At 41.1% G+C, this 70,641-nt stretch overlaps 2 protein-coding genes and 1 pseudogene across 3 annotated transcripts; 1 reads left to right on the top strand and 2 right to left on the bottom strand.

Annotated features, from left to right (window-relative positions):
- Positions 1–18,643: 18,643 nt before the first annotated feature.
- On the top strand, positions 18,644–28,103 carry LOC124789328. The gene is made up of 2 exons (XM_047256647.1): positions 18,644–18,885; positions 27,595–28,103. The coding sequence occupies exons 1-2, from the start codon at positions 18,688–18,690 to the stop codon at positions 28,021–28,023; spliced, it is 627 nt and encodes a 208-aa protein (XP_047112603.1). The 5' UTR covers positions 18,644–18,687; the 3' UTR covers positions 28,024–28,103.
- A 20,587-nt stretch (positions 28,104–48,690) lies between these two features.
- On the bottom strand, positions 48,691–70,420 carry LOC124788101. 2 transcript variants are annotated; one of them, XM_047255217.1, is made up of 2 exons: positions 70,115–70,420; positions 48,691–48,877 (listed from the first exon to the last, which is right to left on the bottom strand). In XM_047255217.1, exons 1-2 carry the CDS (start codon positions 70,369–70,371, stop codon positions 48,805–48,807), a joined length of 330 nt encoding a protein of 109 aa, XP_047111173.1. In that variant the 5' UTR covers positions 70,372–70,420; the 3' UTR covers positions 48,691–48,804. The 2 variants fall into 2 exon arrangements, with proteins under 2 accessions (XP_047111173.1, XP_047111174.1); XM_047255218.1 differs by lacking the exon at positions 48,691–48,877 and adding an exon at positions 49,174–49,398.
- LOC124790781 lies at positions 58,398–58,515 on the bottom strand (annotated as a pseudogene).
- Positions 70,421–70,641: the final 221 nt, after the last annotated feature.

The raw sequence follows: 70,641 nt of genomic DNA, 5'->3' as shown, positions 1-70,641 counted from the left end.
AAGAGGATTACATCTTCTTCTTCTTTCTCAAAGGCGCAGAGCGGATTATCTTCGATGTCTGTTCCATGTAACCTGACAGAACTCGAACCATGGCTGGTACATATTCCTACAGCTTCCTACTCGTCTGAAATTTTCGAAACCAGGTGAAGCTTCTAATGACCGGTTGGATGGCAACTTTACTAATACTCAGTACTCCACGGTTGATTGAGCAAAATTTCTGGTTTCGAATCCGTATCCCGCTTCGTTGTGGCGACTGGGACGTAATTCACTTAACACACTGATAACAACTGACGATTTTTCTGGAAAAGGTGTAGAGCGATCGATTGTATGAGGCTAATTTTTACGTTGGAGACATCTGCGTGTTGACTAGACACTAGTCCCTTCTTATTGTCGAATGTCGACCGAAGCAGAAGGCGAAGGAGCAGTTAATGGTAGGCTATGTTCAACGTTAGTGACAAAGATTGCGACGTGAACTCTGCACATATATCATAAGACGATTGAAACATAAAACCACACAGCGATTTCACATCAGAGTGTCTCTACAGTAGATGAAAAAGGATCGATGGCCTGAAGAACTTCTTTTCTTCCGATGTAGGATGTTACTATTTAAACAATATTTCACGTAGTGGACGGACCATGTAATCTGCAGATCGTTCATTTAACAGACTGACAAAAGCATTAAAAGAAAATTTTGGCAAGTAAATATTGAGAATGTGACTCCTTTGAATACATAGTTGGAGATCCCTTGCGAAAACTGGTGATACAATACTTATTAAAATTTATAGTGGTCTTTAAAAAGAAGAGGGCAAATATAGTAAATAGGGAATGCCAAGATCGTTAAAAGAAATGTATCAAGCCAGTACCCAATATTTACATAGCAAAGTAGGCGAAACTACATCGTACTGAAAGTACGACGTTTATGTAACACGTGAATAACGCTCAAAAACAGCCCAGACATTTCTAAGTCTAGTGCTGCGCGTCACCAAACACTCGCAAACATTGGAGTCGGAACTGGCTGCCAGATTCTAAGTTGATATGAGAACCGATTTCACGAAGACTGCACAATTGCTAAAATATCGCGCAGCCACTTCAATAGTAGTTATCAACCAGAAGAAACACTGACATACTCATTATCTCCTCTCTGGCTCAGATCAGAGCACAAAAATACATGAAATGAACAAATTGGTTCACCATTTAAAATGTATGTAACTTACAGATGACATACACATATAGAGTGGAGCACTTCTGTCAGTTGGTCCTTCTCAGACCACTCAAAATTAAATACAGGTCATGCGCACACGCTTTCAACATTTGCAAGAAATTTACACAGGTAATAATAAAAATGACTTGCCCAAAGGGAGCATGACTTTAATCTCTACTCAGCCGTGGACTTCAAAGTTACGTAAGTAGCACCATTTTCACGCCAAATTCGTCTTCCTTAATGGCCAAATGATAATTAATTAACCAACAAATAAATCTAAAAACTGCACATGAAACATATTGAAATATAGGGAATGGTTCAGAGTACTAAAACGGTCCTGACCACTGCCTTCTTAAAACTATCACGGCTGCCTCTCGATTACTTAATAATGTTTCACGAGTTTGAACGGACTTCGAAAATCGCTGACGTAATCAAGCAAACGTTCTGGTGTAAGTAACTAGGATAGGCAAATTCAGTACTCTCCCCACACTGTCTTTAATGCACTCTACTGCCACCAGTACTTCGCACTTTAGTGTACAACGTATCCGCAACGAAACCTTCCTGATCAAAATTAATCCAAAGTACTACGTCCCTTTTTATTTAATCAGGTTAACGGAGAATATACCTATGAAATCATCTTGTGGCTAGCTTGCCTCTTCCGACTGACTGCGATGTACGAGGCGACAAACTCAAACAAATGATTCAAATGGCTCTGAGCACTATGGATCGGAGGTCATCAGTCCCCTAGACTAAGAACTACTTAAACCTTACTAACCTAAGGACATCACACACATCCATGCCCGAGGCAGGATTCGAACCTGCGACCGTAGCGGTCGCGTGGTTGCAGACTGAAGCGCTAGAACCGCTCGGCAACACCGGCCGGCCACACTCACACATTCACATACACTCTTACATACACACACACACACAAAGTAGTGTTATGCAATAAGCAAGTGGATATATATGTGCTCTACTGACATAAAATCTAGTTGGTGTTGTGTAAGATATTGAGATCGAATGTAATAACAAAATGTTGACCGTTGTAAATGTATATCTGTGAAGCTTAACAAGAGTTAAGTTGTAGCGATATAGAGTGACACATAATACACACTGAATGACAAACACTTCCGAACAAAATCTAAGACTAGGATATTCGTCAATTAAATGCTATATTTGTGTATATAGATCACATTAAGTCCTGCCTTTAACATCGTATGTAGAACAAAATTACAGCCGAGCTTTTAATATTGGAGCTCTCACAACTGTATTTAGCAAAGCTGTTTCAGTAATGACCAGGCTGTTGGATGGCCGTCCATAGTGGTTAAATAAAATACGAGAAAATCAAACTCAAGCTACAGTGCCTTTTCTTAAATCCTTTCCTTTTCTACTGTAAAGAACGGAGCAGGCTTTTGGAGATCCAGCCCATTGATTATTCAGCCAAGTAATTTGGGGTGTGGGGAGGCAACAGAGAGATGCCAGTTGGAAATGGATGAGAGGGGATTACAAGTTCCGGCATTCGCCATACAATCTATGGAAGCCTTCCTAAAATCTTGCTCCAAACAATGTCAATTTATTTCTGAGACATTGTTTACCGTTGATAACATTGTTGTTGTTGTTGTGGTCTTCAGTCCTGAGACTGGTTTGATGCAGCTCTCCATGCTACTCTATCCTGTGCAAGCTTCTTCATCTCCCAGTACCTACTGCAACCTACATCCTTCTGAATCTGCTTAGTGTATTCATCTCTTGGTCTCCCTCTACGATTTTTACCCTCCACGCTGCCCTCCAATGCTAAATTTGTGATCCCTTGATGCCTCAAAACATGTCCTACCAACCGATCCCTTCTTCTAGTCAAGTTGTGCCACAAACTTCTCTTCTCCTCAATCCTATTCAATACCTCCTCATTAGTTACGTGATCTACCCACCTTATCTTCAGTATTCTTCTGTAGCACCACATTTCGAAAGCTTCTATTCTCTTCATGTCCAGACTGGTTATCGTCCACGTTTCACTTCCATACATGGCTACACTCCATACAAATACTTTCAGAAACGACTTCCTGACACTTAAATCTATACTGGATGTTAACAAATTTCTCTTCTTCAGAAACGATTTCCTTGCCATTGCCAGTTAACATTTTATATTCTCTCTACTTCGACCATCATCAGTTATTTTACTCCCTAAATAGCAAAACTCCTTTACTACTTTAAGTGTCTCATTTCCTAATCTAATCCCCTCAGCATCACCCGATTTAATTTGACTACATTCCATTATCCTCGTTTTGCTTTTGTTGATGTTCATCGTATATCCTCCTTTCAAGACACTGTCCATTCCGTTCAACTGCTCTTCCAAGTCCTTTGCTGTCTCTGACAGAATTACAATGTCATCGGCGAACCTCAAAGTTTTTATTTCTTCTCCATGGATTTTAATACCTACTCCGAATTTTTCTTTTGTTTCCTTTACTGCTTGCTCAATATACAGATTGAATAACATCGGGGGAGGCTACAACCCTGTCTCACTCCTTTCCCAACCACTGCTTCCCTTTCATGCCCTTCGACTCTAATAACTGCCATCTGGTTTCTGTACAAATTGTAAATAGCCTTTCGCTCCCTGTATTTTACCTCTGCCATCTTTAGAATTTGAAATAGAGTATTCCAGTCAACATTGTCAAAAGCTTTCTCTAAGTCTACAAATGCTAGAAACGTAGGTTTGCCTTTTCTTAATCTTTCTTCTAAGATAACATTATCCTGATCATAAATTACGATTTTGTGTATGTGTAAGCTGTAAGTATGGTATTCACACGTGTGTTTGTTACTGTACGGAATGTTACACGATTTCAGTTTATTGTACGACTGCAAAATTCGAGCTATGAGAAAGAGTTCTATGCTGCTAATGTATTAGTTAGGCTATGAAATAGTGTTAAATACTTCTCTTAAGGAATGAAACACTGTTCTTCTGATTTAGCCCATGCCTGTTCAATGGCTGATAAAATATTCTGTTTTCACACTACGTAAAACAAAGATGGAGGCTGGGTGACAAGGTCTGAAGTGCAGATAAGGCTCACCCTGAGTCGTACCGAAATTTGCGCATCTTCGGAAATGGGTCTACAACAGCAAAATGGCGGTTTCTGTCTTGTCAATTAATTACCAAAATTCAAACAAAATCTCTGTGGCTGTTCCGGCTCGTAACTCTATCGTAAAGTACACACTGTAAAACTTTAAAACTATTTCTGAGCAAAATGCAGGATCGGATTATGTTGTATAGGTAAATATTTTGGACACAGCTTTGCAATCGTAACTGTGACGTCTGAGGAACTACTTAATGGCAGATCGTCCGTTTTATTACCAAAAAGTTTTTTTGTCTTTGTCCCTAACACTGTAAAGCACACTTTTGAAATAGTTTTCAGTTCAAGAGATGAAAAATAATAATTAGTTTCCACTTGCATCGTTGTTGATACAACTATAGTAATCACACCCAACAAACAAGAAAATGATAAAGTGGTTTTCTGCAAATGGACTCTCATTAAATTTTAATAACACACAGTATTTATAGTTCTTTACAGTAAATGGCGTAACAAACATACCAGATCATGACGAATTGTCGTATTCGTGATCTTTGTAACAAGTACTAATCTAACTAATCTAATCCAAAGAAAAATGTAACGGCACACTCAAGTCTAAGTGAGCTGTCCACTGTCTTTTTTTTTAATAACTCGTGTCGCTACGACTTTCAGTTGCTCTGCCTTCCCAACAGCAAAAGACGTCTCACAGTCAGCACCTCTTTGTTTATTCATTCTTCCCAGTGCTGTTTCGGGCTTTCCAACGTGTAGATAAACAAACTTTTGCTCTTGAATAATCAGTCCGTCTCTTCCCAATAATCTCTAATATTCGTCGTCAGGCTGATTGTTTTAACTTTAGTGTAGGATCCAGACGTACAGGACTTCATTCCTTCTCTCACATAAAATTATTACACTGACTCACTACATTACATATAGAGGAAACTAACAAACAAATTTCTAAAATAACGTTAACGTTATAAACTCTTTTTTCCAAACAAAATCTCCAGATTAATCTTCATCTTGTTTGATCCCTTCTTTTGTAATATTCTCTTAGCTCAGTGACGTTTCTAGTTTCATGTTGTCTGGCTGAATCAGTTTTGGTTAGTTTGTGTGTATTTTCCACATGTTTTTCTGCTAATACGAAATGTTCTTCAGACAAGTCGACACACTTCTCAGTCTCTCCAGGTTCCTTAGTGGACTACCTGTGGTTTGGAACCAGAACCCAATCTCCAATTTGGGATTCTGCATGTCTCGTTTTCTCATTACATCTTTTCCAGCGAGCGGCTGCCTTCTCACATCTGCACCTGATGGTTCCTCTCAACTCATTTATTTGTATTCTTCTTTTCTCTAATTAAGTCGTGTGGTAGATCTCTCACCATCAACAAATATGACCAGTATTTTCAAGTTTACTGCATCAAACTTTCGGACAATTTTCCCCAAGCAGTGTGTCCGGCCGAATGGTAGGTTTTGGCTATGCATGATATCTCTCTATAGAGTGTTCAGATGGATTGCTTTCCGAATGGCAGAGCGTAATATGTAATATTTTGATACCAAGGGCTGTTAGATTATCCTTCCACTCTTACGACACAAATCACAAACCGCCATCAGACAGGATCGGCTTAGATGCGTCCATTTCTAATTGTAAGTATTGGTCAACTTTTGCCACTACAGTTCTACCCTTACTTCAGCTGATTCGATACAGTTTTAAGAATTTGGTGAGTATTCAGATACAACAAAGATAAATCGACCAGACTATTTCCTGTAGTTCTAAGGAGGCGGCAGAACAGATCTACGGAAATTAATTGTAAAACTTCCCTTACTACAATATTCTATATGTTTCCTCGAATAGTTTTATTCAGGTCCTTCACTTTCTGACATTGGTCGCAGGTGTTGATAGACTGTTTTGTCCTCTTCTTCATGTCCTTGAAAATGACAGTTTCTTGCAGTGTTCTCAAACATACCCTAGCCCCAAAATTACCATGACTGAAGTGCATGTAATCAATTAATTTATCCACAGACTTTTTGAGCCAACAAATTCTTCAGTCGGAGTTTTCCTTTCTTCTTCTCGTAAATAAGATTTGTCAATGAATGAGGTAGTGTCTCAGTAGTTCATGGTCTTCTTGCAGAATTCTATGTTGTATCGTTCTCAAGTAGGGGTTCTCCTCCTGTAATAAGTGTAGTTCCTTACAAATTCTTCTTATCTCTATTTCATGTTAATTTTCTATGATATTCATGATTTTGAATTCTCTTTTGACACTGAACGCATTGTCCCCCCGTCCTGTACCTATAGGCATTCTGGTAAGTGTACCAGGTATCACATTGCGTTCTACCTGCGCACATTTAATTTTGATATCAAAATACTGCAGAAACAATGACCTACTTAATTGATTTATCATGTGAATATGGGCGTTCCTTCATATACTGGGTGTGCATAAAGTTCGAGAACACTTTCAGTTATTTATTGCACAAGAACCAAACATTGTACAGATATCATACATGTGTCATTCTGAAGAGAAACCCTGAAAGTTTTTTTTCATGTATACCGTCACGGCTTAGTCTCGCAATTTGCCGCTAGTCACCGCTAGTCGCAAACATGGCGAGTTCAGGTGTGGAGCGAGTTCTGTGTGTTGGACTTCGACAAAAACAAGAGTGCTAGAGCTGTTCAACGGATGTTTAGAACCAAGTACGGTAAGAAGCTACCAAAAAGGAAGGCCATTTGCAACTGGCACAACAAATTCGTTACGACGTGTTGCTTCTGCCCGCAAAGAGAAGCGGACGTCCGAGTGTGATTGAAGTGAATGTGGAGCAATTACGAGAGACATTCATGAATCCACAGAAATCGGTGCGTCGTCCATGCCGAATGTTAGTAAAAAAAAACTTTCAGAGTTTCTCCTGAAGATGCAATATGTATGACATCTGTACAATGTTTAGTGCTTGTGCAATAAATGATTGAAAGTGTTCCCAGACTTTATGTACAAGCTGCATATCAGTGCTTTATGATCAGTGATGACTATTGTTCGATCTCCCCAATCGTAGTAGATGAACTTCTGCAAACCTCAGTAGTTGCTAGAGCTCCCTTTTCAGTACTGCTGTTAACTCCTTTCACAGTTCGTCAGACAATGACTGGTAAAGGCCATTGTTTTCTGTTATTTCTTCGCATTCTCTTCTGTTTCTTGAAATATATTTCGACCTATCCCATGGCGACTAACGGTTGGTGCGTGATAAAATGGTACATTCGTATTAGAGCAGCGAAATGGTATGGCATTAGTTAACGTTTTCTTGATCTTTTCAAATTCTTGCTGGGGTTCAGTAATGCATATCCAGATGTTGTTTCCTAACCCAGTTTTGCTAGTTTTGGGTCTTTGAATGCTTGATTCTATATGAACTTGTGATAAAATTTCGACATTCCGAATGGTACTTTTAACTGATTTTTGTCTATTGGAGAGGGTGCTTCCCTGGTTGCTCTTATCTTTTCCAGATTCAGCTGAGTTTTCACCCTGTAAAATGTAAAGCCCCAAGAATTTTATTTTTTCTTTCAAAAATTCTGATTTCGAATTTCCAGCAGCATTCCTACCCTAATAAGTATTCTAAATAGCTCTTAAAGTATCTGACAGTGCTCCTCCCATTGTCCTGCCACTATCAACAGATTGTCTACATAGATTTGAATTTTGAATAATTTTGAACTTAACTTGGCGTCCAAAACAGCATCCAAAACTCTGATAGATACTGACATAGATAAACTGATTCCAAGGAGCACAACATTAAATACTTCTGAATCTCTTTCAGCAGAGGTTCTTGCCAGTACCTGCATGTCAAATTGCAGTTGACCATAAACAAAACCCTTTCAAACTACTGTACAATTTCAGACATATTTCTCAACCTTCGGTAAGCTACTGTTTCAATTATTTTATTCAGATGTCTGACACCTAAAACCACTCTCACTGACCCATTCAATGCATTCACTATAATTAACAGGTCACTGTATGTTGAATTAACTCTCTCAATCACCCCACACTACTCCATTTTACTAACTTCTTCCTCTACTGCATTTTGGCCTAAGGGATAGGATAAAGCCTTATGACCAACAAATGATGAGGTTATACTTTAAGCTTGTACTCATAACTGCATGTTATTCTAGGCTGATAGGAAAAACTTGTTTATATTTCATTAATAACTTCCGTAATGCTTTGCATTAACTTCAGTGTGGTCTATGTACTTTACTATCGGATCCTCCAATTCCTTGTTGCTGGTGGCTTCCTCATTGTTGCATTATTCTTGTGACTCCCAAAGATCATTCTGTTCACATTCTTTAAGTTTCAGTCGACATATCCATGCCTCCTCTCTCGATGGAATCCTGTGCAAAGATATCCTTTTAGCCTGACTCTTTCTTGTTAATTCTACATATCACAGGCCAGAATTTAGTTTCACTCTGCACCTGCTCAGCATGACCATTCCCATAAAAGAAATCAACATAAAGTTTCAGTACTACTAAACAATCTTGCTTTGTTTCAAAGTTTCCCAGACTGATAGTCACATATATTGATTTAGTTTGGTTAAAGTTCCAGTAGCAGTTGAACGGAATGGACAGTGTCTTCAAAGTAGGATATAAGATGAACATCAACAAAAGCAAAACGAGGATAATGGAATGTAGTCGAATTTAGTCGTGTGATGCTGAGGGAATTAGATTAGGAAATGAGACACTTAAAGTAGTAAAGGAGTTTTGCTATTTGGGGTGCAAAATAATTGATGATGGTCGAAGTAGAGAGGATGTAAAATGTAGACTGGCAATGGCAAGGAAAGCATTTCTGAAGAAGAGAAATTTGTTAACATCGAGTATAGATTTAAGTGTAAGGAAGTCTTTTCTGAAAGTATTTGTATGGAGTGTAGCCATGTATGGAAGTGAAACATGGACGATAAATAGTTTAGACAAGAAGAGAATAGAAGCTTTCGAAATGTGGTGCTACAGAAGAATGCTGAAGATTAGATGGGTAGATCACATAACTAATGAGGAGGTATTGAATAGAATTGGGGAGAAGAGGAGTTTGTGGCACAACTTGACTAAAGGAAGGGATCGGTTGGTAGGACATGTTCTGAGGTATCAAGGGATCACCAATTTACTATTGGAGGGCAGTGTGGAGGGTAAAAATCGTAGAGGGAGACCAAGAGATGAATACACTAAACAGATTCAGAAGGATGTAGGTTGCTACTACTTGCTTCGCTTTCTCCTATTCTAGATCGAAAACATCTTCCATTTCGTCTTTTTTATCTTCCATCTCCCAATCATCTCACTCTGCCTCCATTTTTGTTTCTCCTTCCTCTCTTCAGTGCTCACTGCGTCCATCTCACCCTCCTGATTCTCTTCTTCCTCTTTCCATAACATAATCGTCTTCCACTCACAGTTCCTCGGCCTCATCCCCATTGTCCTCACAACACTGCTGATTGATGTATTCCTTCATTCATTCGTCCTGATATTTCAACATTAACTTCAGCTCTTATATTTTTCACTTTTAATTAACAATCTAATTAACTATTTCGTAATTCCATCTGCATTTACAGTTTTGGATATTCAACTTCCATCCTTAATACCTTCATTCGTCTGCATTCACGCTTCCTTTAAAGTGTCGATATGCGCACAACTCTGCCTCCCATGAATCGTAGCTTTTATTGCCGTATCTATTTCCAACCACACAGTATTTTGCTTCGTGTTTATTGAACGACATCGTCTTGCCTGGCTTTAGCTTCGCTCCTCCACTGCTAGTTGCCTCTTTGGAAGAGGCGTCTTCTCTAACTTCCTGCCCCTTCATGTTTTTGTTGACCTCTCATTCTGTATACACTGTTTATACTTTCCTCACTACACTCATCACTCTGTGTTGGTGTCAGTGTTTGTAAATAACTATTTCTTCTAACTGTCTGGTCTTTATACCTATGTGTGTCCGTGTTGACCATAACAAATAGTTTGTCCCAGTTGCCCTTTCAAATAAGTGTGGACCATCACATATATGTTTCTTAGTTTTCCTGTCAGTTCAGGTTTTTTCTCCATTCCCAACTCTTGTCTTTCTTCTTCTCCTTCTGTGATTAGGCATTCCTCGATCATTTCGATCGCTTGTTAATGCGTGATTCCTTCCATTGACTTTTGCACAAAACTGTTTTAGCTTACCATTCCCAAACTGGTCTGTATAATGTAATTTTCTAAGTAAGTTATCACACTGTGCGTACATACTTCCAGCACTGTAATAAATTTCAGCCAGTAATAGAGAATACTCTATTCAAGAATCACAAGAGGAGAAGTTATAGTTGAAAAGGCCAGGTGATACGTTAAGATTTCAGTTAGATTTCATCATGGCCAGATGCAGATTCCGAAATCAGACATTGGATTGTAAGCAGTACTCAGGAGCAGATATAGACTCAGATCACAATGTAGTAATGATAAAGAGTAGGCTGAAGTTTAAGACATTAATCAGGAAGAATCAATACGCAAAGAAGTGAGATACGGAAATACTGAGGAATGACGAAATACCCTTGAAGTTCTTTAAGGCGATAGATACAGCTATTGGGATAGCTCAGTAGGTAGTACAGTTGAAGAGGAATGTACATCTCTAAAAAGGGCAATCACGAAGTTGGAATGAAAAACATAGGTACAAAGATGGTAATTGCAAAGAAACCATGAGTAACAGAAGAAATACCTCCGTTAATCGATGAAAGACGGAAGTACAAATATGTTGAGGTGATATTCAGGAAGACAGAAATACAAATGGCTGAGAAATGAACTAAATAGGAAGCGCAGGGAAGCTAAGACGAAATAGCTGCATGAAAAATGTGCAAAACCTAGAACTTAGAACTACTTAAACCTAACTCCCTGTTCTGCGCTCATAGGTAGCACACCGCGTCTAGTACACGTCCACCGTGGCGCTCGGGGGCCACAGCACTAAGTTACGACACCTGAAGATGGGCTTATAAGAGCCCGAAACGGGTCGTGTGATTATAAAAGAACTTTGCAACTCAGGCGGTATTTTCACCCTCTGGTATAATGCTCAGTTGCGGATGTTCCTCTAACAGGATTGTCATTGTACATTGATGATTTCCGCCTGAATCAGAAAATCGACCAAAATGACGTCTTTTTGGTCCCGTCATACAACGTCACAGAGACTGCGGTCTAATACGCGCTGTACCATGCAGCCACAATTACAGAATGTGTTGAAAATTGTTTCCCTGTGCCTCAATGTATGCGTGTACGTGCCGTAGCATGTCCTGTCTCACAATTTCACATCATCCAGGCTACATCCGAACAGTGCCAAAGGCAGTATGAGTACACTGCTCCAGTGCCACCACATCAGGAATGGCTTCTGGATACTCGATACTTTGAGAGGGCTCAATAACCAGATCTCTCAGAGGTTGAGATCCGGTGAACGAGCAGGCCATGCCTGGTCCGATCCACCTACCAGGGAAGACACTCTATATCAGCGAACTCAATAGTCATTAAACTTCGTGAGAGAGCAGAATGGGGCGTTCCGCGGAACTCATGGACTTCGAACGTGGTCAGGTGATTGGATGTCACTTGTGTCATATGTCTGTACGCGAGATTTCCACACTCCTAAACATCCCTAGGTCCTCTGTTCCCTATGTGATAGTGAAGTGGAAACGTGAAGGGACACGTACTGCACAAAAGCGTACAGTACGACCTCGTCTGTTGACTGACAGAGACCGCCGACAGTTGAAGAGGCTCGTAATGTGTAATAGGCAGACATCTATCCAGACCATCACACAGACATTCCAAACGGAGTCAGGATCTACTGCATGGCTAAGCCATGTCTCCGCAGTATCCTTTCTTCCAGGAGAGCTTCTGTGAAGTTTGTAAGATATGAGACGAGGTACTGGCGGAATTGAAGCTGTGAGGAGGGGTCGTGAGCCGTGTTTGGATAGCTCAGCTGGTAGAGCACTTGCCCGCAAAAGGCAAAGGTCCCGAAATCGAGTGTCTGTCCGGCACACAGTTTTAACCTGCCAGGAAAGTTTCATATCAGTGCACATTCCGCTGCAGAGTGAAAATTTCATTCTGGAAACTAATATTCCTCGATTCTGCTGTTAAGAATTTGTGTTAGTATTTTGCAACCATGACTTATTACACTGATAATTCGGCAATTTTCACAACTCTCAGCAACTACTTTCTTTGAAGTTGGAATTGTTACGTTCTTCTTGAAGTCCGAGGGTATTTCGCCTGCCTCATACATCTTGCACACCAGATGAAACGTTTTGTAATGGCTGGCTCTCCCAAGGCTATCAGTAGTTCTGACGGAATATTGTCTACCCCTGGAGCTTTCAGATCTCTGTCAAATTCTTCTTGTAGTATCATATCTCCCATATCATCTTCATCCACGTCCTCCTCAATTTCTGTAATATTGCCTTCAAGAACGTCTCCCTCGTATAGACCCTCTATATACTCCTTCCACCAGCTTTCCCTTCTTTGCTTAGGATTGGTTTCCCATCTGAGCTCTTAATATTCGTACAGCTGCTTCTCTTTTCTCCAAAGGCCCCTTTAATTTTGCCGTATGTGGTATCTACCTTTCCCCTAGTGACATATGCTTCTAAATCTTTACATTTGCTCTCTAGTTATTCCTGCTTAGCCATTTTTCAGTCCTGTCAGTTTGAGTTTTTAAACGTTTGTATTCTCTCTCGCCTACTTCACTTGCTACATTTTTATATTTTCTGCTTTCGTAAATTAAATTCAGTATCTCTTGTGTTATGCAAGGATTTATACTAGGCCTTGTCTATTTACATATTTGATCCTCTACTGCCTTTACTATTTGATCTATTAAAGCTACCCATTCGTCTTCTACCGTATTCTTTTCCCCTTTTCTAGTCAACAGTTGCCTAATGCTCTCTCTGAAACTCTCAGCAACTTCTGGTTCTTTCAACTTATCCAGGCTCCATCTCCTCAATTTCCTGCCCTTTGCCGTTTTCTCCAGTTTTGATCTAGAGTTCATAACCAATAAGTTGTGTTCAGAGTCCACATCTGCCCCCGTACATGTCTTACAATTTAAAATCTGGTTCCAAAATCTCTGTCTTACCACTATGTAGTCAGTAGGAAACCTTCCGGTGTGTACAGGTTTCTTCAAAGTATACAACCTCCTTTTGTGGTTCTTAAACCACGCTTCGCGATGATTAAATTATGCTCCGTGCAAAACTCTACCAGGCGGCTCCCTCTTTCATTTCTTTCTCCCAGTCCATATTTACCTATTATTTTTCCTTCTCTTCCTTTTCCTGTTATCGAATTTCAGTCACCCATCACTATTAAATTTTCGTCTCCCTTATCTGTCTGAATAGTTTCTTTTATCTCGTCATACATTTCTTCAATCTCTTCATCATCTGCAGAGCTCGTTGGCATGTAAACTTGTACTACAGTACTTTGTTGGGTGTGAGCTTCGTGCCTGACTTGGCTACGATAATGCGTTCACTATGGTTTTCGTAGTAACTTATCCGCATTCCTATTTTCATATTATTTATTAATCCTATTCCTGTGCTTCCCCGATTTGTTTTTGCATTTATAGCCCGGTATTCATCTGACCAGAAGTCCTTTCCTCCTGCCACCGAATTTCGCTAATTCCAACTATATCTAACTTCAACCGATCCATTTCCCTTTTTAAATTTTCTAACGTATCTTCCCGATTAAGGGGTCTAACATTCCACGCTCCGATCCGTAGAATGCTAGTTTCGTTTCTCCTGATGATAACATCCTCCTGAGTAGTTCCCACCTGGAGATCCTAGTGGGGGACTATTTTACCCCAGCAATATTTTTTTTTTTTTTTTTACCCAAGAGGACGCCATAATCAGTTAACGATACAGTAGAGCTGCATGCCCTCGGGAAAAATTAGTGCTGTGGCCGAGTGGTTCTAGGTGCTTCAGTCTAGAACCGCGCTGCTGCTACGGTTGCAGGTTCGAATCCTGTCTCGGGCATGGATGTGTGATGTCCTTAGGCTGGTTAAGTTTAAGTAGTTTTAAGTCTAGAGGACGGATGTGCTTAGAGCCATTTGAACCATTTGAAAAATTACGTCTGTAGTTTACCTTTGCTTTCAGCCATCACAGCAAGGTCTTGGAACTAATGAAAAGGCTGATGCCCCTCTTCAGGAACTACACGTTTGTCTTGACTCTCAACAGTCAGTCCTCCGGTGTAGTTGCACCTACGGTACGGCTATTTGCACCGCTGAGGCATGTAAGCCATCCCACCGGCGGCAAGGTCCAGTTCATTAGAATATAATTAATCACAACATAATGTTGTTGTTGCCATTGTTAACTTGTCCCTTCAGCTAGTCAATTTGTGCAATAAAGTTCTTTTCTCTTCAGTTCAGTGCTGTTTCTTGATGTACCTTCAAATAATGAACATTCTTCTGAAACAACGTTTTACAAAAGGCTTCTATTCTGTTATCGGTTATTCCGTTTATCTTTCACGTTTCAGTGTCGTAGAAGGCTACAATATAGACAAATCTTTCAGTAAAATATTCCTAACAATTAAATCAGTATTTGATGAAGACTTTTTTCAGAAACGTTTTTCTTGCTATTGAAAATCCGCCCTTTAAGTCCTCCTTACTCCACTCATTTCACCTTCCAAATATCAGGCGTCCACTACTTTCAGTGCCTCATTTCCTAATCTAATTCCTTCAGCAGCCCCAGATTTCAATTGACTCAATTCCAGCAGCCTTGTTGGACTTTTGCTGATGTTCACCTTATAACCTCATCTCACGAGGTTATACGTCCCCTCCAACTGATATTCCAAGACATTTGCCTCCTATGACAGTTCCACAACGCACCTGCAAACCTCAGAGTCTTTGCTTCTTCTCCATGGACTATATTTTCATATCCCAAATTCTTCTTGGTTTCCGTCACGGCTAGCTCTGTATGCTATCTGAATAACACGGGTAATAGGCTACAACCCTGCCTTACTCCCTTCTCAACTATTGTCTACTTTTCATGTCCTTCGTATCTTAAAACTGCTGTACAGTTAATGTACAAGTTGTAGATAGCCTTTCTCTCCTTGTGTTTTATCTCTGTTTTCAAAATTTCAAAGAGTATATTCCGGTCAACATTACGGAAAGTCTCTCATAAATCTGCATATACTAGAAATGTAGTTTTTCCTTTCTTCAGTTTATTATACAAGACTAGACATAGGGATTGTTTGGCTTGGCGTGTTCCTCCATTCGTTTCGAATTCCAGTTTTTCTTTTCCGCAGATCGCACTTCACCAGTCGTTCCATTCTTCTGTACGTAAGTCGTTTTGGTATAGGGGGTAGTGAAATGGAAACGTGACAGATGGAAAAAAAGTAAATAAACATTTATTATTTTAAAAGTAATCACCATAGTTGTTAAGACGTTTATGTCGCTGTGAGACAAGACGGTCTATACCTTCATGAAAAAGTGTATGAGCTGTCAATGGAACCAGGCGTGCGTCTCTTCGTCCGAAGCAAATCGACGGCCACGAATATTTATATTCAGGGCTCCAAAAATATGGAAACGGCATGGAGAGAAATCGGTTATGTACGGAGGATGTGCGAAGAGTGCAAGAGTCCGCTCCTCGTTGACTTTGTGGAACAAGGTGCCACAATCAACGCTCTGTGGCAAGAGGATAATTTGGAAAAATTGGAACGCGCCATCAAGTCTAAACGCCCAGGAATGTTGACGGACTGTATCATTCTGTTGCAGTATAATGCCCGGTCACATGTTTCCAAGGCTCTTCCGATTATTCAACAGAAATTGAGCCTGGAAGTCCTTGCACATCCTCCATATAGTCAGATATCTCTCCATGGCATTTTAATACATTTGGAGTTTTATTGATTACTTTTGAAATTATAGACAGTTTACAAATTTTCCATCTGTTTCGTTTTCATTTTACTGTTACTTGTATTTCGCTACAGTGACTGATTAAACTTCTGCTTCTGTGGTTCTCATACCTGACAACGCCTACCTTCTTTGGTCCTGCGATTATTAGATTCTTATTTACTATTTAATATAAGGGTGTGTAATAAGTAGCGTCTCAAAATGAATACACAGCGTTCAGGATTCATTAATAAACAATTTTGTGGCTTTATATGCACGAGGAAGGATCGCAAAGTAACGCACAATAATTTTTCCCCCCTGGTACTGCTGCTAGAATGCAGAAATCTCAAACCGATACAGTTTGAAGTTTGTGCTAGACAGGGTAATTTGTTTTCATGTGCAGCTCTAGCGAGAGAAGAGTGAAGTACGAAACAAAAATGGCGCGCACGTTCTACAACTTGTAAAGAGCAACGAAGTTTAGTTTGATATTTGTGGGCCAAAGGGTATAAGCCCAGTGAAATTCACAGAGGAAAGCGTGGCGTGTATGGCGACGACTGTATGGGCTGTAGCGATGTCTCCAGATGCTGTGCATGCCTCCAAGAGGGCCGTTTGAACCTACGTGATTCGCCACGCTGCAGTCGACTGGTAAAAGCTGCAACTCCGCTGAATGTAGGAGCCGTTGACGCAACAATTTTCAACGATCGGCGTGTGCAACTGCGAACCTTATCGCAAGCAACATTTCCTATGGTGCAGTGTACGATATTGTTCATGACACGTTGAAATTTCGTAAAGTTAGTGCTCGCTGGGGTGCCAAGGAACCTGACATACAAAGGCATGGGCCACCGAATGATGACAAGCTTGGATCACTTAACGCGTTACGCCATGGAAGGACATACTTCTTGAAACGAATTGTCATTTTTGATGGGTCATCGGCATATCACTACACGCCCGAAATCAAGCAGGCCTCTATGGTATGGCAACATACTGGTTCCACAGAAGGAAAGAAATCCAAAGCGAATGAATCTGATAGGAAAGATTTTGTGGCAGTGTTCTGGTATATGCCTGGTGTGTTATTGGTGAACTTTGTTGAAAACGGGACCACTGTGAATTCTGTAGTCTAGATTAAAACTTTGGTAAAGTTTCGTCGTGCCCTTCGTGACAAACGCCACAATATAAATACTGACGGTGTCAGATTTCATCATGACAATACTCGTCCCCATGTTGCTGCTCCTGATAGTGAGAAAATCGACAGATTTGGGTGGGAGATGCTCCAGCATCCACCATACGGTCCTGACCTAGCACCGTTGGACTTTTATCTGTTTCCTCCGATGAAGAAATTCCTGACCGGCCAACGTATAGCGACAGATGCGGAGGTGAAATCAGCAGTCCGCAAATGGCTGTACTCCAACCGAACGAACTTCTACGAATAGGGCTTATTGAAAATGGTACCACTATGGTAGAAATGTGTTGAGAACGTTGATGACTATGTAGGAAAGTACGTAAAAGTTGTATGTTCATATGTGATTTTTTTGTTTTGTTAGCTATAAATCTTTTTGGTAATAATATTATAGTACGATACTTTCCTATCTTTCCTCGTATTTCATTGTGAATTGAATCTTCATAGGGAGTTAGAGGTGTAGCCATTTTCTTCATGGTAAGATGAAACTAGTAATATAGCCCAAAACAAAAATTCCTGAACAGCCCTACAGTATTTATATCGCAAACTACTTGTTCCAGATACATGCGTCCTCATTTTGTTTCTCAGTTTCTATATATTTCTGTTATAACTCTGGATATTTGCACTTTATTTCCACAAACACACTTACACACGCGCACACACATACGCAAATACCATCAATGTTTTTGTCACTGTCATGTCTGGCAGTGTCGCTGAAGACGGTTAATATACGAAATATCATCAGCTTTATTAACAGAACTTTGTAAGAGGTAGTTTGTGGTTATCATTTTGTCACGTTGCGAAGATGTTAACGGGTTTGCTTGATAGCTATGTCGACCTATAAGAGAAATATTTTCATGAAGAAATTACACTGTAGGACAATAACCAGACTACTGTTCATTACCATCACAATTAACATCACTGGTATACGATCTGGGGCAACGCGAAAGCACTCATAGTATCGACACGTGAACTGTATTCAGTACAATAGTATACTTGTATTTAAAGTGTTGTCCTGTATTGTTTTTCTACGAAAATCATCGGTAAAGTGAACTCTACAAATACGCAGGGCTCTCTCTCTCTATTGCTAACTGTTGTTTATAAAATGCTACACTCGAGGTAGGAATAAAGAGGTGAAAAATATCTGACAGAACTCTTCAAGACACACAGAAAGAAAATAAGAGAACTTGACACACGTTGAGAACTTGAAATCATTTTGAAGAACGCAAGATTGGTCGGTTTCCATCACATAAAGCAGGGTTTCAGGATTTAATTTGATAATCAACTATTTAGTAAATTATTAGCTGGAACGTACGCGCGCTGCAGTATTTTGGATCTTGTTTAAATGCAACGCGCATCGATTGCACTTTGGTACAATATGTTCATTACGCTTCTAAATGGAAATGGGGACGATGTGAAGGCACGCGTCTTTTCCTTGACACTGTTGTTGTGCAGATGTTCCTGAAACCTCGCTCCAGTCTCTTCTATCGCATGGGGTACCCTTGGACTCAGTTTGCACACGGAGAGGAGCTCTCAATAAAAGGTGACCGGATCCCTGCTTCACCATCAGACCGAGCAACGCAACTCGTGTACTCAGTCGACCAGATCTCGCCGAGGAAGCGCGTAGCTTTCTGGATAAATTCTTCTCGTCCGGTGAGTAACATACTCAGCAAGGTAGAAATTAAGCCTTTACTGTGTTTGTAGCCGGCTGCCATCAATACCATAACAAAATCCTCCTGGAAGTAATTGTTTTTAAGATAAGGCGTTAATACTGTAAATGAATGTGAACTCAATTTGAGGCAGTAATTTTATGTGAAAAGGAATTCGATAGTAGATGGAGCTGATCTGTCATATTAGATCTTGTGGATATGGCTGAGTCGCAACGGAATTAAAGTAATTTGCACGACGGCGGTTTCTTCGGTGGAATTGTTTAGGGGTGTAGCAGATCCGGAAGCTATGAAGTACGACATTCTAAAATTTTAACAGCAGGGTTCCCATTGTCCGAACAGTATTTGTTGTTTGCGATGAGTTGGATTTTTTATATTTCTAAACAGTACAATACAATCCAGGCGAAGAAGATAATGAAGCTTTTGAGTGAGGGCAGCAAGAACAGCAGACGAATATCGTGTTGCTTCTAAGGACATTGTATGGGAAATATATAACGGCGGAAACGCCGTAATTGCTTCGGCTTAATGTACCCACTAATTTTTAGAGAACGTTACACCAGTATATTGCATCATGAGGTAATAGCGTTTGCACGGTGACAGCATACAAAGTACGCCACGTGCCAAAGGGCAGTACATAACGTATCAGGCAAAACAGAAACTCCGCACCGCACCAAAGACAAATAACTACTCAAGACAATGCCAACATTAATGAGCATCCATCGGCAGTAGTATACACCAAATTCACTCATAGGAAGAGCATACTGCTACAATTGTTAGTTAGAGCTACGACATTGGTGCTGACATATATTTTCAGTGAAATGAGTGACATAACGTGTTACTTCACTCCAATCTTCTGGTATCTGTATAACTAAAAGGTTAAATTGGTTCATGCTCAGTCCAAGCTGCCTATCTAACGACTTGCAGGGCAAAAATATTTGATTTTATTGACCGAAATTAAAAATTTGAAATGCTGTCTCAATCTGCTCATTAAGAGATATAATCTTACGTTAAAGGTTTAAGACAGTACGAAATATATCAACGTGAAACCGTGTATACGTATTGACGCAGCGTAACACACAGCGTCCAAATTACCTGGGCTCTATTCATATAGTGCTCGCACTAAAGAATTAGAACACTTTGAACAGAATTTGAAACCTTTTCTAAACTTTTTCTCGGTTAAGTGCTTCAAGTCAAATACTTAACGCATTAAGTCATTTATAATGTATTAAGACGTTTGAAGCTGTTTTGTACATGAGAGTTCCTTTCCTTAAGGAATATTTGAACAAAATAAGTGGGCCTACAAATTGAAAACCTCCTCCACAGTCGGGAGACACTACCTAACTACTGAATTACACATCCCATCGATCAACTTTTAGAAACTTAAAGGTATTTTTTACAGCTAATGGCATTTCTCGAGTGAATGAAAGAAAAGACAGAATTACCCAAATGTGAGGAAGAATAAAGCGTTTAAAATTTCTTTCAGTCCATTATTTGAACAATAATGAATAAGCTGTGCATTTTCAGTTGCTCCATTAGTTGACAGTGCTTGCTCTTTGTTCGTCAATAATCATTTCTAAATTAGATGCTACGACTGCTGTAGGCATTATTACGTGGCACACAGTTGTTTATATTCCATCTCTGGTGTTCTCCTGTAAGCTTACGAAATCTAAAATTTCATTCTATGCGGGAGAAATTTCTATGTATTAACGACGTGCCTTTGAAAGCTGTTACGAATGACAGACAGCAATTGAACGTGTGCTATATCCTTAGATATTTCCTAAGGACTAATGTCAGCACGAAATGTAAAGATACAAGGCATTGAGGTCGAATAACAGCTGATAGCAGGCTTGTAATGGTTTCAGTTGGCTGACCTCAACCGTTTTGCTGCGCCTCTTGCGCTGTTTTTGTTTGAAATTTTTGTCGCTTTAGATTAGCAGCCGCTTTCAGATCATTCTCGGAGAATGAGAAATTAATGACTAGGAATGTTCTGATAGCACATTTACATAGTGGCAACTGAGTGTCCTTAACCAATCGGGATTAATACGCAGTAACGTTTATTAGTTCGAGACTAGTACAGCAGAGGAGTGTGTTAAGTATGAATCTTTGCTTTTGGAAAAGAAATGACCAAATCAACTGCAATAAATGTAATAGTTTTGCAACATTTATTTCGCTATCATTGCCATTCTAAAGCAACCAGCTAATACAGTACTGGTGAGACTATCTAAATATATGGTGGTTGTCCATGTGAATAATTATACATTGTAACTATACATTGGTACTTACATATAGTTTGATTTGACCTCCATATAGCATCTATAGTAAACTGTCATCATCTAATTCGTAGTGATTACGTGATATGTAGTAATTATAAACGTATGGAATATAATGTGACATATTTTTGATAGTTCGTTTACTTCAAAATACGATTTGACACTTGTTTGACAGTTCGTTTAGTATGATGCTGGAAGTATAATTGGCTAAGTAACGATAATGTTACACATCACCGATCGAATTTTACTGTGAATTATATCTTTGATCCAAGTATACCCAGACCAAAGACATAATTTTCAATCCTGCCCGCCTGTAATTCGATCGATGGTAAAAATCTGGAAATGTGGTTGCGTTGCTCGTAGTACTTAGGAAAACAGGAAAAAGAACATCCTGGTGACTTGGTCAGCTTCAGTGTACACTATCTGATCAAAAGTATCCGGATGCCCCAATTTAACGTGCAGTTAATCGCAGTATGTCACGAGAAGCGGACCTGACAAAATAAAAGGCGGCCGGGATTATAGTGTTGTCAGTAGAGAAGCAACAGCAGAATGGGTTGATCAGAGGCGCTCAGTGATTTCGAACATGGGCTAGCCACACGGCATTTCTATTTTACCGTTTTCAATAAGGCCTATTCGTAGAAGTTCGTTCGGTTGGAGTATAGCCATCTGCGGACTGCTGAATTCACTTCCGCATCTGTCGCTATACGGTGGCCGGTCAGGAATTTCTTCATGGGAGCAAACAGATGAAAGTCCGAAGGTGCTAGACCCGGACTGTATAGTGAATACTGGAGCATCTCCCACCCAAATCTGGCGATTTTCTCCCGATCTGGAGCATCAGCGTGGGGACGAGTATTGTCATAATGAAATCTGACACCGTCAGTATTTATGTTGTGGCGTTTGTCAGGTTAAATTGGTTCAAATGGCTCTGAGCACTATGGGACTTAACGTCTGAGGTCATCAGTCCCCTAAACTTAGAACTACTTATACCTAACTAACCTAAGGACATCACACACATCCATGCCCGAGACAGGATTCGAGCCTGCAACCGTAGCAGCAGCGCGATTCCGGATCGAAGCGCCTAGAACCCCTCGGCCCCAGCGGCCGGCGAAGTGGAAACACGAAGCAACAACCGCAATTGAACCAAATTTCTGTCCATTTACTGGCAGACAGGGACCGTCGTTCATTGTGGAGGAGTGTTGTAAGAAAGTGCATGAAATCAGCTGGAAGAACCATCCATGAGTCCCAGAGTGCTACCAGTAATCCAACCAGCACAGTGGCTGTACGTGGAGATTTACAAAGAATGGGGTAGAATTGTCGAGCAGCTCCTGATGAGCCACGTATTTCTATGGTCAATACTAAGCGCCGCTTGAATGATGTAAAGGGCGACGCGACTGAAAACGGTTGATTTGGTGTAATGAATTACGCTACATCCTGTGGCAATCCGATGGATGGGTTTCGCTTTGGCGACTGCCTAGGAACCGTTACTTGCTATTACGTGTAGTGTCAACAGTGATGTAATGTACTGTTTGGATTATATTGTATGTTAACCGGGGACCTAGAAACGACGGAGAGGCTCCGTCCCCGCTGCAGCCGCAGTGATCCACAAGCCCACGACGACTACCGCAGTCCACTTCACACCTCCACCGCCCCACATCGAACGCAGGGTTATTGTGCGGTTCGGTCCCCGGTGGACCCCCCAGGGAACGTCTCACTCCAGACGAGTGTAACCCCTATGTTTGCGTGGTAGAGTAATGATGGTGTACGCCTACCTGGAGAACTTGATTGCGCAGCAATCGCCGACATGGTGTAACTGAGGTGGAATAAGGGGAACCAGCCCGCATTTCCCGCGGCAGATGGAAAACCGCCTAAAAACCATCCACAGACTTGCCAGTTCACCGGACCTTGACAAAAATCCGAGGTGCGGATTGGTGCCGGGGACCAGGCGCTCCTTCGCGCCCGGAAAGCCGTGCGTTAGACCGCACGGCCAACCGGGCGGGCTCTCAATGATGTATAGTGATGTACAGTGATGGTCGTGTTACGGTATGAGATTGTTTTTCGGGGTTAGGACGTGGTCTCCTTATTGCACATAAGAAAGTGGTAAATGCGGAAGGTAGAGGACACATATTACAGCGAGTGTATTGTGTACAGTAGAGGAATAGTTCGGAGACGACGGTAGTTTTCTTTCTTCAGCAAGAAAATTCACACAATCACAAAGCAGCATCTTTGAGGTATTTGTATGTGGACAGTAGCATTCCTGAAATGGACTGACATGCCCAGAGTTCCGACCTGAACCCAATGGAAGCCCTTTTAGGATGACTTAGAACGTAGAGTTCTCTCCAAATCCCAGCGTCCAACTGCAACACTTCGCTGGTTTCGATTTGAGGAAGACTGTGGTGCCATTCCTCCACAGAAAGTCGGACACCTCATTGGAAGAGCCCCCAGCAGAGTTCAAGCTGTCATAATGGCGAAGGGTGGACACATACCGTGTTAATATCCACTAACAGGTGTCGAGACACTTTTCGTTAGATAGTGTTTATACGTACCACCTAACTAAGCAGTGGTCCAAAACTTTTTTGACGAGTAAATGATGGAGACAATTCCTTGTTAGTTAACTGGGGCTAGTAAGTCAACTGCAGTGGTTGGTTCAAATGGCTCTGAGCACTATGGGACTTAACATCTGTGGTCATCAGTCCCGTAGAACTTAGAACCACTTAAACCTAACTATCCTAAGTACATCACACACATCCATGCCCGAGGCAGGATTCGAACCTGCGACCGTAGGGGTCACATTGTTCCAGACTGAAGCGCCTAGTACCGGGCGGCCACACTGGCCGGCTGCAATGCTTGTTTTCGTGTCACAAGCAATGCTGGTTACGTTGGTAAGGTATTGTTTCAAAATTCAATATGCAAACAATGCCAGCCGTTAAATTAATGGAGTAATGTTATTAGGTGTCACCGACAGATGTTCCACTTAAGTAACGTAATTTTATTGTGACATTCATATTCTATATGCGAGTAACTATTTTTATTTTGAGTCATCAATCTTCTCACTGGTTTGATGCGACCTTCCACGAATTCCTCTCCCCCACTAGCCTCTTCATCTCAGAATAGAGCTTACACCCTACGATCTCAATTACTTGTTGGATTTGTTCCAAGCTCGTCTTTTCATAAAGTTTTTACCCTCTACAGCTCCCTCTAGTACCATGTCTTAACTCGTGCCCTATCATTCTGCGGAGAATCTCCTCACCCCTTATCTTACCAGTCCACCTACTTCTGAACATCCATCTGTAGCACCACATCTGAAAAGCTTCGATTCTCCTCTGCTCCGACTTTCCCACAGTCCTTGCTACATTACCATACAGTGCTGTGTTCTACATGTACACTCTCAGAAATTCCTGCCTCAAATTACTGTCAATGTTTGATTCCAGTAGACGTCTCCTGCCCAAGAATGCCTTCTTTGTACGTGCTAGCTTGCTTTTTATGTCCTCCTTGCTTGGTCCGTCATGTTTTATTTCGTTCCAAGGTAGCAGAATTACTTAACTTCGTCTACTTCGCCATCGCCAACTTTAATAAGTTTCTCACTATTCTCATTTCTCATACTCCTCATTACTTTTCTCTGTTTTCGGGTTACTCTTAATTGATATTTTGTACTTATTACACTGTTAATTCCATTCAGCAGATCCTGTAGCTCCTCTTCACTTTCTCTAAGCATAGAAATGTCATCAGGGAATGTTATCATTGATATCCATTCACCTTGAATTTTAATCCCACTCTTGAAACTTTATTTTATGTCCATCATTGCTTCTTCCATGTGTAGATTGAACAGTATTGTCGAATGATTATCCTAGGTCGACAAATCCTAGGAGCGTGTCCTGACTTTTCTTCAATCTTACTTCCATTATCAAGCGCAACGTCAGGGCTGAATCTCTGGTGCATTTACCTTTCCTAAAGCTAAACTCATCATCATCTAAAATATCTTCAGTTTTTATTTTTCATTCTGCTACATGTTATTCTTGTAAGCAATTTGGATGCATGACTATTAAGCTGATTGTATGATAGTTCTCGCACTTTTTGCTCTTGATATCTTCGGAATGGCGTGAATGATATTTTCTCGAAAGTTTGATGGTATGACGCCAGAATCATAGATTCTACACACTAAGTTGAATAGTCATTTGGTCTCAACTTCCCGCTATGATGTTAGTAATTCTGAGGGAACGTTATCTATTCCTTTTGCCTTATTTGTCTTTAAGTCTTCCAAAGCTCTTTTAAACTTTGATTCTAATACTAGATCTTCTGTCTCTTCAACATAGATTCCAATTTTTTCTTCCAACATGTCGTGGGACAAGCCCCCTCTCTTGTGGATGCCCTCAATGTGTTCTTTCCATCCATCCGCTCTCTCCTCTGAGTTTAATATTGAAATCCCCATTGCACTCTTAATGTAACAACCCTTGCTTTTAATTCCACATAAGGTTGTTTTGGCTTTTTATTATACACTTTGAGTTTTCACATTACACTGTACAGTAGTTTGAAAATTATGGATTATTTCACTCTTAATAACTCTTAGTTCCATGAATGGTCCCATTAAAAATGTATTTGCCATTTCATATGGCTTAGCGAAAGGGAAATTTAAAAAATATAAGCTGTAAATTCCGAAGGTTGTTGATTAAAAGGAACCCAACGATATCCTGATAATTTTTTTGGCTCTAAATAGAAGTAAAGATTTTTAGAAGGGCGTACTTCAGTTTGTCTGTCCGGCTGTTCAAAACCATTTTCTCAGGAACGGGTAGACGTGTCAAGTTGAAATTTATGTCACATACGAAGGCTCAACTGGCTCTGAGCACTATGCGACTTAACTTCTGAGGTCATGTGTCCCCTAGATCTTAGAACTAATTAAACCTAACTAACCTAAGGACATCACACACACCCATGCCCGAGGCAGGATTCGAACCTGCGACCGTAGCGGTCGCTCGGTTCCAGACTGTAGCGCCTGGACCCGCCGGCCACTCCGGCCGCCCATACGAAGGCCTATACTTTTTTGGCGATATAATAAACGTTAGTTTTTAAGACAATGCAATCAAAAGCTCGGCCATTTATGTCACGTATATTCACAGTTGCAAACTCACTCATCAAAACCTGTAGAGTAATTCTCCTTGGTCTAGAATAGTGAAATTCGGCAAGAAGCAAGGTTTCATAGTACAAACATAGGAAAAAAATACGAAAATTATGAGTTTTTCATTTTATCACACGAAAGATTGTATTTCCTTTGAAATCTGTCTGTCTCTGTCCACACGTCTGTTAAGCCCCCTTTTGCTGAGGAACAGGTAAACGGATGAAGTTGAAATTTATGTCATATACTAAGGTCGTGGTCCTTTGACGGTGTAACAAACATTATTTTCAACATCAATGCAATCAGAAGATACTGCGCCGTGCGGGGTAGCCGCTCGGTCTTAGGCGCCTTGTCGCGGTTCGCGCGGCTTCCCCCGTCAGAGGTTCGAGTCCTCCCTCGAGCATGAATGAGTGTGTTGTCCTTAGCGTAAGTTATTTTAAGTTAGCTTAAGTACTGTGTAAGCTTAGGGACCGATGACCTCAGCAGTTTGTTCCCAGAAGACCTTACCACAAATTTCCAATTTCCAAAAAGAGACGGCCATTTATGTCACGTATACTGATACTCGCAAACTCACTCCTCAAATCCTACACTTACCTCCCGTTGGTTTAGAATCACGAAATTCGGCAAGAGGTAAGGTTGTACACCACAACCAAAGGAAAAAAAATCCGAAAATTATGAATTTTTAATTATATCAAACGAAAATTTTTTTGCCATTTGTTCTGTGACTGTCTACCTGTCCGTCCGTCTGTTAAGATCTCTTGGGAATTTGAAATTTATGTCGCATACTAAGGTTTGCCTTTAGTGGTGTAAAAACGTTACGTTTCTAACTCAGTGCAATCAAAAGACGCGGCTATCTATGTACCATATTTTGATACTCTCACACTCACTTACTAAAACGTATAGGGTATTCCCCCTTGATGTAGAGTCATGAAATTTGGCAAAAAGAAAGGTTACACAGTACAAGTATTGGAAAAAAATCAGAACATCGTTAATCTGTAATTACACCACATGAAAAACTTTTTCTTTTGTTATTTGTAATCCTACTTCTAACTTCAAATTAAAGCATTCCCTAAAGCCTTGGAATCGCTGGGGCCCCTGTCTTGCCAGTATCAGTGTCGATAAAAGTCAAAAATCGTCGAAATCCTCGAGTCCCGGAACGGGTGAATTATCTATAAACATTATTAAGTTTGTACAGAACCCTCAGTGCGCGAGTCCTGTTCGCACCTGGGCAATTTTTTAACTTTTTTTGTTGTATTAGATAGTAAGGACGGTAACATAAGCGATAGTGTTAACGAAATTGTTGTCGGGTGTGTTGCAGGTTGTTGCCAGAGTGGTACAAATGTCCCCCCGGCCGTTGCTCATTGTCCTCTCGCTGGTTCTCCTGGCACACCAGCCTTGCGATGGCGGCATTATCCTAGACAAGATCAGCAGCTTCGTCAACAAGTTCGTGCCGCTCCAGCGAACAACGACCACGGCGCTACCTCCGACTGCCTCCACGTCATCAGAGGGAGCAGCCGCAGCAGCCAGCCACAGCGCCGGCGACAATGCGACTACTGCAGCGCCGCTCTCTGGCACACAGCTCGCAGTGGACAACTCGACGCTGTCAGTGACGTCATTGCCAGATGATGTAACCACGGCCAGCTCGAACAGTTCACAGTCCAAGGGTTTCATCATCGCCCCTAACCTAGTCAAATGCGGCTCCGGTTTTAGAACGGGACATAATGGCCGGTGCCACAGGATTGTGTGAATGAATGATCTGCATCCGTTTCAGGATGTGAAACATCTTGTACATATTTATCATTCAGTTGTTCGTCACCATTTCATAAAATAAAATACTGAAAATACTATGTTTCTGGTAATATTTTTTTACTTTTTTGTGTTTTTTTGTTGACATTGGTTTACTGAAAAGTACTGCCAACAGCGTGGTACTAATTTAAAAACATCTATTCAGAGAAACGAGAAGAGTATGAAAAATGGTTTCGGAATAATTTGCAGTATCGCCACAGACTTAATACATGATGCTTGAGAATTAGGTGGTCTGATAAGCTAAGGAATGAAGACGACGTCCGCAGAATCTGCGAGGAAAGGAATATATGGAAAACACTGACAAGAAGAAGAGACAGGATGATAGAACATCCGTCAAGACATCACCGAGTAACTTCCGTGGTTGTAGAAGGTAAAAACTGTAGAGGAAAACAGAGACTGGAATACACCCAGCAAATAACTGAAGGCGTAGGTCGTAAGTGCTACTCTGAGACGAGGTGGGAACAGGAAATGAATTCGTGGCGATTCTCATGAAATGTTTATGTAGGCAATAATAACAAATTAAATTTCATAATAAAACGGTACTATCTCTCTAACATCAAGAAAGGTTTTTACATTTTCGAACTTTCATTTTGCAGTAAAGCCAGAGCAACTGTGACACTTACCTAAGATTTTCGAGTAAGCTATTTCTCTGTGCTTCGGAAAACTGCAGTGAAACAGTAAGTGGATTACATCTCCTTCCATCTTCCGAAAGTCGCAATAAGGGTTGTACTTGATGGCTAGGTTATGTATTTGTGAAGAACTTAAACTGTGATTAGTACAGATTAGTAGCAGGGTAGCTTCATTTCCCTAGTCGCCTGAAAGTTTCGAGACCAGGGGAAGCTGCTAATTATCGGTTGGATCACAGCGTTTCTGGTGGGGCTAAAGTCTCATAAATTATACTGCTTTCATCATTTTTCTGATTTTACTGAAATATAATTTGTATTGTCTCAACGTAATGCTAATAACCTGAAGCTGTCCAACATATATGACGAAAGATTCGACAATATACTATTGGACATTAAAATTGCTACACCACGAAGATGACGTGCTACAGACGCGAAATATAACCGACGGGAAGAAGATGCTGTGATATGCAAATGATTAGCTTTTCAGAGCATTCACACAAGGTTGGCGCCGGTGGCGACACCTACAACGTGCTGACATGAGGGAAGTTTCCAACCGATTTCTCATACACAAACAGCAGTTGACCGGCGTTGCCTGGTGAAACATTGTTGGGATGCCTCTTGTAAGGAGGAGAAATGCGTACCATCACGTTTCCGACTTTGATAAAGGTCGGATTGTAGCCTATCGCGATTGCGGTTTACCGTATCGCGACATTGCTGCTCGCGTTGCTCGAGATCCACTGACTGTTAGCAGAAAATGGAATCGGTGGGTTCAGGAGGGTAATACGGAACGCCTTGCTGGATCCCACCGGCCTCGTATCACTTTCAGTCGAGATGACAGGCATCTTATCCGCATGGCTGTAACGAATCGTGCAGCCACGTCTCGATTCCTGAGTCAACAGATGGGGACGTTTGCAAGACAACAACCATTTGCACGAACAGTTCGACGACGTTTGCAGCAGCTTGGACTATCAGCTCGGACACCATGGCTGTCGTAACCCTTGACGCTACATCACAGACAGGAGAACCTGCGATGGTGTATCCAACGACGAACCTGGGTGCACGAATGGCAAAGCGTCATTTTTTCGGATGAATTCAGGTTCTGTTTACAGCATCATGATGGTCGCATCCGTGTTTGGCGACATCGCGGTAAACGCATATTGGAAGCGTGTATTCGTCATCGCCATACTGGCGTATCACCCGGCGTGATGGTATGGGGTGGCATTGGTTATACGTCTCGGTCACCTATTGTTCGCATTGACGGCACTTTGAACAGTGGACGTTACATGTCAGATGTGTTACGACCCGTGGCTCTACCCTTCATTCGATCCCTGCAGGATAACGCACGACCGCATGTTGCAGGTCCTGTACGGGTCTTTCTGGATACAGAAAATGTTCGACTGCTGCCCTGCCAGCACATTCTCCAGGTCTCTCACCAATTGAAAACGTCTGGTCAATGGTGGCCGAGCAACTGGCTCGTCACAATACGCCAGTCACTACTCTTGATGAACTATGGTATCGTGTTGAAGCTGCATGGGTAGCTGTACCTGTACATGCCATCCAAGCTCTGTTTGACTCAATGCCCGGGCGTATCAAGGCCGTTATTACGGCCAGAGGTGGTTGTTCTGGGTACTGGGTACCGGGTACTGATTTATCAGTATCTATGCACCCAAATTGCGTGAAAATGTAATAACATGCCAGTTCTAGTATAATGTATTTGTCCAGTGAATACCCGTTTATCATCTGCATTCCTTCTTGGTGTAGCAATTTTATTGGTCAGCAGTGTACATTTTCTACAGTTTGAGAAGCAAAATATAGTAGATGGAGAGGTGCAAAATAGTGCATTTTATAAACACATATTTTATACACTGTGGTGACACAAGTCATGGGATAGCAATATGCACACATACAGACGGCTGTAGTATCGCGCACACGAGGTATAAATGGTCTGTGCATTGGCGGAGCTGTCATTTGGACTCAGGTGATTTACATGAAAAGGTTTCCCATGTGATTATGGCCGCACGACGGGAATTAACAGACTCTGAACGCGCAATGATAGTTGCGGCGAGACGCATGGGGCATTCCATTTCGAAAATCGTTAGGGAATTCAGGATTCCGAGATCCACAGTTTCAAGAGTGATCCGAGAGTACCAAATTTCAGCATTACCCCTCACCAAGTACAACGCAGTGGCTGACGGCCTTCACTTAACGACCGTGAGCAGCGGCTTTTACGTGGAGTTGTAAGCGCTAACAGGCAAGGAACATTGCATGAAATAATCGCGGAAATCAATGTGGAACGTACGACGAACGTATCCATTAGGACAGTGCTGCGAAATTTGGCGTTAGTGGGTTGTGGCAGCAACTGACCGACCAAGTGTCAACAAGGCACTGTGCAAGCAGATGGTGGTTCCGTAATACTGTGGGCTGTGGAATGGACTGGGTCAAAAGGCTCTAAGCGCTATGGGACTTAAATTGTGAGGTCATCAGTCCCCTAGAACTTAGAACTACTTAAACCTATCTAACCTAAGGGCATCACACAAATCCATGCCAGAGGCAAGATTCGAACCTGCGGTCGCTCGGTTCCAGACTAAAGCGCCTAGAACCGCTCGGCCACTCCGGCCGGCGGACTGGGTCCTTAGGTCCAGCAGAAGCGACCATTGACTGGAGGTGGTTATATTCGGCCACTTGGAGGCCATTTGCAGACTTCGTTTACCCAAACAACGATGGAGTTTTTATGAAAGACAATGCGCCATGTCACCAGGCCGCAATTGTTCATGACTAGTTTGAACAACTTTATGGACAATTCTAGCGAATGTTTTGGCCACCCAGGTCGCCCGACGTAAATCACATCAAAAATTAATGGGACATAATCGAGAAGTCAGTTCGTGCACAAAATCTTTAACAATTATGGACGGCTGTAGTCCGCAGCTCGTTGTCGTGCGCTAGCGTTCTCGCTTCCCGCGGCCGGGTTCCCGGGTTCGATTCCCGGCGGGGTCAGGGATTTTCTCTGCCTCGTGATGACTGGGTGTTGTGTGATGTCCTTAGGTTAGTTAGGTTTAAGTAGCTCTAAGTTCTAGGGGATTGATGACCATAGATGTTAAGTCCCACAGTGCTCAGAGCCACTTTTTTTTGGACGGCTGTAGAGGCAGCACGGCTCAATATTTCTGCAGGGGCTTCTAACGACTTCTTGAGTCTGTGCTACCCCGGTCAAAAGTAGACCCGAGACGATATTAGGAAGTTCCATGACTTTTGTCGCTCCAGTTTTCTACTGTATGAAGAAATACAGAAATCTGGTGGGCATAGCAAATATTTATTAATTTTTAAGACATTGTCAAACAGGTTTTGACTTTTAATACTTGTTCACCGTCTAAAATGTTAGGCTAATTTTGAAATACAAGTTAGTTTTGTGAGAGATGTAGAATGCAGAATTGTTTCATTTCCATTAGTTTGACTTGACTTTACTGGGAGTACTATAATTATTTGTTCACTCATTCTTTCCTCGTTTCTAGCCTATGATTATGGTTTGGATTTACTCGCTACGAAGTCTGAATTCGAAAAAAGGGAAGACCCAATGGCCAGATCCCAGTTTTGGAGAAGTCACTGATAGCATTTCGTACGGTCACAATTCTGCCATATGTATCTCTCAAAAGCTGAGCGAACCTTGTCAGACTGACACTGCTGTTACAGTTTGTGGGAAGCAATTGGTCTGCTGTTTGGTTGTAATAGGCTGCAAGTTGCTTAAAATTACAACGACTTCTGACTGTAGCCTATGAGTGGTGTGTGGAGGCAGGCAAAGCACGATTACACCAAAAAGCTGAAGATTTAGCTATAGCAGGCAGGACGTGTACAACTGTTAGATCAATTATATAATGACATCAATTGTTAAAACATCTATAGTGATCATTATTTTAAAATATATCGGTACTATACGTAGAAAATGTGATTATGCAATTTATAAGACAACGTGATACTTTGTTAGCTGTTACTGCACATAGTCTTGGGAGACTGTAAGTGTTTCTTCGCTGTGTCATCGCTTGATAGGTACAGTTATATGCCATATAAATTATAAATACAGAGGATTAGCTTCATAAAGACATATTTTCTTCCTTAGAGAACAAAATAAACCTGAACCACTCGACGCCATAATTGTCAATGGTCTGTCGAACTGGTCACGTGCAACGGCTAGATACAACCTAATACATATTCTGTCCAATATGCGGCATCACCACGGAGATAGTTTACTAGTTATGTTTTTATGGTAGAGTTTAATAGGCAGTACACAGTTTGTAAGACTTTACCCTACTCACTACGTATGATTCTCCACGTCCGTGTTTGATTGAGCATCTTTTCTGCTTTCGATTCCGCAGTTTTTCTCTTTGGGCCGTTTGAAGCGGAATCCTCTTAACACACTAACAACAAGTGCAGGTCTGACTACCGACGTATGAAGCTAATTTTTACAATAGAGAAGTCGGCGTGTTGACTAAAGGTCATTCTGTACTTATTGACAAATGATGCCCAAAGCAGAGGCTGAAGCAGCGGCTGATAGCAGGCAATGTTCTGTTCTAGCGACAAAAATGATATGTACTGTGTCCTTATATCGTAACACGATTGACACTGATGAACGTAAAGATTCTGACAATGGAGTGTCTGTATAACAGATGGCAAGAGATCGAGGTCTATAACTGGATGAATAACGTCTTTTTTCTGGTGTAGCATGTTATTAATTTAAACAATATCTAACATACTGGATGGATCATGTATCGAGCAGATCGACAATATTACACAAACGCTTCAAGTTTTATTAAGGCCTAAAATATTGTTCTTTTAATTATAAATGGTTCAAATGGCTCTGAGCACTATGGGACTTAACATCTGAGGTCATCAGTCCCCTAGAACTTAGAACTACTTAAACCTAAGGAACCTAAGGACATCACATACATCCATGCCCGAGGCAGGATTCGAACCTACGACCGTAGCGGTCGTAGGTTCCAGACTTAAGCGCCTAGATCCGCTCGGCCACACCGGCCGGCTTTTAATTATAACTTCGAACGTTATTAGTTTAATTAACTTACATTGATAGACATTTTTGGGATATGAAAGTCACGAATATAATTTCTTTTAACACACCATTGGAAATCTCTTGAGGAAACTAGTGATATAACACTTATTAAAGTTTAAAGTAGTAGTTAAAAAGTGGAACCAAAATATACAAAACGTGGAGGGCAAGACTGTTAAAAGAAATGCTCCACAGCAGTACAAATTGTTTACGTGCAAAGCAGGCGAAACTGTACTGTGCCGAAAGTCTTAGCCACGACATTTATCTGACAAGTATTTCGCTGATATTTTATTTTAAAGGATTTTCTTTAACAGGAGGTCTATCGTTATATTCGTTCCGAGCATGAAAAATGCATGATTCGTTTTTTTTGGAACGTAACACTTTGGGTTGACTACCGACACTTTCTGGTATATCCGCAATCAGCATCCAACAGCACGAAAAATGGTTATATGAAGTAGAGTAAGACTGTAAAGATTTTAGGCATTACCGGACTCCTCACTTTCATATTTTCATTGAATTGTCCAATTACACAACGACACCGTGATTGTTTTCAATATTGTCTCCATGTTTACATATACCACTGCTATCATAACTCCAGCATCTCTGTATATTTACGGCCTCGATAGTTTATCTGTTTTGTTGTATCCGCTTTCAGTGTACTTTGTAATACTGTTGAGGTCAACCTCATTCAATCGACAGATACGTTGACTTCTCATATTCTACTGTATAAAGAAAAACTCTCGAAGTGGGTATTAGTTAATAGAAAACGACAACTAATAGATGATCATATACTGTGAACAGTGCAGCTCACAAAAGAATGTGCAGGACATGAAAGGTTTTCACGGAACGGAAACATACTGAACACAAAAATATATATTATATCTGTAACTCTGTACTAGCGTACGAAGTTGACTTTTAGCCCAAGAAAAGAGATATTTACAGTCACTAATTGCAAGATACCGTTCTTATCACCGCTATAGCTGATCTCCATTAAATTGCGAGCAGTTATTATCTTACAGGTAGTGTAACAAACTTTTCGAAACTTGGTATTAATTGGAAGATACTCGTATTTTAATTACTTTTCGCCTTAATTACTTAGCCTTTTGGAACCTTACAAATCAACTATTTTTTTCAGGGTCGTTTAAGCATTTCCTTTGTCAACAGTAGACTATCACTGCTTCTGGAACCAGATCGTCCTGAATAAAAGTTCTGTGGAGGCAGTTCTTCCTCTTCGCGTTCGTATTAAATAGCTCGGAGCGGTTTTTTTACCGTCACATAGTAGAAGTGGGCGCTGAAAAGATGCCCTCAGAGCACATATTTGATGCGTATGGATCCTTTTCTACTCTGAAAAAGTCTACTAAAAAATTTGTAAAAAAAATCAAGTGTGCTGTTCGAGACATAATTGAATATGCAGTTTAAATCTATTTGCACTCAACATTCTGGGGCTTTAATTTTTGATACAGGTTCTACGTGCGCCAGCCCTATGATTCTAGTAAGGAAGTAGACTGGAAAATCGTTTCTTTGTTTGGGTGCAGGTGAAACTTCGCATGTAGCAAGATTGGGAGGCACAGAGTCATTTTGATCACACGGTGTATGCACCTAAACAATTTAAACATCGATCTACTGAGCTGTAATATTGTATGTGGAAAGTTTCGTTGGAGAATCGCCAAGAAACGTGGTTCTCTGAGATAAGAAGCTATTTTTGTAGGGTCGTACTGCCTGTTACGTAGCGGTATTATTATTTTACTGAAAGAATGCGGCATTTTTTCCCACCTAGGCTGTTATTTATTTAAACTTTTCATTCGCTTCAAACCGCGTTTGCACACATAAGGCTGACCAAAGCAGCTGGGTACTCCTCGGTTTACGTGATCAGGTGCTGACGTACCGTTAACATTGTATTTCTTTTATTTATATTTCTAGTTAGTTAGCCGTATATAAGTACTGGTATAATCACTCTTTGTTTTTCAGTTTCTTGACAGGAAAATATGTTATTAGCATCCAGAAAGTTTTGCAATTTGGAAAGCGACGGAAGATAACAGCCTCAGATTGTTGTTTATTTTTCTTTTCTGTAGCCGTGCATCATAGATATTTTTTATGCCTTACCGTTTGGCGTTAGAGCGTCAACTAGTGATGAACGTCTGCTCGAGGCTTGGGGTATTATTCAATGTTCAGCCATTAGATAGACAATCTAGCTACAACAGCTACACGGCATTTATGCCAATATATTTTTGTTGATAGATATTTGTTTGTAATGAACAAATGTGCATCATGTGCTAAGTAATTTTGACAACAGCGCAATTCACTCGTTCAAATGGCTCTGAGCACTATGGGAGTTAACATAGGAAGGTCGTCAGTCCCCTAGACTTAGAACTACTTAACAGTAACTAGCCTAAGGACATCACACACATCCATGTCCGAAGCAGGATTCGAACCTCCGACCGTAGCGGTCGCGCGGTTCCAGACTTAAGCGCCTAGAACTGCTGGCCACAACGGCCGACAATTCACTCGTACTTTACCTACTATTATACAGGGTGTTTCCGTAAGAGTGTACAAAAATTTCACGGGACACAGAAGATACTCCACTGAACATTTTCAGGTAGGGAACCTGGGGTCGGAGAAGCCAGCTTAAGGAGATAATAGGAACAAAAAGCACATTACTGTGTACTTTTTTATTTACATTAGTTACCGTAAACGGGAAATACCCTCAATGACACAGTGAACGTACCGTTTGTAATGTATCTTACAAAATATACTGAAACTGACGGCTATCATCGTCAATGGAAGGATGAGAACGGCTAACAAGATTCCGACGCACCCTGACAAATATCCTTTGTGTGTTTCGAATCACATCACAGGAAGCTACAATTCTGGCAACTAATTCCATCTCCATATCCACTGGAGTCTCATACACAAGAGACTTTAGATATCCCCATAGGAAATAATGAGGCCGCCCCCGGTAGCTGACTGTTCAGCGTGACAGAATGTCAATCCTAGGACCCGGGTTCGATTCCCAGCTGGGTCGGTGATTTTCTCCGCTCAGGGAGTGGGTGTTGTGTTGTCCTAACCATCATCATTTCATCCCCATCGACGTGCAAGTCGCCGAAGTGGCGTCAAATCGAAAGACTTGCACCCAGCGAACGGTCTACCCGACAGGAGGCCCTATTCACACGAAATTTACATTTAGGAAATAATCAAGGGGATTCTGCTCAGGTGACCTCACAGCCCATGGAACAGGATAGTTCCTTCAAGTCCAGCGACCAGGAAATGAAGCACTGAGATGGTTGCGGACATGTTGTATCCTCATGTTGTATCCACATCCTCTCACGAAATGGGGCTGACCCCGCAACACGAGGCAAATGAAGGGACGGGAAAAGTTAGTGTGTTTCAATTAGCGAGCAGTTATGGCCAACTGTGGAGGTGTTCTTCATTACATGGTACGTAGACAACGATTGGATGACTTCACACAGGAAAGAATCGTCAGGAAACTGGAATCAGGACGAAGCGACAAGTGTGGCCGAGGAGTTTGGTATTGCTCACGGCATTGTTTCACGTGCGTGGGAAGCGTTCCGAACCACAGCACTTCTGCCCGAAGAGGAGGGGGTAGTCGACCATGAATAATAACAGCACCAGATTATCATTACGCTGCGAAACAGGCAAGAAGGGACGCACGTCAAACAATGTGTGCAACTGCAACCAAATTTAACAGGAGTGTAGGTAGACTGATAAGCTAGGAAATAAGGAGGTTCTGCACGGAATCGGAGAGGAAAGGAATGTGTGGAAAATATTAGGAGAAGAGACAGGATAATAGAACATCTGTTAAGACATCAGGGTTCAAAATGGCTCTGAGCACTATGGGACTTAACATCTATGGTCATCAGTCCCCTAGAACTTAGAACTACTTAAACCTAACTAACCTAAGGACATCAAACAACTCCCAGCCATCACGAGGCAGAGAAAATCCCTGACCCCGCCGGGAATCGAACCCGGGAACCCGGGCGTGGGAAGCGAGAACGCTACCGCACGACCACGAGATGCGGGCGACATCAGAGAATGACTTCCATGGTACTAGAGGGAGCTGTAGAGGGCAAAAACTGGTTTGCTTCCAAATTATCGGCTAAAAGAGAGGTATTTGAAAATGTGAACGAAGTTTGTTTTTCCACGGAAAACCTCAAAAGACATTGCATATGCGGAAACACAGCAATTACTCAATGCCGCTGGTGCCATTTAACTTTATGTTTTCCATGTTTTTAAGAAAAATACCATCCTGCGACTTGTACTCGTAATGTCGAAAGCGACGATTAATTGTTCATCTTTCGAAAGCCGTCTTTGCCGGTCAAAACTTGAAGGCAACAAGTCGTTTTGGGCTCCTTCCAGGTATAAGGGATTTCTCAAATCACGGGCAAGCATAAATTTTCCGTATCACTTTATGCATTTAGTCTTTTACTGGACGATAGTTATGAATATTATATTATTTTTGATAATAAAAATTTCCCCCCCATGAACCATGGACCTTGCCGTTGGTGGGGAGGCTTGCGTGCCTCAGCGATACAGATAGCCGTACCGTAGGTGCAACCACAACGGAGGGGTATCTGTTGAGAGGCCAGACAAACGTGTGGTTCCTGAAGAGGGGCAGCAGCCTTTTCAGTAGTTGCAAGGGCAACAGTCTGGATGATTGACTGATCTGGCCTTGTAACAATAACCAAAACGGCCTTGCTGTGCTGGTACTGCGAACGGCTGAAAGCAAGGGGAAACTACAGCTGTAATTTTTCCCGAGGGCATGCAGCTTTACTGTATGATTACATGATGATGGCGTCCTCTTGGGTAAAATATTCCGGAGGTAAAATAGTCCCCCATTCGGATCTCCGGGCGGGGACTACTCAGGAGGATGTTGTTATCAGGAGAAAGAAAACTGGCATTCTACGGATCGGAGCGTGGAATGTCAGATCCCTTAATCGGGCAGGTAGGTTAGAAAATTTAAAAAGGGAAATGGATAGGTTGAAGTTAGATATAGTGGGAATTAGTGAAGTTCGGTGGCAGGAGGAACAAGACTTCTGGTCAGGTGACTACAGGGTTATAAACACAAAATCAAATAGGGGTAATGCAGGAGTAGGTTTAATAATGAATAGGAAAATAGGAATGCGGGTAAGCTACTACAAACAGCATAGTGAACGCATTATTGTGGCCAAGGTAGATACGAAGCCCACACCTACTACAGTAGTACAAGTTTATATGCCAACTAGCTCTGCAGATGACGAAGAAATTGAAGAAATGTATGATGAAATAAAAGAAATTATTCAGATTGTGAAGGGAGACGAAAATTTAATAGTCATGGGTGACTGGAATTCGAGTGTAGGAAAAGGGAGAGAAGGAAACATAGTAGGTGAATATGGATTGGGGGACAGAAATGAAAGAGGAAGCCGCCTGGTAGAATTTTGCACAGAGCACAACATAATCATAACTAACACTTGGTTTAAGAATCATGAAAGAAGGTTGTATACATGGAAGAACCCTGGAGATACTAAAAGGTATCAGATAGATTATATAATGGTAAGACAGAGATTTAGGAACCAGGTTTTAAATTGTAAGACATTTCCAGGGGCAGATATGGACTCTGACCACAATCTATTGGTTATGACCTGTAGATTAAAACTGAAGAAACTGCAAAAAGGTGGGAATTTAAGGAGATGGGACCTGGATAAACTAAAAGAACCAGAGGTTGTACAGAGATTCAGGGAGAGCATAAGGGAGCAATTGACAGGAACGGGGGAAATAAATGCAGTAGAAGAAGAATGGGTAGCTTTGAGGGATGAAGTAGTGAAGGCAGCAGAGGATCAAGTAGGTATAAAGACGAGGGCTAGTAGAAATCCTTGGGTAACAGAAGAAATATTGAATTTAATTGATGAAAGGAGAAAATATAAAAATGCAGTAAGTGAAACAGGCAAAAAGGAATACAAACGTCTCAAAAATGAGATCGACAGGAAGTGCAAAATGGCTAAGCAGGAATGGCTAGAGGACAAATGTAAGGATGTAGAGGCCTATCTCACTAGGGGTAAGATAGATACCGCCTACAGGAAAATTAAAGAGACCTTTGGAGATAAGAGAACGACTTGTATGAATATCAAGAGTTCAGATGGAAACCCAGTTCTAAGCAAAGAAGGGAAAGCAGAAAGGTGGAAGGAGTACATAGAGGGTCTATACAAGGGCGATGTACTTGAGGACAATATTATGGAAATGGAAAAGGATGTAGATGAAGATGAAATTGGAGATACGATACTGCGTGAAGAGTTTGACAGAGCACTGAAAGACCTGAGTCGAAACAAGGCCTCCGGAGTAGACAATATTCCATTGGAACTACTGACGGCCGTGGGAGAGCCAGTCCTGACAAAACTCTACCATCTGGTGAGCAAGATGTATGAAACAGGCGAAATACCCTCAGACTTCAAGAAGAATATAATAATTCCAATCCCAAAGAAAGCAGGTGTTGACAGATGTGAAAATTACCGAACTATCAGCTTAATAAGTCACAGCTGCAAAATACTAACACGAATTCTTTACAGACGAATGGAAAAACTAGTAGAAGCCAACCTCGGGGAAGATCAGTTTGGATTCCGTAGAAACACTGGAACACGTGAGGCAATACTGACCTTACGACTTATCTTAGAAGAAAGATTAAGGAAAGGCAAACCTACGTTTCTAGCATTTGTAGACTTAGAGAAAGCTTTTGACAATGTTGACTGGAATACTCTCTTTCAAATTCTAAAGGTGGCAGGGGTAAAATACAGGGAGCGAAAGGCTATTTACAATTTGTACAGAAACCAGATGGCAGTTATAAGAGTCGAGGGACATGAAAGGGAAGCAGTGGTTGGGAAGGGAGTAAGACAGGGTTGTAGCCTGTCCCCGATGTTGTTCAATCTGTATATTGAGCAAGCAGTAAAGGAAACAAAAGAAAAATTCGGAGTAGGTATTAAAATTCATGGAGAAGAAATAAAAACTTTGAGGTTCGCCGATGACATTGTAATTCTGTCAGAGACAGCAAAGGACTTGGAAGAGCAGTTGAATGGAATGGACAGTGTCTTGAAAGGAGGATATAAGATGAACATCAACAAAAGCAAAACAAGGATAATGGAATGTAGTCTAATTAAGTCGGGTGATGCTGAGGGAATTAGATTAGGAAATGAGGCACTTAAAGTAGTAAAGGAGTTTTGCTATTTGGGGAGCAAAATAACTGATGATGGTCGAAGTAGAGAGGATATAAAATGTAGGCTGGCAATGGCAAGGAAAGCGTTTCTGAAGAAGAGAAATTTGTTAACATCCAGTATTGATTTAAGTGTCAGGAAGTCATTTCTGAAAGTATTCGTATGGAGTGTAGCCATGTATGGAAGTGAAACATGGACGATAAATAGTTTGGACAAGAAGAGAATAGAAGCTTTCGAAATGTGGTGCTACAGAAGAATGCTGAAGATTAGATGGGTAGATCACATAACTAATGAGGAAGTATTGAATAGGATTGGGGAGAAGAGAAGTTTGTGGCACAACTTGACCAGAAGAAGGGATCGGTTGGTAGGACATGTTCTGAGGCATCAAGGGATCACCAATTTAGTATTGGAGGGCAGCGTGGAGGGTAAAAATCGTAGAGGGAGACCAAGAGATGAATACACTAAGCAGATTCAGAAGGATGTAGGTTGCAGTAGGTATTGGGAGATGAAAAAGCTTGCACAGGATAGAGTAGCATGGAGAGCTGCATCAAACCAGTCTCAGGACTGAAGACCACAACAACAACAACAATAAAAATTTGCAGACCGCCAAATAACATTGTAGATTTAATAAAAGTTCATCCGATAACACGTACTTTTCCCATTATATCAATTGTTATATAAATAGTAAAGAAAATGACTGTGTTAGAAATAAAAAAAACTGACGAACGGGACTCGATCCAGCGATTACGGGGCTCGGACGCTAACCACTTTTATTTATTTACTTTTTTTAATCTCATTTTGTTTGCTTTCGTTCGTTGCATCTGCTCGGGGCGGACGTCGTAAGACAATAGTTTAAGTTCGTCGTTGATAGGTTAATTCAGATTTTTTATTACAGCTAACCCTCTGACCGAACACGCTGAGCTACCGTGCCGGACCTCGGCTGCCGCCGCTTCATGGCAAAAATGGCCACGCACAGTTATATATTTGACGACCGAAATTATCTTGCGATTTTCTCAGTAACGCTTAAGAAGTACGCGCTACTGCTTACACATTTTGTTGTCCTCATGGAGTACTAAGAGTGTACGAAATTTACAGTAAATCCGCGTTCCAAACGTCGTGGCCTCCCCTTGTAAGTGGACTACGCCTGTCAGTATAGACTGACCACATTGATTCCACACGTCTAAAGCTCAACGCCTGACCTATTGCCCAAAGGAAACAAGCATTAATGGCTTGATAATAATTAGTCAGTAACTGAGGTAAATACTGATGTAATGTTGTTCAGTACGCTGTGCTCAGTAAGCAACAGAAATACCTGCACTTACACGTTTTGCACCCTGTATAAATGTAATCACTGTTATTAGCAACTGTCGGGTGTTTGACAATGGCAACAATCTGAACCAAAAAACAGTCGAAATGATGTGTTCCGATCGGTGTCGACTTCTGTCGATCGCTACTTGGGGACCAGCGGCCAACTTATAACACTTTTACTACGGCTGCTCTATTCGGGGCTCTTAATGTACTACTTTGTGTAGTTTACCAATTAATAATTAGATCGGTACATATACCACACTTGGTGCCGTTCTACAGTATTAGCTCCTTAGCAAAAATGTTTGTCAGTAGTGGCCGAGTGGTTCTAGGCGCTACAGTCTGGAACCGCGCGATCGCTACGGTTGCAGGTTCCAATACTGCCTCGGGCATGGATGTGTGTGACGTCCTTAGGTTAGTTAGGTTTAAGTAGTTCTAAGTTCTAGGGGACTGATGACCACAGAAGTTAAGTCCCATAGTGCTCAGAGCCATCTGAACCATCTGTTTGTCAGTAACTCGAGCATTATTAACTTTGGACCCCATATTATATTAATAAAAATATTTGTTTTGAGACGATTATCGGTGTATAGCACTGAAAATACGTTATTCTGTCACCAGTTTTGACCTCTTTTCTTCAGAAACTTCGGTGTGTCTACCAAAAATTCGAAAAGGCGTCTCTTTCTTTTAAATATAGAACGGCCTAGCAAAACTTGGTCAACAGCGATGATCCACATGTCAGACCCTCCCCTTATTAGTTGTATCTTCGGTGACATCTTTGTAGGGATCGTGATTACCGCTGAAACAACCGGTTTTCAGGTAAGCGTTTTTCTTTTCACGCCAGGTTAACCTGATTCTTAAAACCGCTCGAAATAATCTGTTTCTGAAATAACCGATTTTCGGTTTTTTTGTTCGTGTTATTTCCTGTGAAAACGCGGAAATCTTATAAAGACTGAAAGATTTTGATTCTCTCACATTCAAGATACACGGAATCCAAATATCAAATTAAATAGGCAAATAAAAGAAAAATTTCGTCCGCCAACCATTCAGTGCTATTCTCGAAAAGTTGTAGGTGGTTGAATACTGCAAAAAATCACCAGTATTCTCATGCTGACTCAAATATTTTGAAACTATGCTCAAAAATCGTGTTGTAATTACGAATAATTTGTTATTTATCATTTTGATTTGCAGCTCTTTGAGTTTACCGTGTTTGCAGATAAAATTATTGGAAGTAAGGTCTGCCAGTTATGCAAAACACCGTTTTGCCCATGTTTCCAAACATGTTTCAGCACCTCTGTGCCATCATCAGCGAGTTTCTGTTTTATTTAATCTGTAATGTGAAGATTTTACTAAATGATTACAGAATTATGTGGATATTTATTCAAAAAACAATTCGTTTCTTTTTGTTAGTACCATCACACTCGGTTTGCATGGTTTTTCAGGACCACTTGTGTGTTATTTATTACAGGTAGCTTGTCATCTGCAACCAAACGATGTTTATGAGAAATTTTGTTGGGAGCTATCGTTTTATGCTCTAAACGTGATTTAGTTAGTCGCGATGTTTCGCGCATCTATTCGTTTTTACTTACGTTTTTTTGGGAAGGCCTTTTTTTCCCAGCATCATGGTGACGCGTTGTGAAGCACACGTAAACATAAAACGTATTTTCACAAAATGAGGTCGTAAAAGCACGTTGAACTTCACCAAAACACATTGTAATTGTGGTTGTTGTGTGGCCCAGCCCAGTTAGTGTTCATTTGTTCACCAGTGAGTCTGGCGCCCAATTTGACTCTTATTTACATTTCATCTTTGTGTGTGTGTGTGTGTGTGTGTGTGTGTGTGTGTGTGTGTGTATGTTCTGTACGCTTCTTAGCTGTTTGTGTTGTTTTTTACATGGCGTTCCTTTTGTTTGTGTGTCCATTTATCATGTGTATGTGTGTGTGTGTGTGTGTGTGTGTGTGTGTGTGTGTGTGTGTGTGTGTAGGTCGACTTTTTGGCTGTTTGTGTTGTCTTTTTTGTAAAGTTCCTTTAGTATGTTAAATAGTATGCCCTTGCAGAGTGTAGTGTATTCATTTATGACCTGTTTTCCTTCTGCTATTGGCTTCTGTATGTGGAAGGTTTCCTCAACAGTCAGTTTGCTGATAAGCTGTGGCTGGGTTTTAGTATCCTTAAGTCTCTTTCTATTTTAGTTGGGTGATCACCACCCAGTACGCAATGCAACAGGAACATTATTGTCTCAGCAACCCTCTGTAAGTTCTTATGCCATGTGTTTGTTGCTCATTTGTGTCGGCATTGTCATTAAAAATGTCTCTGATAGCTTTTCTCATTTTCTGTAACACAATATTTTAAAATAACGTTAGTTTTACGTATCAAAATTCTTTTTAAGTAAGGTTTATTTAAAAGCGAAAAATACTAGTACTGTTGCTTTAGCTACTTAATATTTCGCTTTTTCTGCTCGGTTATTAACAAAAATAAAAAAAACTTATTGTAACCGAGACCAAACAAATACTGAAAATACCGGTTATTCGGAACTAAAATATCGGTATCGATTTTAACCGATCGGTTTTCACATCCCTACCCCACTGATCGCTTGAGCAGCTGGATCTCTAAGCACCACATGACCTCTAACGGAGACAAATGCCATATGAATATCAACAGCCGGCGGAGTCATGCTTCTGGTACTCCCTTCTCGCTCCTGGTATTATCATTGTGACTTATGCAAGTGGAACTGCTGACTTTTTATCTCTTGTCATTATTCATTTACATATCTTGTGTCGAAATTCCCATGATGAATGAGGGGCTTAATGAATGCAGAATGAATGTAATTACACATAACAGGCTGAAGCTATCTTTGTAGTCAGTTTCTGTAAAGTATCGTAACAGCAAACCATGACTAACGATAATATACTCGCAGATCATGTGTGTAAATTACGTACCTTACGCACAGTAGAAGAAAAACAGCTAACTACTTGGTAACAAGCAACTGTTCTTCCCTTTCATACTAAGTATCTTTGTAACTTAACTGATTTCAGATAGCAATACAGCTATTCACATGCTGCAGAATTTGACAAACTGTATATTACGAACATAAATATTCACTATAATTATAATTTACGTCCCCATGTCGAAATGTTCTTATTAATAACACGACTGTCTAATAAGGTACCCTTTTATTACTTCAGTCGCCGATATCTTCCGATTTCCAGTCTGTTGACAAATTGTTACTGACTTTTGCACTAGAATATAAAACTCCGTTCTGAACTTGAGAATGGAGCAAGTAGTCTTTGTGAAAATTAGTTTGTTTTACTTTTAACTTAAAAATTTGAATTTCAGAGTTCATACTAAATTCACTCTTATTGTTAACTACAAATATCAATAGCTGGTACACGTGATGGCACGTAAGCGTAATAATTCCAGATTCCCTGAAAAGGTTTCCGCTTGATGTTTGTTTATCAACTTTACGTAATATACTTTTTGCCTGCATCTGATGCAAAAATATTATTTTGACCAAAGTTGCAAGGAAAGGGGAAAGATGGGTCCCCTGTTAGTGGTCGCTTTCTTATCTACACTTTCGTAAATTGGTGTCGCTAGTATTTACTTTAGTTTTTCAGAAAATTCTTCACTCATCTGCTGGTTGCAAAGGAACCTCAAAGATGCACTATCAAGTTAGCACCTTGTTTTAGTTCTTTGGTTGAAATACTGTTAAAACGAAAAGTGTTATGGTTTTCGGTGATCTAATTTTGCAGCACTGCTCGTGGTGCACTTTTAAGTCTTGATTAGATTTTGCCCTACGTATTAATAAATCTCTCTTCCTAATACAGCAGATTTTGATCTCAACCGTTTTAATGGAAAACAGGATTCATAGTTTCTTAAGAATATTTTTAGAAAATAATTAAATTTTCTCACCTACTGGATGTCGTAGGTAAATTTCTTTTCATAGTTGTCTCCGAGTAGTGTGACTGTGTCAGCATTTTCGTGATTCTGTGAAACTGTAACTTTTCTGTATTTAGCTAAACCTGATCGATGAGATTACATCATTGTTGGCATTTGACCATGACCAGGTAAACCATTTATTGTGTGGCTGACATATGATTAATAAAAACGATATGGTTCAAAAATAAATTTTCAACTGTTATTTCGCTTTATTCTTCTGTTATTATTCTTAATGTTACTGTGTGAAGAAAACTAAATTTGAAAAGCAGTTACTTTAAATGCCCTCGTCCTGTAGTATCCAAGATGAAATCAGTGTTGAACTCACCATATGCAACGATTTTTTTGTGACCGTCTGTAACGTAAAACATTTGCTGTTGGCACTGCTCCACACAGTCAGAACCACTGTCTAGTATGTTTCCAAATCGATTATTGAAGTACAGTACTAAGAGGGCAGTTCAGTGCAATACCCGTCTAGATCTGTGGCCTGGAACTTCTTTCCACTGTTTGTGTACGTAGCCAACCCCATTCTCCTTACATTATAAATGTATTAATAGAATACTATCCGTTTTGATGCATCTCTTCAATTTCTGTGACTTACGAACCATGCTCTGTAATGCTTAATACATTTCTACCGTCCTACAGTTCGGAGTAGTTCCTATCAAAACTGAGATTCAGTTATGTCCAGTGTGTGGGCTCGATGCCTTGAGATCCGCAGATAGTACGCTTATGGTGACGTAATTTTCCACGAGGAATACACGAAGATGCCCATGTTGAAAAATGTAGTCGGAAACTATGTCTCATCAATGACGAGGTTGTGGAGCAGGTGCATAAGGGCGGCATGGAGAACCGTTGCTTTAGGGATTACGGATGCATAAATTATTACGTAGATAAACAAGAAGATGGATTTACTTCTCGCTCGAAAGGTCCATAGCGACAATATCTCGTAGGATGTACAACGTATCATAACAAACGAAAATACATAACACCAATTCCCAAAGGAACTGATATGCTAATGTTCCTTATGTAAGTGGAACAGTCCTCAAGAACAGGAATAACCAAAAATCTGAAACTTGTTTTTCTTTAAAAGCTAATACAAAAATAACCACAAAAATATAAATGAATGTACAATAAAAGCAATGTTACAAAACTTACTTATAAATGCCTGTCAAACATGTGTCACTGCAGTTCAACTGTAATCTCACCGAATGTCAAATGTCACCATACCAGTGCAGAATGTGTTGCGACGTAGCTAAGAGATTGCCTTTCTTGGTTATCATTCTTCTGACTTAATTGCTGGAGCTTGTCACAATTTTCTTTTGTGTGCTTATCTCTCCTACTTGGTATAGTATCATGGCAGTCATTCAGTGACGTCATGACAAATTTCCCGTCATGAAAATTTCCAATAACTGATTCTGAGGAACTCGACTATGTTTCCTGTCTGTTAACGATTACAGAAAATATTTTTGTTTCGTAACCCATATATTTTCCCTGTAAACCTACGATGAAACTATATATGTATATATTTTTTGCGAAAAAATGAGGGAGACCATGACATATGCTGATTCTTCTTATGTTGCAACCTGTTGCTCAACGTTTATGGGTAAAACTAAATTATGCTGGATATATTGGCTACAGTGCTGTATAAATATCTGGTGTGCTTTTGTGGCGTTTCATTGCAAACACTAACTTTCCAGGATTCCCTAATGCAGGTAATAATGTGCATATTATAGTTTTTTTTTAAAAAACACGGGCTTTAGTTTATTGGTAGATAAAAAAGGGAACGAACTTAACCAAATGTCGAAAGACCTACAGATTTCATTCTCTGCGGCTTCTAAGGGTCCAGATTCAGCATGTTTTAAAGACCCCACGAAGAAAGCGTCTCTTTTGCGTCATCTATAGAAGGTTTGTGATTAAGAAATTCAGAACTGGTGTAACAAGTTGTACGGAAACTGACACAATTTTGTTAGTAAAGTAGGGTAGAACTTTGACGAAACTGTAAATTAAAATGGCGTAGTTGAAGTTAATATTTTATTTTTAACCAATTTCTGGAACTTTATAACTTTATCTCATTCGTGAAATATTTCAGAAGATTCAGAAACAGAATTAATCAGAAGGGCCCTACACTAGGAAGATGTCACAGTCTTTTTTAATGAGTGTAAGTAAATATTTCTCCATGCCGATCTTCAGTACATGTTTCGAATCAGTGCCGAATGGATCTATCCCTTCGCTGTATCTGTAAGAGATTGTATCAAACAGCTCAAAGTCGATGCACTGTTGTTGTCACTGTACCTAACAATAACTTAGGATGGTTTTACACCTTATCAACTACATAAAAGATACAAAAACACAAGTCTTAATCTTCATGGTATTAGAGGACAGCAGTATTGTGGCGTTTGTTCAAATAAGAGAGACAACTGAGATTGACGTCGCCTGCAGTATGCATTTGGAGATTTTTAAATGTTTTGTTACCTGTTTTAATTAAAAATACTTACAAAATAGGTAACAGATTACTAGAAGTCAGTTTATTTATACAAGAGGATAACAGTTAAACTATAAAGGGCAAAATTAGAATGCAAGTTCCAGCTCTGAGACTGTGAATGTTTGCACTACGGAGCTAACGCCTGAAGTCGTTGGAGATCTCGTTGCAACCACCGTTTCTCTCATTGCAGGTCACGTCGTACGTAACGCTGGAAAGGAAATGTCAGGAATTAATGACATTATAATAATTTACAGAAAGGGAATGAAATATAACGCTAAGTACACCTGCCGAGTCAGTACGGCGTGAGTTTATTCCTTTCTGTCACCCTGGCACACCACCATCATTGTATCAAAAAACGACGTGACGCAGTTTTTGCCTTCGGATTATCAATGGAAGACATAAAAAGGAAATAGTTTGTTATTATGGGATTAGAGGAGATCTGGGTGGGCGGTATAGGGAGGCTGGTTCAAACAGGATAAATGTGTGAGATATCAGATTTCCATGTTAAGATCTTTAAATATTTTTATTACAAGCACTTACAACATAGATAACTGCATACTAGGTGACAGTCCATCCCAACATGAGTATCATAATTAAAAAGAAAAGAAAAACAAAATCATAAACCAAGTTCCATCTCTGAGAATGTGACTGTTTGTACGGCGGAGTTAGTGTACGATGGTCTGCGAGATGCCGTTGCAAGCACCTTTTCGGTCATCGCAGTCCAGAACGCTGGAAAAGAAACGTTCATAAAAATTTATGGGAAGGGAACACACTGCAATACAAAAGTCTTCTTCTAATACATAGTACTTCCTTTTTTATAAGAAATTACTAAAAGCAATTAGTCAGTAGTTATACGATGGTCAGTATGTGTCCCTTGATCGGTCCATGTAAATATCAATTTCAACTCGTCATTTATAAGACGCACTGATTCCAGTACCATAAACGGTTCATAGTTGTCATTCTCCTGATAAGCAACAGTTTGCTTTGTTGTCGTTTACATGTTAGTTTCTGTATCTAATTATTAGAGCTCGTTGGCATGGTTACGTGTTACACGGTGGCGAGGAGTAATGGAAGAGACGCCCATTGTATCAATTTTTGTGTTTCCTATCTGGAGACACCAGTGTTATATTACCTTGACGCAGAACTCCCGTCTCTGAGCACAGAAAATCAGTGTGAATGCGTAATACTATAGACTGCATCGTCCGCACAGTTCTCCGGAAGTTGTCCACAGTTCTCTATGTCGTAAGGGATTATTTACTTATTTCTGGCTATGAAGCTTATGTCATTTACTGTAAAGTTATTTGAAGCACAGAACTATCAGTCCAGCACAGTATTACAATATTTCATTACAGGACGACTATATAGTCACAATAATTCGTTCCTTTACATAATTTACGAATGTCACAATCTGTATAGTGTTTTTACTCCTGTAACTTAAAATAGAAAATCTAGTGCTTCAGATAACTGCCCTGTATTTTTACTGTGTATATGCTGTAGGAAATTGAAAGACATATGCGACGTTGTCAATACTTATGTGTGTGTCTCTGTAGCCAAAATAGACCAAATGTGGTACGACGTCGAGTGGTGACGTAACTACTCGTAGGCAATACTTCACTTCAGATACACAGTAACTGATGTAAAAATGCATTTCGCTTTAGACGTAGCAGTACGTGCCCTTGTACATTTTATAGGAAAAAATCAGTTGCAGACATGCACACTACATTATTTGATGTTGCACTTTAGGAACAGGTGGTCAGCTTTCTGAATGTGTTGGAGATTGATGGATCGCTGTGGGGATAGGCGATTCTGAGGCTGCCTTACAAGAGACGTTCATAATCCACCTTCTGCCAGTACGTGCACCGTGGCGAGTACGTGCGGTGTGGCGCGAGCTATGGACGCAAGGTACTTAACTGCTTACACTCTATAGAGTACTGCAGGGTTACGCCTTACAAGCGTGTACGATCATATGATGATTCATTTGCTACAGTCACCAACTTTCTTATATCCTACAGAAATTTTCAAGTGATTTCTTCATCAAAATGTGAATAATTTTGCAACGCAAACAAATTTGAGTTATATTTTATTTGTGCTGGTTTTAACAGTGGAAATAGTCGCACCTGGGACTATAATAACCAATGTGCGATTACTGTTACGTCCCGCCGACGAAGATTTCAAGGAAATTATGGAGTGGTATCGTCTCGCTATCGTCTGCTACCAACAGGCGTGAATGGTGTAGCTTACCGTTTGTTTGTGCATATCACACTTGCAAAACTACTAGGTGCAGAATCGCTTGCTGTGCGCAGCTCTTTCCGATTCCAACATGATGGAATTCGTGCATATTTCCATTGTCGATGTGGAACACAGCCAACTATCGACTTTGAGGATAATTGGGTACGCCGAGCAGAGCTTGTTGGATTGCCACCGCGTTGACCTGATTTAACGCCTTTAATTCCGCGTCATTGGCGTTAGGATAACAATGGTGTGTCCATCGTTCGATGTCAGATCAAAACATAGATGCTAATTGCGCGAATCAATTTCATAGCATGGGATAGAATCACAACATGTCCGGATCAGAGCAGACGGTATGAACATTTACACTTGTTATCTGCAAGCTGCAATTGCTCTGTGATATTTACAAGTGCGAAATGTACGACTGCTTATATTCTTGCAAAACTATGAACACAATTAACCGTTGCCTCTACTTGCCGACGACTTTACTATACTGTTTTGGCTAAATCTGTCTTCAAAAGTACAAGAAGGTCAGAACTAATAAAAAAAGTAAAAAATAAAGAGGAAGAAAACTGTTGTTACATACAATGCCAGTAACATAGAAGAAGATGTATAGTGAAATTAAGATAAGTGTTCTACAATTAGGAAGCAGTACAATAATAATGAAGGTATTCGCAGCACCTTAGATAGGTTTCAGCATTACAGTGATTAGAAAAATGAGAAGGAATGTGTAATGTAAATAAAAATGTAACACGTAACCATGCCAAAGAGCTCTAATAAGTAGATTCAGAAACCAACATGTAAACGGCAACATAGCAAACAGTTGAATTATCAGAAGAATAACAACTATGAACTGCTTTTGGTACTATGGCGGCATGTAAGTTCCTGCTCCGACAAAAGATGTAACAAAATGAAACGCCTAAAACAGTTGTGGGTTTGATGATATTTATGTTAACATAATTAAAAGTTATTATTATTGATTTTCATTAATTAGTATGAACGAGGAAACAGAAGAATATCGTTTTGAATAAGGCACAGAATGAGTTAAGGAAGATTGAAGCTACCAACAGAGCAGTATTGAACTGAACCGGTAAATTAAGAAGGAAAAGTTAATGGTTTACGTCTTACTAATCAACTGTATGAGCTACAATAATGAAATACAAAATTTGTATAGTCTGAAGTGTTCGGCAAAGAAGGCAAGTAATAAAATCGTTTGCGGAAGTCCTAGACCCTTGTGTGGAAGCAAAACATTTATGTAGGTAATACAAGTGTTGCTCTTCATCTAGCAGAATGCGTCATTCGTTAGTTTTGGTGTTGTGATAGCTTCATCTGATCACATACGCGAAGGGAATGTTCATAGCAGTGGTTGCCAGCGTTAAAGTAAATATATACACACTACTCACTAATTACATAAACTGAAATCAAAGGTATATCTAGTTACCTAATAAATATTTAATCCAGAATATTCAGTTCGTAAATGCAAATACGGCAACACGGTGGAAAATCAATAGAAGAATATAACTTCCTTAATTCTGGAGACTCAATGCTAACAGAGATCGAAAATTACGAATTCTGATATGTTATGTTTGACAGACATGTTATGGAGGTGTGTCTAATTAAGGGTGGAAATAAGAACATAATGAGGAAAACGCCAAGGCTACTAAATAAGTTCTAATGAACGTATGACTATAAATATGTTGTTTTTAGTTTTCTTGTGAAGAATATGCTCTCATTTCCTGGCAAAGTGTGGTACTATTCTCCATGATATGATGAAAAACATGGACTATCATACCCTTCATTAGCACGAGGGGAATGGTTTACCACGCGACTTACTTCTACATCTAGAACCACATTGAAGCGCGTGGCAGAGGGTCCGTACAACTGTACAAAATGTTAGGGTCTCTTTCCGTTACCTTCTCCTATGGACCGCGGAAAGAATAAATGCTTAAATATGACTTTCAGAGTTAGTCTAATTAGTCTAATATAGTCTTCAAGATCCCTATGGTTGCGATGCGTAGGGGCTATAGTATACTTCTAAATTTTTCACACCGGTTCTGTAAACTCTATAGGGGGCTTTCGCAGGGTAATGGGCGGCTATCTTCAAACGTCTGACAGTTCAGATTTTACAGAATATCGGTGACGCTTCCCAGATGGGAAACACAGGCGTTTTGTAAGAGGTCTCTTTGTAGAAAGATTGTATTTCCCCAGAATCCAAGCAACGAATCAAAGTCTGCCACCTGATCTACCTACAACTAAGCCTACGTATGCATTCTATTTCCTCTACCCACACACACTGTTACCCCAGGGGATCTGAATGAGTTAACTGACTCCAATTTTGACTCATTAATACTTTAGTTATAGGATACTATTCTACGTAACTGAAGTCTCACTTTCACATTTATGTTGCCTGTATTCGCACCACTTTTAAATCTTACCTCGATCTACCTCGACATTTGTGCAGATTTTTTCAGATATTACTTCGTTAGGAACAGGTGTCTGAGTTTACTATTAATGATGTCTGCCACGTCGTTAATATTCGACATGAAAAGCAACAGTCTCAGTACCCTGCCCTGGATCACGTCTGATGTTGTACTCCTACATGTCCCGATGACTCTCCATTCAAGATATTGCGCCGTGTCCTCACTAGCAAGACATTATTATTATTATTTGCGTTATCAGTCTTCTGACTGGTTTCATGCAGCCTGCCACGAATTCTTCTCCTGTGCCAACCTTTTCACCTCAGAGTGGCAATTGCAACCTACGTCCTCAATTATTTGCTACATGTATTCCAATTTTTGTCTTACTCTGCAGTTTTTACCCTCCATACCTCCCTCTAGTACAATGGAAGTTACGATGTGATGTCTCAGCAGATGTCCTACCATCCTGTCCCTTCTTCGAGTCAGTGTTTTCCGGAAATTCCTTCCCTTGTCGATTCTGTGGAGAACCTCCTCATTCCTTACCTTATCAGTGCACCTAATTTTCAACAATCGTCTGTAGCACTACATTTCAAATGCTTCGATTCTCTTCTGTCACGGTTTTCCTACAGTCCTTGTTTCAGTACTATACAATGCTGTGCTCAAAACGTATGTTCTCACAAATTTCTTCCTGAAATTAAGGGCTATCTTTGATGCTAGTAGACTTTCTTGCCTAGGAATGCCCTTTTTTGCCAGTGCTGGTCTGCTTTTTTGTCCTCCTTGCTCCCTCAATTATGGTTTAATTTGCTATGTAACAGAATTGCTTAACTTCGTCTGCTTCGTGTTCACCGATTCTGATGTAAGTTTCTCTCTTTTCTCATTTCTGCTGTTTTTCATTACTTTCTTCTTTCATCGATTTACTCTCAGTTCATATTCTGCACTCTTTGGGTTGTTCATTTCATTCAACAGATTCTGTAATTCTTCTTCGTTTTCACTGAGGATAGCAATGTTATCATAGAAAATCTTATCGCTGATATCCTTTCACCCTTAATTTTAATCCCACTCTTGAACCTTTCTTCTATTTCTGTCACTGCTTCTTCGATGTATAGACCAACAATAGCGTCGAAAGCCTACCTTCCAGTCTTACACCATTTTTAATCTGAGCACTTTGTCTGTGGTCTACCAGTCTTGTTATGCCGTCTTGATTCTTGCACACTTTGTATATTTCCCTGTAGCTTACCACTATTTTACATTGTTGAACGCTTTTTTCAGAAATTTCTACCACGTAAATTACCACCCATAAAAACTCGACAGCCCACAGCAAAGTTTCACTGCTGACGGACTTTCTTCTTATTTTCTGATTGGTGTATTCAACAGACAACCACCATATTGGGATTCCTACCAGGTATTATCTTCACCTAACTCACTCATATGCTAATTTTTGCAAGGGGCCTTATAGATTCCATGGGACTGGGGATTACTGGTGGTATGTTCTATGGGCCCCATGGTTCTTTCATGCAGCATCACAAATGAGGTGTATGCTCACTCGCTACAGGACACAATTTCTTACCTGACGAAAAAAGTATCTTTAGCCACACGGTCATATGGCTGCTACACAGTTGTTCCTAAGCTGAATTCGGCATTTCGGGGCAGATGCTTCTCGAGGCCCTTTTACGTGGTCGATGGATAGAATGAGGCTGTCCAATTGGCTGGTCCATTCTATCGTCCACCCGATCACGGGCCCACACGCGTTAGGTTTGAGTCTATGGAGTCGTGCTGAGGCATGTAGATTGTGAAAAAATCATTCAAGCTGTTTCCATTAGGATGTAGGCTGGTGCGTCTGCACGATTTCGTGTACGTAGATAGCTCGAAATTACTGAGTTTGTTATTTCCTTTCTGGGGGGGCCAAAGTCATATGGAACTTTTTGAGAGAAATTTCCGCCATTTGATTGTTAATTCGCTGACATTGTGCACAATACAGTATGGAATATTTAATGGCTAATATATTACTGTGACCTGCATTCATAACTTCTTTTCATCAACTGACACTGACGAATGTCAATGTCAGTGTAAGTGTCAGTGCCAGTTGATGAACAGAAGTGATGATTCTATTGTAGGTCGCAGAAATGGTTTTTCACTTGCACGGTGTGTCTTTGATATGTACTTGTATCTGTAATACAACTGGTCTATAAGACAGAAATATGTTTTTTTGATGATCTCACAGACAGGTCAGAAATTTTTAACATTTGAACATCAACTTGAGAACGGCTACAAATCCGAAATCATGATTGTGTAAGATAAATGAACAACTAACAGTCGAAAGGCGAAGTTTCTTAAAAAATGACAGCATATGACGTACATTAATTTACAACAGGGTGCTTCATACTGTGCATACAGTTGCTTTAATTGGGGACGCCTGCCTTTCTTGATATCATTTGATCTATTTGTTCTCTATGTTAGAGACAATCAATCTAAGTTTCTCCATAGACTATTATTCACCAGTTACTGTGCATGTCTGAAGTTAATAAAAGGAGACAAAGCTAAAATTTTAAAATATGAGACCATAATTTTGTGAATACGAAGATGGGATCAATAGGCTTTAAGTAAATTTTTCTAAATCGATTAGAAGGTGCACGAACAATCGTTTACACAGGGTAAGGAAGCAATAATTTCAAAGAACTCGGACTACGGTAAATTTTGTTTCCAAATAATAAAGCTTTGAGTAAGTGCTGGTACGAAGCACTAAAATGGTGAGCGGTACATGTTAAATCACTGCTCTGACAAAAAAGAAATCATTCGGAGAGCCATATGTTTAGAATGGTAACGAAATATAGGATTTACAGCACAATCTTTAATATAGTAGTGCTACAGTGATGTTGCAAACCCATGAGATGTGGTGGTGAAGACGACAGCCGTGGAAAAGATGTAGGCAGCTGTAACAAGTTGGATCATGTGTTTAAATGATGATGAGGCTGTTTGCCAAACGATAATAAATAATGTTAGACCTTAACCAAAATACCACAAACGAATGTTTGGGCCAAGCGTTCCGACTGTTCTTCCTATGAGAATGTAATCCAGTACAACGAAAAGTGGAAAACTCTACTAGTATCTCCCACTCATAGCATGGTGTGGGAGATGTTTTAGAGCAGGGAATGTGTACATCAGATGAAATTTGGCCCATGGTACACATGCCATCATCTCTCGCTGCGGAACACAAAAGGAACTTGATGTCTGACCATGTGCATCGCTTTGTTCCATTACGGCAATTTGTAGACGACCTATGACTGCAACATGACAATGCACCATCCTGTCGCTCTCGAATGCTTTGAGAAAGCACATGATGGGCGTGAGAATGCTACTACGAGCTTCTAGTTTACATGATCGTGATCCTATTGGGTACATATTAGACCCGTATGAAGCAAGGTGTTTACACCTTGGACCCAACTCCGACCAATTCTCGCGGTTGAGGGGTCATAGATACACCGCACAAAGAATTAGTCATCCACAGGAGATATCACGCTAGTATCGTAGTACACCACTTCTAGTGTTGATAGTGGCCTCGTTTAGTTGAGGATGGGAACGCACAAATGTCTTCAGGTGTGTCATATCCAGCTAAAGCCACTCATTGCTGGAATATTAACTGACATGTGTCACCCGCTGTTCGAAACAGTACTAGGTATTTTCCATGGGATTCAGGTCGGGTGACGTAGTTGGGCAGCTGAAGTGCTATAGGACGCGTAATAGTTCGTCAGACACGAACGTTGTGTGCAACCCTGTTCACACGGCAGTTGTCATTTTCGAAGACGGGAATGTTCACACCATACTCGTCATTCAGATGCAGAAGACGTAAACTAGGGGCTCGCAGTAGCAGATGCAGAAGACGTAAACTAGGGGCTCGTAGTATTCTGTAACGACAGGATGATGTCTTGTCATTTTGCAGTCACTGGTCGTCTAAACACTGCCGTAATCGAACAAAGCGGTGCACATGTTCAGACATCAGGTTCCATTTTCATCGCCGAGAATGCGACATAAACATCCCGGTTTATGTGAGCTTTACCAATAATGGATGAGTTGAATTCCTGGACTGTTTCTTTATAGCGTGTAGAATGAGACCCGCTTTACCGCTCACAACTGAAGGTGGTTTGTTTACGACACGATCAGTTTCGCGCTTATGTCCATCGTCAGGTAATTACTCATTCATTTTCATGTTTCTACATTCAGTGTTGGCGTTCACTATTTAAATAAAAGCCGCGCGGCGTAGCCGTGCGATCTGATGCCTCTTGCCGGCCGCTGTTCTAGGCACCTCAGTCCGGAACCGCGCTGCTGCTACGGTCGCAGGTTCGAATCCTGCCGCGGGCATGTATGTGTGTGATGTCCTTAGGTTAGTTAGGTTTAAGTAGTACTAAGTCTAGGGGACTGATGATCTCAGATGTTAAGTCCCATAGTGCTTAGAGCCAAGTTCAAAAATGGTTCAAATGGTTCTGAGCACTATGGGACTTAACATCAAACGTCATCAGTCCCCTAGAACTTAGAACTACTTGAACCTAACTAACCTAAGGACATCACACACATCCATGCCCGAGGCAGGACTGGAACCTGCGCACAGTTCAAGACTGAAGATGTTAAGTCCCATAGTGCTTAGAGGCATTTGAACCATTTGTGGCGTCTTGCCACAAATTTCCAATTTTTAAATAAAAGGGAAATTATGTGACATTTGCTTACTAGATCTAACTTAAATAATTGGAAGTGGCGAAGTGACATGTGCTGAAATATTTGTATACTTATATAGCTAGTGTGTCCAAATCGTAATTGCACATTGGTCACGTTTTTTTACACTGTATGAGAATCTAAATGTGTTTGTAAAAGAAAAGAAAAGACCTCCGACCGAACAGGCTACGATGGCCGAACGATACCAACCGGCCGCCGTGTCATCTTCAGCCCACAGGCGTTACTGGATGCGGTAATGGAGGGGCATGTGGTCAGCACACCGCTCTCCCGGCCTTTTTGTCAGTTTACGAGATCGGAGCAACTACTTCTCACTCTAGTAGTTCCTCAGTTTGCCTCACAAGGGCTGAGCGACACGCTTGCCAACAACACTCGGCAGACCAGATGGTCACCCACCCAAGTGCTAGCCCAGCCCGACAGCGCTTAACTTCGGTGATCTGACGGGAACCGGTGTTACCACTGCGGCAAGGCCGTCCGTTGTGCTTGCAAAAAAGATGACAAATGTGCAATTACGAACTGGATGCTCTAGCTAAATGCAAGTATACTAATATTATCAACACATGTCACTTCGCCACTTCCAATTTTTTCACTTGTGTCTATTTAGCCAATATAATGTAATTTGTCTTTTATTTAATCGGTGAACTTCAACAATGAAGGTAGAAACGTGAAGGTGAGGGTATAATGACCTGAAGGTGGGCACAAGCTCGAAAACGGTAAATAAATAAATCACCTTCAATTGAGACTGGTCCCAATTCATGGTACTGAAAGCACTCCCAAAATGTTATAGAGTTACTAAAATAGTCTCAATATATAGTGAGCTTTAGGGCTCACTGAGATGCTGGTGGACTTTGGACCTCGCACTATTTGAAAAGATGCAAGTTTACGACTTGTCGCACCATTCTAAACGAGCCCAGTCCATTACTTTCCACAGTAATCGTAGGTAGTTTGCGGCGTACCTAAGATGTGAATTTTATTTGCCACTGTGGACAATGGCCTTTTGCGACGTACTCGACATCAAATGTCCACCGCTTGCAGTTACCTTCGCAATGTTCACTCGGAATTTGTTTTGAGATGAACCTGACAGTAGCAATTCCGATCAATGTTCAGTTAACAGTGAACACCTCAAGATCCTGAAGAAGATCTCAGCAGAAGAGTCGCAACGTCGATCTTGTAGAAGAAATACGTCGCGACTTAACTGTCTACAGGATTCAACTTCTTCCTGGTTTGAGACCGAATGTCATTGGCAACGCGTGACACTTGCCACGGATGCCTGTACACTAGGATTTTTCTACGATGATTTTACATGGCTGTGAGTTGCACATTATTCTTTGTAGATACGTCAGACAGCCCTGATTGGTATACCAAACTCTCCAACAAATGGGGAACCTCTCGGGGTGATCATGGGAACTTCCAAACAGGGTAGCTCCTTCCTGCCATTCTGTTACATCTTGATTGTGACTTATGTTCCTATACTGACTCCATACAACTAATTTTCACATACACAACATCTCACTGCCATGTTAGGTCAAATGACCACCTGGTACAAGTTTTACATCATTTAATGTGTGTCTGCTCTTTGAATGGATGGATGGGTGGATAGGGTGGTTTTGGCGAACGACTTCAAGGTTTTATACGGTGACGTGATATCACGATGGCATTACAACGCTTTCGATGTCTCGTTGAGTCTATGTCACGATATGACTGCGTCAAGTTTCACTGAGTCATTTGTTCCTGAATGTGTAATATGTTACATGAACAGTAGACCTATAACATGAGTGTCGAATATTGTAATTTACTTGGATGTTTGGTACAGCAGTTGCGTACACAGTATTTGTCATTATCAAAAAAGTATCTGTAACGGTAAGCTCCGTAAGCAAAAATCACTTTGGCCTTGGTACTCACCTACCGCTAACATGTAGGCGAAAGCCACTTCACTACTTCCAGCCCTCGCTGTAAGACGCCAAAAAACTGACGAGGGAGGAAAGCGCCCAACTGTGCTGCTGGGGCGTAACTGAGAACTCTTCTAGCCAGCTTGAAACTATTCCCACCATTCAGCACACAGATCAAGGCATGTCACGAAAAAGAGAAAAAAAAGGTGAAGAATTCAAGAGGGCTGTTATCAGACGACAAGAAAAACATGAAGAAACAGTGATAGGGAAGCAATTGACAGAAGAACAACAATAACCACAAAAAAGGATAGGAAAGAAGTGGGAAGCAAACGAACAACAGAGAAGACCACTTCTGTGGAAGCAGATCTTCATTCAGATTTCATTCCACTTACTATTTGAATGGTAAGAAAGACTAAAAGTAACTCACTAGAGCAAAACACAGCACCAAGATTACAAATAAAAAAGTCGATAATCACGTAGAAAGCTCAAAAAGGCATTGCAGTAGGAACTAATGAAACTATATTGTGCTGATGATTTTTCTCTACCACATTCTGGTGTACGTTTTACGCACATTATTAGTTTCTGCAAACCAGTGGAAACATTGCCATCTATCAGAATAGTATACCCCTGAAAAATGTTTATTGACAAGAATATTACAAATGTTTGGAGAATAATTTTTAAGATAGTAAGTTTTTAAGTATGCTCGGAAACTCTACAGTAAGTAAATTTGTGGCACTTGTTTTATTTTAATTTCTGCATTTTTTTTAAATTTATACGTTTAAGGAGTTCTTGATATAAAACACATACATTAAATTAAACATGTAGATTTAAATAGATGTAAATGAATTCAGGGTGAGTCACTATCTGTTGCCACCTAGAATAACTCCGAAAGTATGATAGGAGCTGCATGGGCCAACCTGGGCCGTAATATGACGTTGGCTTTTTGTTGCTAGGTGGGGTCGCTTCGAAGATACGAAGGTCAACTTGTTTTTTTAAATGGTATGCTACAGTTTAATACGTATTTTCTGATAGCGGCTAGCGAGACAAATCCAATGATGTGTAACAGTAAGGTCTTTGAAGGTCAAAGAAGGTCGCAAAGGTGGCATGAACGTCCATTTGCAGAAGGTGTACCAAGTGATGACCACTGGTATCAATGCAGTGCTGCAATACTCTTATCATGGATTGAGTGATATTCCTTATCACATCCGTACTTATCGAAGCACATGCTCTGACAATTCTCTCTCGCATATCTTCAGGTGTAATTGGAACCTCTTTATAAATAATATCTTTTACGAATCCCCACAAGAAAAAAGCCAGAGGCGTCAAGTCTGGCGAATGACCTGGCCACGACACATTTCCTCCGCGTCCAATTAATCGATTTGGGAATTGTCTCTGCAACTCATTTCTAGCCATCAGTGTAAAATGTGCCGGGCACCCATCGTGTTGATACCACATTCTGTTCCTTGTCACTCGAAGTATTTCTTCCAATAACTGACCTAATGTTTCTTGCAGGAATGTGGTATACTTCGCCTACCATTAAGATTTCCTTCCATGAAATAGGGGCGTATAATTATGTCCTCCAGAATCCGACACCATACATTCACCAGCCACGGTTTTTGGTGTGCAACTTTCCGCAGCCAACATGGATTTTTAGTTGCCCAGTAAAGCACGTTATGCAAATAACATTTCCATGGTTCGTGAATGTAGTCTCGTCAGTAAATAAAATCAAGATAATAAATGTGTCATCCCTCTAAATCCCAAGTTCAGCCCATCGGAAGAATTCAGTGCGACTCATACAATCCGTACCAGTTAATTCTTGGCGGAGACTGATATGGTAAGGATGATATTTGTGGAGATGCAGAACACGAACAACACTACTCTGGCTCATGCCAGATTCCCTTGCGATTTGACGCGAACTAATACAAGGATCTCGAATCACAGTGGCAAGAGTACCAGTTTCCGTTTCCTCGTTGGTAGCTTTCCGACGCGTTAAAGATCCAGTTGCTCTCAATTTATTATACATATATTTAAATGTACCACGTGTAGGGCGAGTACGTTGAGGATATCTTTCAGCGTATAAGTCTCAAGCTCTCACTGAATTTCGTTGGCATTGTCAATAAGTGAGAAGCATATCGACTTGTTCTTCGAAGGAATACTTCATTCATACTCGCTTAATTCGACGATACTAGTGTTACCGTTGCTATTGGTGTTGTATTGCGAAACCGTAGAATGGTGTTTACATGTCAATGGCACGTTAGATGGATACGCCGTATTCTTCGAATATTTACTATTTGCACGATATGCAATTGTCAGAGCATGTGCTTAGATGAGTGCAGAAGTGATAAGGAATACCACTCAAACCTTGATAAGAAGATTGCAGCACTGCATTGATACCAACGGTCATCACTTTGAATATCTTCTGTAAATGAACGTTCATGCCACCTTTTTGACCTTCGTTGACCTCAAAGACCTTACTGTTACACATCATTGGATTCGTCTCGATAGCCGCTATCAGAAAATAAGTACAAAACTATAGCATCCAATTTTTAAAAAAACAAAGTTGACCTTCCTATCTCTGATGCGACCCCACCTAGCAACAAAAAAACCAACGTCATATTATGGACTCCGTTGCCCCATGAAGCATTTGTCCAACACACTTTTCAGCTGCTATCATACTTTCGGAGTTATTCTAGGTAGCCATAGTTAGTGACCCACCCTGTATATAAGCACCTGACGATATTGGTGCTATCAGCATTAAAATATGTTTACCATCAAAATTTAGAGAGCAAAAGAACTGTTTTTTCTTTACTACTGGTAAAGCAATCGAACCCATCAAAGAGTTCTCAAAAATGTTTACATCTTAATTAAACCTACAAGTGTGTGTGTGTGTGTGTGTGTGTGTGTGTGTGTGTGTGTGTGTGTGTGCGCGCGCGAGAGCCATTTTAAATAGACTAGTGTTTGTAAATTTACTTATCTGTGTGAAATGCAAAGCTGCGAAGAGCGAATACTATCTTGTCTCCATGCGCTATAATTCAGTAATCAAAAATGTGAGACATAACTTCACATAGGAGGCTAGCAACCATTCTAGTAAATATGCGTAGCTGAACTGCCTAGGTCGCGTAAGAAGTCATACAGCAGGTGAAGAATGACTTTGTAGATCACCAAGTACCCATGAAGCGTTTCGGAATTGTTTCCATCTGGCAACGTTCTTGTCCTTGTGCTACCTTTCCACTTGGATTTATGAAAATAGAAATAATTTCGAAACCTGCCATGTAAACTTTGTGATCAATAAAATTATTCTTCACCTGCTGTATGTCTTTTAATGCGATTCAGCCAGCTTAACTACAGACCTTCGCATATTCAATGATCATCATCATCGTCCACAACAACAGCAACAATAGTCGCAACTGGTCTGTCAGATCTAGGTTTTTTAATGTTTTCGTTAAATCGATGAAGGCGAAAGTAGGTGGGGCTGTTTTAAAAAGGACATGGCTGATTTTCCTCTCGTCATATCAGAGGTGGATCTCCAGTCGTTCTTCTATTTGCAAGATGTTCATCATTAACAACAACACCACAACCACCACCATCACCATCAGTCACCACCACCACCACCAACAACAACAACAAGAAGAAGATCACCAACAATGAAAAAGATGAAGGTTACCTCTTTGAGCTTTACAGCCACCCACTATCGTGAGAGCCCGCGAATTCAGAGATCGTCCTGTGGCGTGAGTGCAAAAAACAGGACAGTAGATCTTAAGTAATTTCAAGCCGTATTATTTTCCTCTCGTAAACAGCAACAACAAAACAAAACAAACGAAGACTTTCTATTCAGTCTGCACCATAAGAAGTACGGAATGAACTGTTTTATTCGAGAGAAAAACGTTCATTTGGTCGCAATAAAAAAATCTTTCCCTGACGCTCCTCAGGCGTGATTGCGTAGTTGAAGTGGTGAGGTGGAGTGGGCACGGCAAAGTGGGGGACGTGGAGGGGATGATTGATATGAATATCACAGACGGTCTCTCACGCCAACAGTGCAGCATCTCATTGCCGACGAACCGACAGTCGCTAGGTAGAAACGCACACCACAGCACGCAACGAAAGCAGTATGTCAGTACCGGAAGATATACTTAACACAGGCTGTTTCACAGTTTCTATTACTGGCTTCTACGGTTTACAGAGAGGAATTACTTAATAAAATTTTGATTAGGAATTGATTTCCGGAAAGGTACCTCATAGATACAACGTAAATTTGCAGATTAGAACGTTTTAAAATCTCCCGCTTCAGTGTACGCATACAAACTGAGATGAGAGTGCCGTCGTCATTCATTGTGATTGTGATATTACATAACATTTCGTCAGGCTAGAGGGGGACTGACTGTGGTACTCCGCGGTCGTGCCGCGCTCTCGACATAGAACGCCCTTCGTATTGTAGAAGAGAACCTAAAGACGAGTACTCGAAATATTGCAGGACACACAGGCCCGCTGTGTGTGCACCATAGGGATGGGTAAGGGGGTGGGGGACTTGAGACTTGAGACTTATTTTACATCCGAACGTTATATTTCCGGCCGTAGGTTCCTTGTCAAAACTTTATCTACTAAGTCCGCTCTACAAACATTTGTAGCCTGTAATAGGGATAGTGAAACATCCTTTACGTGCACCTATTTACAGACAATCAGTGTCTTCCAGTGACTTCCTCTATGAAAATAATTCTTTCTTTGGCTACTAATACGGCGTTTAATCTTCAGGGAAACCTTCACTTTAACTCCTGATACCCTGAAATTGGAACTTGTTCCGTTCTCACTTTGACATGATTGCTCTTTTTTTTGTGTGGATTGTGGAAAGGCCTGTCCAGCAAAGACGTGCAATACTATTGAAAACATGATGCACTGAGCGAAGTGCGGCAGTGGTACGACGAACTACTGTTAAATAATCGAGCGCTGGAAACAATAACCATTATAAAATGTCTAGGACTAAGTGCACGGAATGACTCATACTCGTAGCATTGTGACGACTACATGAAACTAGTTTGCCAGAAACGAGATTCCAGACAGACTCGTTGGAAGGATCCCAGGGAAATGTGATTCGCCAGGAAAGAGGAAGCCAAGAAGAGCTATTGTTTCATTCATTCCTGGGCATTGTTCGATAGTCTGGAAACCTCACAAAATAGGATTAATGACGGAGATAGAGAAAGGTCAAAGAAAAGCGATACATTTCGTCACGGGTCAGCAGGAGAGCGTCACAAATATTGTTATGCAGCCGTCGTGACAGGCGATAGAAGACAAGCCCACTGCATCGCGGAGGGGCGTACTATTTCTGAGTGCGTACTTTGTAAGAATGAAGTGCGTATTGATTGCTGTAATATACATTGACGGAAAAAATCCAACACCAAAAAATGATTAAGTAGAGTTATGAAATTCCTGCAGATTGGAAAACTGCAATTCTGTGCCCCATATTTAAGAAGAATGATCCACTAGTTTGTGATAACTACAGAGGAATTGCCTTACTAGATGTCACCTACAAAATCTTACCGAGCTGCCTATTAAACAGGCTGATACCAAAAACAGACGAACTGATTGGGGACTACCAATGCGGTTTCCACAGAAACAGATCCACATTAGATCACTTATTCACTCTAAGACAAGTAACTGAGAAGGCGTGGGAATTCAATGTAGATGTCCACATATTATTCGTAGATTTTAAAAAAGCCTATGATAGCATACACCGACAGACACTGCTAAATATAATGAAGGAATTTAAAATACCATCAAAATTAAACAGATTAGTTAAAATGTGTATAGGTGAAACTTGGTGTCGCATAAAGACACCGGTAGGAGAAACTGAAGATTTTAAGGTGTACACTGGACTGAGACAAGGGTATGCCATTTCACCTATTTTATTTAACCTTGTCCTAGAGAAGATCGATAGAGAATTTTCTAAAACCAGTCCATAAGGGATCCAGCTACAGCATGTGAACATTACAAGACTTGCCTATGCAGATGATGTAGCACTAATAAGTAGTTTCAAAAGAGAATTAATCAGAATGATGCAAAATTATTACAAAATTGCTGAGAAAAAAGGATTACATGTTAATGAAGAAAAGACAGAATACCTGCCCATAAATAAGAAAACCAGAAAAGATGCACGTCTGACTGTAAATGGATTCAATTTCAAGACTGTTGACCACTTCAAGTACCTAGGAAGTCTTTTTAGTAATAACAACAGAACTGATATAGAAATAGATGCTGGTATATCAACAACAAACAAGACACTTCTCAGTTTCTTCAAAATTCTAAGAAAAATATCACTTAGCAGTAACTTCAAAATCCGCTTATATTAATCGACCATTATGCCTGTGATGTTATATGGATGTGAAACATTAATATTTAGAAAGAAAGATGATAAAAGTCTGTTAATATTCGAAAGTACTAAGGAAAATTTTCGGACCTGTATACGACGAATATAACATGGAATGGAGAATAAGAAGAAATGAAGAATTAAGAGGGCTGTACAAACACCGTAACATCGTCGAAGTGCTCAAGAGGAGAAGGTTGAATTGGGCAGGCCATATAGCAAGAATGACAGAGAATAGACTACCTAGAATGGCATTCAGCAGAACAATAGATGGAATGAGAGGAAGAGGGAGTCCCAGAATCAGATGGCGGGACAACATTAGGGAGGACACAACTAGGATGAACAGCAACGGCAAGTGGACAAACAGCACATTGGACAGGCAGAAGTGGAAGAGGCTCATAGAGCAGGCGTATGGCCGATAAGGCCCTTGCCACATGCAAAGTAAAAGTAATGAAATTTCTGGCTATATCTGTCTAGCAATATATGAAGTGATTTACGTGGCAAGTCCACGTAAGCACGATAAAAGACAATGCAAATGTGACATGCTCATTCAGTAATAACAGCTGTAACCGAGAGGGTTTTTAATAAAAGCATGCAAACGTGAATGCATTGTGTCGTACAGGTGCCGGATGTCAGTTTGTCGGGTGAAGTCCCATGCCTTTCGCGCTTGGTCTGTCAGCACAGGGACGTTTAATGCTTATTGTGGATGACGCTGGAGTTAATGTCCGACGATGACCAATACGTGTTCGATTGTAGACAGATCTGATGATCGAGCAGACCAAGGCAACTTGGCATCACACTGTAGGGCATGCTGGATTACGACAGCAACATGTGGGCGTGCATTATGCTTCTGGAAAACACCTCTGCAATGCTGTTCATGAATGACAGCACAACTGGTCGGATCACCAGACTGATGTACAGCTTTGCAGGCAGGATGGGTGGGATAAACACGAGAGTGCTCCTGCTGTCGTACGAAATCGCTCCCCAGACCATAGCTCCAGGCGTAACTCCATTGTCTCTAGAACATAGACAGGTAGGTAGGAGGCGTTCAACTGGCCATCTTCTAACCAACACACGGCCCTCACTGCCACAGACGAAGAAGTAGCTTACATCAGGAAACTAAACAGGTCTCCTCCTTGCCCTCCAGTGGCTCTTACTTGACACCACTGACGTCGCGCCGGCCAGAGTGGCCGTGTGGTTCTAAGCGCTACGGTCGCAGGTTCGAATCCTGCCTCGGGCATGGATGTGTGTGATGTCCTTAGGTTAGTTAGGTTAAAGTAGTTCTAAGTTCTAGGCGACTGATGACCTCAGAAGTTAAGTCCCTTAGTGCTCAGAGCCACCACTGACGTCGCGAACGTCAGTTGTCTGGAGGTCAGTGGAATGTACGCTTCAAGACGTCTGTCACGGAGCTGTCCTTGAAGAAACCGATTTGTAACAGTTCGTTGTGTCACTGTGGTCCCAATTGCAGCTCAGATTGCTGCTGCAGACGGAATTCGATGTGCCACAGCCATATGCCGAACACAACAGTCTTTCCTTTTGGAGTGGCCGTCCGGAGCCCGGTCTTCTTGCGACCGTACATTCCTGTAATCACCGTTGCCAGCAACCATGTACAGTAGCAACATTCCTGGCAACTCTTTCTGCAATATCGTGGAAGGAACAGCCAGCTACTCGTAGCTCTATTGAACGACCTGGTTCAAAGTTAGTGAGCTGCATATGATGGAATCTTCGTTGTCTCGAAGGTACTCTTGACTACCATCAATTCACCACGTCCAACCTCAAAGGTGAATTACGTTCACTACTGATTTGTGCCCTCATGGTGGCGCTACCAGTGCTACTCTTATCAAATGGTTCAAATGGCTCTGAGCACTATGGGACTCAACTGCTGTGGTCATCAGTCCCCTAGAACTTAGAACTACTTAAACCTAACTAACCTTAGGACATAACACACACCCATGCCCGAGGCAGGATTCGAACCTGCGACCGTAGCAGCAGCGCGGCTCCGGACAGGAGCGCCTAGAACCGCACGGCCATCACGGCCGGCTTCTCTTATCCGCTGGTGCGAAGTTGGAAAAGACGTCATCTTTCAGATGTAAAAACACGCCTACCAACTTTCGTTTATCTCGCGCGACTTCTTCTTGGTACTGAGAATTTTTTCCCGTCAGTGTGCATCTTTCGAAATGAGAAGGCGGTAGATCAGAGAACCTAGAGGTTTCTTTCACCATCACAAATGGAATAGGAAAAGGGTGAATTTGTAGAAGTACCCGAAATACACTTCACACTTTATAAAGTGATTGTGGAGTAAAGATGCAGATAGAGTTGTAGACACTGGAGTGAACTGAATATTAGTCACAGAATAAGTTCGGAAATTGTAGTTGCATTGCTTGACAAATGTTGATGTAAGAGGGTATTTCGGAAAGTAAAGATACACCGTACGCCAGAGGAACAGAGGAGTTTTGGCGAGCAGGTTGGCAACACTGGTGTTAACTTTGAACCGTTAGCTTTCTCCTCGCGGTCGTTCGGCAGTTAAACGTTGCTTCTGGTTGGAGTAGGTCGTGTTCAAAATGGCTGCGCCCATTCAGAATCCCGCGAAATGCGAAGTGCGCTCCGTCATACGTTTTCTTCATGCAAAAGGTCAGCGACCAGTGGATATTCACAAAGAAATTGTTTCTGTTTATGGGAACATTATGAATGGACAAAATGTATCGAAATGGTGTCGTCATTTCTCTGAAGGTAGGACCGATGTTCATGACGAACAAATAACAGGTCGGCCACCTGTGATGCCCTTCTTTGGAGCGGAGGAAGCAATTCGAGCGAATAGACGTCTCACATTGAAAGAATTGCATCAGATCATACCGGACGTGTCAATGACAACTCTTTATGATGATGTGACTGTCCAGTTAGGGTACAGGAAATTGTGTGCGCGCTGGGTTCCAAAACTGTTAACGGAAGAACACAAAAAGAAAAGGATGGGCTTTGCACTCGACTTCGTCTCACGCTATGCTGAAGCAGGTGATGAGCTCCTTGATCACATTGTGACAGGTGACGAGACGTGGGTTTATCACCATACACCTGAATCCAAGCAACAATCAATGCAATGGCGCCATTCGAATTCACCAAAAGCCAAGAAATGCAAATCGTCGATTTCAGCGAAGAAAATCATGGCTTCTGTTATTTCGGACAGACAAGGCATTCTTCTGTTGGAATTTATGCCTCCTGGAACGACAGTTAATGCTGCCAGACTTTGAAACGTCTTCGAAGGGCAATTCAAAACAAACGTAGGGGAATGCTGACAAGTGGAGTCCGCTTGCTTCATGACAACGCTCAGCCTCACACGGCGCTCGTAACCAAAGCACTACTCAAACAATTCAAATGGGACGTATTGGACCATCCGCCATACAGCCCGGACCTTGCGCCCACCGACTTCCATGTCTTCCGTTACCTGAAGTCACATCTTGGTGGAAAATCATTCCACGACGATGAAGAGATCAAAGTTGAAGTTGAAATGTGGTTCCGACAACAGGCGGCAACCCTCTATGACTGTGAGATACAAACGCTTGTGCACCGACTTAACAAATGTTTGGATAACGGGGGTGATTATGTCGAAAAATAACAAATAATCCAGTTAATAAGATGTAACTGACGTTTTCTAAATAAATGTTCTATTTAAGGACTGCGAGCCATTGTATCTTTACTTTTCGAAATGCCCTCGTACTATTGGAATCGTACAAAACTCTTCCAATCTTGTTTGGGAGAACTATGTGTAATTTGTCGGTATTCTCTGAGAAGCTTATAAGTAAGAGTGTAAAAGTAGATGATTAGCAAGTATGACCTACACTGCAGGTTTCTTGAACACGATAGACCTCAGCAGGGCGGTGACCTCCGCTTCGCTGTAGCGGTGTCCGTGCTCGACATTGACGTGGCTATGGCTGTGACTGTGCTTCCTGGAACGGTGCTCACGCGATTCTGAGGAGTCGGAAGACTCTGAAGAGTCCGAAGAGTCGGAGGAGCTGCTGCCGGCGTTCGCACAGCAGGCCACCAACAGGACGAGACCGAAGACGAGAAGGGGCAGCGCAAGTCTCGATCGTGCCATGTTTGCGCGTCTGAGGCGATCGCGAGGTTCACTGGGTGACACCGGCTGGACAACGTGCCGTTATATAAGGACCAAGACAGGCGATAACGGACGTCTGAGCGTTGACTCTGGCGCCGTCAGCGTTATCTGCGGAGAAGGACAAAAGTAGCGGGACGTCTTTTTGCAGACGCTTCGCACGCATGCCAAACTCTGGTGGTGGGTGCTGTTATGCGCGGGTAGCTCATCAGTAGACCGGAGACGACAGTTAACGAGTTTTTGAAAATTAGCGCC

The sequence above is a fragment of the Schistocerca piceifrons genome, chromosome 3 (genome assembly GCF_021461385.2).
Source record: "Schistocerca piceifrons isolate TAMUIC-IGC-003096 chromosome 3, iqSchPice1.1, whole genome shotgun sequence".
Lineage (NCBI taxonomy): Eukaryota > Metazoa > Arthropoda > Insecta > Orthoptera > Acrididae > Schistocerca > Schistocerca piceifrons.
Note: the sequence above shows the minus strand (reverse complement) of the source record. Positions and strands in the feature narration are given on the sequence as shown.

What these genes read in the sequence shown, in the direction of transcription:
- LOC124789328 (XM_047256647.1), top strand. Translation starts at nt 18,688, where the DNA reads ATGTTCCTGAAACCTCGCTCCAGTCTCTTCTATCGCATGGGGTACCCT. An exon ending in GGATAAATTCTTCTCGTCCG is followed by an intron (nt 18,886 to 27,594) that starts GTGAGTAACATA and finishes GGTGTGTTGCAG; the next exon opens with GTTGTTGCCAGAGTGGTACA.
- LOC124788101 (XM_047255217.1), bottom strand. Translation starts at nt 70,371, where the DNA reads ATGGCACGATCGAGACTTGCGCTGCCCCTTCTCGTCTTCGGTCTCGTC. An exon ending in GTGTTCAAGAAACCTGCAGT is followed by an intron (nt 48,878 to 70,114) that starts GTAGGTCATACT and finishes TTTCCTTTCCAG; the next exon opens with CGTTACGTACGACGTGACCT.